The sequence below is a fragment of the Aedes albopictus genome, chromosome 2 (assembly GCF_035046485.1).
Source record: "Aedes albopictus strain Foshan chromosome 2, AalbF5, whole genome shotgun sequence".
In the NCBI taxonomy this organism is placed as follows: Eukaryota; Metazoa; Arthropoda; class Insecta; order Diptera; family Culicidae; genus Aedes; species Aedes albopictus.
In genome coordinates, this window is record NC_085137.1 from 302,471,086 (window position 1) to 302,535,381 (window position 64,296).

The 64,296-nt window shown below is 41.4% G+C and overlaps 1 protein-coding gene across 4 annotated transcripts; it reads right to left on the reverse strand.

The window, feature by feature from the left end:
• Positions 1 to 44,330: 44,330 nt before the first annotated feature.
• Positions 44,331 to 59,978, reverse strand: LOC109423848 (zinc finger protein 84-like). 4 transcript variants are annotated; one of them, XM_062852162.1, is made up of 12 exons: positions 59,699 to 59,978; positions 59,397 to 59,583; positions 59,064 to 59,332; positions 58,051 to 59,004; positions 57,788 to 57,991; positions 49,608 to 49,913; positions 49,244 to 49,552; positions 48,885 to 49,184; positions 46,327 to 46,530; positions 45,991 to 46,251; positions 45,751 to 45,930; positions 44,331 to 45,691 (listed from the first exon to the last, which is right to left on the reverse strand). In XM_062852162.1, the coding sequence occupies exons 2-12, from the start codon at positions 59,541 to 59,543 to the stop codon at positions 45,619 to 45,621; spliced, it is 3,207 nt and encodes a 1,068-aa protein (XP_062708146.1). In that variant the 5' UTR covers positions 59,544 to 59,583; positions 59,699 to 59,978; the 3' UTR covers positions 44,331 to 45,618. The 4 variants fall into 4 exon arrangements, with proteins under 4 accessions (XP_062708146.1, XP_062708143.1, XP_062708145.1 ...); XM_062852159.1 differs by having other exon boundaries at positions 59,397 to 59,589; XM_062852161.1 differs by having other exon boundaries at positions 59,695 to 59,978.
• Between the last annotated feature and the right edge of the window lie 4,318 nt (positions 59,979 to 64,296).

The window sequence follows — 64,296 nt, forward strand, 5'->3', positions numbered from 1 at the left end:
CCGCACTCTAGATTGATTTCATTTCGGTCGTGTTGATTTCCTTCCCAGCTCATAGAAAATCAGTTCTTTTTCAATTTTGTTATTTTTCTAGTTGATTTTCGGAATTTTTTGTACATATAAACATTGCCACCATGAAAACGAATCGAACCGCGCAAGAGCCATCCTAATCGGTTCAGCCGTTTGTGAGTTTTGTTGCCTCAAAGGGATTTCAAACTCATTTTTATATATATATAACTAGCTGTCCCGGCAAACGTTGTCTTGCCAAGCTGAGGCGGTTTGACAATTGTTGAGCTCATAACAGCACCGCACTCTAGATTGATTTCATTTTGATCATGTTGATTTTCTTCCCCGGTCATAAAGAATCAGTATTTTCTCATTTTTTTTTATTTTTTGAGGTGATTTTCGTAACTTTTTCTACATATAAACACAGCCACCATGAATACGAATCAAACCGTGCAATAATCATGCTGATCGGTTCATCCGTTCGTGAGTTTTGTTGCCTCAAAGGAATTTCAAACTCATTTTTATATATATAGATATATAGGGGGATTAGGGGCATAATGGACACCCTAAGCAAATGAGTACGTTGGGCCTGTATAACATAGTAAAACCTAACATATTATCAGTTCACTTACAACTTTAACTTGTTTCCTACGTATTTCAATCATTTACAGCAGGTAGAATGCCTTTATTGTGAAGAAATAATGAATTGTAAACCGTGTGTTTTTCAGGGCTGGCAGGAAAGGTACGGGGCTAAATGGACACCCATCGGGGCATAATGGACACCCCCGCATGTTTTATGTTATTTCTTTGGTTACATCGGTCAGTTAAGCAATTTGCCTACGGCAATCAATACCACAGATATCATACTCCATCTAAGATGAGTTTACATAACATCAAAGTTAATTAAATAAACTACGCCTAACAGTATGCAATGTGCGTACATCCATTCGTTCTTGCCAGTGTTCATATCGCCCCGAATCGACTACAACATTAAAATTGCTATTTTAAGTAAATTCTGATCAAAAATAAAATACTTCATCCTTTGCTAAATCTCCGCATACATGTAGATAAGGTAACAATTCACTTGTTTTTATGATGGACACACTCCAACACTTGTAAAACCTTATTTGATGCTGCTTCGAAATTATAAGAGTTTCACCATATGAAAAACATATTTAAATTTTATTGATATTTTCGTTATTTTGGAGGAATATGAATGGTAGTTTTGAAAAATAGAACCATAACTTGCTCCTCTACACATATGCGTTTAAAGTTTTACATAAAAGTCAACGGTTTCGGCAAAAACAGGGGTGTCCATTATGCCCCTAATCCCCCTAGATAAGGCGGTTACAAATATTTATTTCACTTTTTGTCCCACCACTTTTTGGCGGGTCGAGGAGGGGGATAAAAATAATAAAGCATTTAATATGAAAAATATTTAAAACTCATCGAATTTGTTAAAGAATTTTCACCAAATCCCGATATTTTGAAAAATATTTTTTATCTGCCCCCTCAAAATGCAAAATCCAGCCAAAAAATTTTGAAGGGGGGGGAGACAAAAAGTCAAAATTAAATTTGTATCAGCCTAAGCATTTATAAACAAAACATTTACCTGATTACTCCTGAAATAGAATGTGGATTAGCAACAAAACATTAAAAAAAAGCACATCAAATCTCGATCCTGGAATGTCTGCTCACCACTGATCGGCCACTTTAGGCATGAAAACATTAACAAGATCGAAATTTGATGTGGTGGTAGCTCTTACGCCGCAACGCACCATTCTAAGGTGATCTACCCATGTTACGGGGCGGAATATTTAAAAATTACGTAGCATTCAAAAATCAAGAAACTGTGTTGGAGTCGCCAGTTTTTACACATTGTCTGCCCATATTCGCATAGTTGATGTAACCGCCACTGTAGGTTTTCAGCTCACTTTTTTAATTTTAACAATTAAATAGTTAGATATTAAAGATTTTTCTCACGTTGACATCAATCTAAGGGTTAGATGTTGTTCTCTATTGAATAAAATTGGTGACAAATGTCCATGCGATGAATATTAGCCAGTGTATGCTGACTTTGTCAATGGTGGCTACGTCGACTATGCGAATATGGGCAGTTGTAGTATGATGTTTCTTAAAAGTGAGTGGGAAGTCCATTAAAAATAAAGTAATTTCAATGGTGCGTAATTTGTCAATTATAAATTAGATAACACATTGGCTCAGTCATCAACTAGTTGTCGAGAAGAACAACCCGAGCAAAGTTTCATAACAACCGGATAACATACTGTGTTATCTGATATCAAAAATAATTAACTCAATTTGTTCTCATTGTGGCTGAATAAGCAGGCAACTTAACAAACATGATAACAACCAAGTATACCCGTGATACCAATAAAATATCTCATTATGCTATCATCAAAGCCACCCTGATAACAACTTCTGTAAATCTGTAATTGAAAACTTATTTTGTTATCAGAAAGATATTTGCAACTGTCGTTGAAAACTAACTTCCGTTGTTGTTGTCAACGACGATGCCCCCTGTTTGACAGGTAACGGTAACATGAACTACCAAGTTGATAACACAAAATTGTAAAATTTGTTCTGGAGCGAACATTAGTTATCAGTTTGTTACTGCTCAGTTATTGTACTTTGCTCGGGAACTGTTCTAAGCTGCATGACTGAACACCTGTAATTTTCAACTTGGCGAAAAGTTGTAAGGACACAAATCGAACCGATAACAATCACATTATAAAATAAATGTATCCAGCTTTTTACGCTAGCTTTCCATAAATTTTGAATCACCCCTCTCTGACAATTCTTGCCGACACTATAATTTTATTATGGTTTGATCAAAGCAAGCTCTTTGGCGTTGAAAATTTTCATTGTTGATAAAACAAAAACGTCAAAAATTCCAATTCTAGTTTTCAGGAATGGAAATTCCGTAGCAATTCCTACTTTATTCTTTAAATTTTGATTTTTAGCTCTTTTTAGGTTCATTTTGCTGGACATACATGAAGCGATGATTTATTAAGTGCTAACAAATGCCAAAAGAATTAACCTAGGAAAGTGAAAACCTCTACAACGGTGCTGGCCAAAGCCGACAACAGAACGATTGAAGAGCTTATTCTACTTAACCGGAACCGGGATTGTGCATGGTGTGGAATCCTGCCACTGGTGCTGTTGGTTTATAGCTGGCATTTGCTTGGATAGGATAACGACCAAATTTTCACTAAATTGTGCCACGCCATGGACATGCCCAGTTCGGTCCTAGTGTTGAAGTTTTGATACACTTGACTCGGTAATAAAAATATCACCTTGAGCCCTCAAGGGTCCGCCATATATAGAGCTAGCTGACGTTTATTCACCTCTCTCTTTCAAGCTTGCTGGCGGGATAGGATTTGTTTTCATCGGGAAACGTTTCCTGATGACAACAAATCCTATTCCGCCTGCATGTTTGAAAGAGAAAGGTGAATAAACGTCATCAAGCTCTATACTTCCCATTATTGCACTGCCTCCATCCGCACCACAGTCCTATGTGAATAGGAAACCCGGCCAACATGGGACTGTTATGCGAATAGGGGCAGTGCATACCAAAGCCGAAATAGGCAACATGAAAACTTTTGGAAGTGGAATATCTATTTTTGTATTATTTTAATATAGATACAGTATGACTTTCCAGATAATTTGAGTAAACTCATGGCTCGCGCAGAGAAATTGATGAAGAGAGAACAGTCGATCATGACGTAGGCATAACTCATCTCCAAAGCTCGACCTTTACAGACCTTCGAGATGATCTTGGATGATCAAAAGGTTCGTTTTCACGCTTTGACTAAACGAATGGATTATAAGGAGCAGTTGTCAGTATTGCTGGTCAGGAACGGATAGACCGACTGGGTTTTAGACAAAGTTTTACTAAGATATTTGGAAGTACCTACCCACTAAACTCTTGTCGTGGAGGAGTTCCTACTAGTTCACACGTCTCAGATTTATTGGATGGCAATTAAGTTATTGTCCATTCTTGTCCGGTTTTTAAAAGACAGCTCCACAAGATAAACTTGACGAAGAACCGATTACCTTTCGATTTACTGAAATCTAATCGGAGCTAGGAATTGGGGATGTGGGAGAGAAAAACCGATGCCAAAGATGGCAAAGATTCAACGTCTCCGTGTGCGGAGCTCTACTACTACAAGATAAGGGGTGTAGAATGAAAGAGACCATCCGAAACGGAACGAGTATGGCTGCTCCAAAGCGATGTCGAATGCAACGGGATATTCCAACCACTAACATCCGACACTGTCAACGGTCAACGCGTGCGACAAGACGGAACTACAAAGCAGTAATCGGGTTGGACTCGATTTTCGTATCTCCTTAGCAGCAGCAAATCAGCCTTGATTCTTATAAATTCTCCATACTGTACGTAAAGCAGCAAGTCAGGTGTATTCAGGGATATTTCAGCTGCCAATAAAAATGTTGATCTTTTCAATTTAATGCCTGAAATTATATCAAAAAATTACAAATAGGAAATATAGGAGAAACATAATGAAAAATGGTCGACCGCAGTAGAAGAGAAAATTTTTGACAATTGAATCAACAAGTTATATTTTTGGCCTACTCCGTTCATACTATAAAAGTTGTCGGCAAGACATGTCAAAATCGATTCACCCCTTGTCGTTTTATAGCCAGCGTCTAGGATAGGATACGACAACAAATCAGCCCAAAAGAGACCAATTTGGATAACAACCCAGCCCAAGCAACACACATGTTATACAAAAGTTACGACAGCGCAAGTTTTGGTTGTATAGAAGTTTATTTTACGTTATTTCAACACAATGTTAGAATTACGTAAAATAAACTTCTATATAACCAAAACTTGCGCTGTCGTAACTTTCTTATAACATGTGTGTTGCTTGGGAGGTCACGGGAGGTCCCAATGTATTCTATTTATCTGTTTTCAGAGTACATTACGTTGGCATGAATGTTTTCTCCCTTAAGACTGCAGGGATGATTCTGACAGGTGGGCCAAAATATGTCCCCAGCCAATTATGCTGAACATATTTTGGCCATACCTCCAAACATCATTTTGGTATGAATTATCGCTCCACCGAGCTTAAACATATTTTATTTTGAGTTCTAACTTTTATGACAAAAACTTTTAAAACGAACGGGAATTGCAACCTTAACCTTTGCATTGAGAGTCCCTAGTCGTATCGTATAGACCAACCAGACACTTGAGTTGTGCACGGAAAGAGTTGTTGAGGTTCTTCGTCACCAAGAAGTTGTTTTTCACCTTAGAAACTAACAGCTCACGCAGCGCATAAGACGAGTTCCCGGGGAGCTATGGATTACTGCACGAATTTATTCTGGCCTGCTTACTCTCACACGAAATGTGACATTTTAAAGGGGTCGGCACCGCTCAAACGTCAAATTTTCTGTGAGAGGAAGCAGGCCAGAATAAATTCGTGCAGTAATCCATGAGCCTAGCTCGTACCTACAGGATTTTCGTGCGCCTTCTAGCAGCGCAGCACACTGCGATTTTGAATCAGGTATCAGAAGGCCGGCTCCAGAGGCACGTTATCCTCCATTTGGGACATTTGTGCCATCGCCATACATATAAGCCTATTTAATCATTTACCTGAGGGAGAATGGGACAAGGGATGGAATGGGATAAGGAAAGGTAAAGGTGATGAAATAGGAAGGGGTACCCTATAAGAGAGAATGAACGCATAAGCGCAACTAGAGCTCATAGCCCATACCACAACGGGTTTAATCAGTGCCCTGAAAAGGACACTGCAAAACGCATAAGCGTAAAGAGAGCCTAGAGCTCATTGGAGGTAGCTTGTGACGTCATGCGACTTTCAATATGACATTGAAAGGCACGTCATCGAAAGCATCCTCAATATTCAAGAAATCACCCAAGCGAGTACTTTCTTGAAACGTAAAAGAGACACTGTAGACATCCCAAATTGGGAGGCATGTGAGTTCACATGAAACAGACATGTCAGCCAGACGAACATCACAGATGTGATAATCGACAATGTGTTTCAAGCATTTCAGAATGAACGAGGTAACCAGATAAATTTGGAACTCATTCCTTCTTGATACAACGCACGTACCCTTTCGGGATATAACTATGGAGTAATTTCACGCCATGAAAATATCCCATAGAAAACTGCAAGAGTTCAAAACATGCTTGAAATACTTGAAATCCCTCTGGAGAAAAACAGGACAGAACCCCATTTGCTCCTGGAGATTTGAAGTAAGCAGAGCTTTTTAGGGCCCACTAAGTCGATTATATAGCTATTATCCTCAAGCGGAAGCTAGAGATTCGTAACTATACAAAAGAATAGTTTATCCGAACATGAACAGATCAGAGTTCCATTTAGGAATACAGAGGATACTCAAAATAACTGGGACAGGTAAAATTTTCACTTTTTGAAAAATGTTCAACTCGCTGTGACTTTTTGAAAAGGGCATCATATATTCTCAAATTTTTACTGTAAGTTCATCAACTAGTTGTGTATCAGTGGACAAAATTTGGAAAAGATCGAGCCATTCTACACGAAGTTATAAAGGTTCTTGAAAAAGGTTTAATTATCTTATAGCAAAGAATAAAAATAGAAAGAATGACAACTCTGCCGATTTTTGGGGGGACATGATGACAGCGCCATCAACGGATAACAGTTCAAGCTTTGTATAGTAGTGTGTGTAAGCGAATGGAGAAATGTTTACACCCACACATAAGCGCTGTTCTGTCAAAGATTTAATTCGAATTGGAGCTGCAAGATAGTTCGGTTGCGCAGATTTGTTTTTTCGTGAAAATAACCGCAATTGGTTCGACATGGGTATGAAACGATGCAGCGTTCATGGTTGCTTCAATGACAGCAGCGGAGGATAAATGTTTCTTTATTGTTACGGCAAAGAACAGGTAAATGATGGATTTCCGCTAGGTTTCACAATTTACAGAAGAATTTATTTCCAGACATTCACGGGCATGGAAGCGGTTTTGTGGCGACGAAAATCTTCCGGACAACAGCTTTGTGTGCCAGGATCATTTTCTGGAGGAAGATTTTGTAAATCCTAACAACAAAAGTCAAGGGTATGTCTGAAAAGCAATGTTCACTTTCATGCATCACAATACGTGCGATTATTATTCCAGTTTGCGCAGATTCGCATTGCCGTGCGTAAAAGGAGTCAATCGACATGATTCCCTCATCGAACATGATATTCATTGCGAAATAGCATGCGAAGATACAGACGCTACCTTTGAAGTCCCGAAAACAGAAAATTGTCCGGATATTGCTGGCGAGGTCGAATTGACTTCTTATCATCGAGTCCTACCTCATATCCCACTCTCTAATTCCAGCATCTCAAGACATCTTGAACCTTCGGTGAAACATGATCACGACTATACGCACGATCCATTGCGGTGTGTCATGCTTGCCGAAAAAATGTTGGAATTAGAAGAACGTGAGGATCATCTAAAACAGCAGCTACGGAGGAAGACAAAAACCATAAGCAAAAAACGATCAATTATAAAGCATCTTCGAAAACAGCTCAAAGATATTAAGCAAGCGGCTCAAAAGGATGTCAAAAGTGAACTGACAGATCCAATACTTCTTGAGCTTCAAGCAAATAAGCTTCGAAAGCGCTGTGGAGCACGATATTTTGATTCCATGAAAAATTTGGCATTAGTTCTTCACTATTGCTCAACGAAGTCCTACAAGCAGATACGCCAAATTTTTGCTCTTCCGTCGATTAACACGATCCGCAAATGGCTGGCAAAAATAGATGTGAGTGAAGGATTTTCTCAATCTGTCCTCAATTTATTGAAGTTGAAAGCAGGCACTTTGCCTCTCGACGAGAAACTTGTGACCGTGTTCTTTGACGAAATGGCGATTACAGAAAAGATATCGTATTTTGGGAACGCAAAAGTGGATTATTTCAGTGGGTTCCCCACTAAATTGCCCAACAGTAACCATGTTAACACCAGCTCAAGAGCAAAGTCAGCTTTGGTAGTTATGATCAAGTCGATAAAGAGTGGTTTCCAACAAGCCATTGGTTACTTCTTTTGTCGCGATCTAAAAAGTGAAGATCTAAAGTCGATTACAGACAAAGCAATCGATTTGGTATTCGAAACTGGCTTTATACCAAAGAACTCGGTCAACAGAGCTCTTTCCTCAAGGAGTACAAGGTCACCGAAAGTAAGCCGTACTTCGAAGTGAACAAACACAGGATATACTGCCTACCAGACGCACCACATTTATATAAATCGACAAGGAACAACCTGCTGAAGCATAACGCAATCTACGATGAAGGTTTGTGCAGCTTCCAGCACATTGAACAGCTCTACTTGGAGGACATTAAGCATAAGCATGTACCACGTACTGTACCAAAACTATCGCTGGAGCATATCCAAATGGCTCAGTTCGCTGAAATGAGGGTAGGTCTAGCTGCGCAAACGCTCAGTAGATCAGTGGCAGTTGGTTTAAGAGCATATGTAAAAACGAACAAGTTACCAAAATCTGCCTTATCTACTGCTGCCTATTGCGAGGACTTCGACGAGCTATTCGATGCCGCAAATTCGTCAAATTTCGATACACCGAAGGTAAGTTCTTATATTTACATGAGGTAATACATAAAAGCGATTTTTATTTGCTTCCTTTAAAATAGGTAATGCGACGACCTCTACAGGATCGATCACCGCAATGGTCGATGTTCGAAAGCATGAGAAAAAAGCTTAAGACACTAAGATTTGTTGATAAAGAATGCAATGGTGTAGACAAGGTAACGTGCATTATTACTTTCTCATGACTTCAAACCTCTTGCGAAACAATCCCGCATTCCATATTTCATTGACGGATGGCTGCTATATATTTCTGCAATTGAGCTATTGTGGGCGGAATTGCAGTCTACATATGGATTTAAATTCTTGCGAACGAGGAACCTCTCACAGGATTGCTTGGAGCACTTCTTTTCTACCATCCGGTGGAAGAATGGAAACAATTACCATCCCGACTGTTCGTTATTTTCATCAGCTTATAAGGCACTTGTTATTAACCATCTAGTGGTACCAGTCAAAGTTGGAAACGTGCAAGCTGATGTCAGCAAATATATCGTGAACCAACTGGAGATGTCCAAGTTAAAGATGGTCTAGGAAGAATACAGAAGGCCAGAGTATTTAGATCATGTCTCTGATGAACCAACTTGCCCAACAGAGCCCGTGGACGCGAACAAGCTGGCAAATATCCATTAGACCACTGGGTGGGCCGTCAGCAAAATACGACACGAAGAATGTTTGCTTCGTGCAACTGCGGATGCTGAAGATGTTGATACTGAGGTATCGTTTTTGTCTGACCTGAAGAAATACTGTCCTACTTCCAACACGGTTGCTCCAAGTGAAAAAAATATTCCGTTATTTCTCTGCCATCTGCCAACTATTTGAAAAACATTTCGACAATATTCTGAAATTGGACACTGTTGGCACGGGGGTGAATCTTCGTCACGAAAAGCACTGCCCGTTTGATAGCTCAACACTAGCGAACCTGGTGGTGGAAGTCAAGCTTTAGCCTGCAGCGAGCATAGGGAGGCGGCGTAGCACGCTTTGATGATTTTTAATTTTCCCATGGAAATTCATTCCAATCTAGTTTTCCAAGTGACAATTTCACGACTTCCACCTCGAAACTTCACATTTGTTCGAAGATACACATCTGTTCTGTGCTGTTGGCGTAAAAGGAGAGCTAATGGATATCGTACAGGTTCAATTCAACTTCCCAGGAATTGAAGTCAACGATTCTGTTGGCACCGAGGACGACATGGAAGATCAAGACGAATACATAATGGATGTTCTGTGCCGCAAATATGCCTTGATTATTACAAATAAATATCTGAACATGTTGATTGCGTGCAAGCTGGGAGAAATCATCAGCTCATTCAAAAGTGCGAGCGCATCGAAGAAAAGATCTAAGAAAATTGAAAAATCAAAAAAACTAAATATCGCCTCTTTCTCTAAAATGCTGACAACCAAGACCACTGAGACAGAAACTAAAAAGAAGAAATCTTCCGTATCTCAGGTAAATGATCTGGTAACTTGGTTCTAATTCTTCCCTACTAACTATACCATCGTGCGTAACAATAACGTTAGTTTATATTTGTTTGTATAGGCCTAGCAATGCACTTACATCACAGAGAACAGACATTCAGGCTAGAACAAATTTCATTCGGAAAGTTGTGTAAGGATTTGAATCTTTACTTGAGTAAGGTTGCAAACCAATACACGATGACAACACTAACGCCACCAAACACCATATTGCCACAGTCAGTGGTGAATTGAAACATTTCAAGTGGTGAATTAAATTAGTATGGGAAATTAACCGATTGCAGTGCCACGCTATTGCCACATGTGATGCCGATTTCAAATGGCCGTTAAATTCCTTACACAGTTTCGGAACTGGACTTGGATGTCTGTTCTCTGTGCTTACATTTTATGAAATGCGTTTGCTCCGGCACGCAAGAAAAATGTTCAAAAAGTTGTTCAATCTACGGTAACTAAATAGAGCGCATAAGGTTAAATTTTGAGTTTTTATCCCAAGTATAGTACCTATGGATATACTAAGGCTGAAAACAATATAATTTTAATAATGAAATGGTAAAAAAAAATCAAGTTGGGCTGATTTCCTTGGAAATGATCATAATATTATAGATAAACATGATAAATCGTAAATTTTGAACAAATTTTACCACACTAGGGACACAAGCATGTTATAGAAGTAAGAATGGTGTGAATCAACATAATAAGATGCAACATTGCTTCTTTAACACAACAAATCACATTACAACAGGTTAATAAACATTATTGTTTAAATTACGTTTTATTTTGTATAAAATAAAATGACGTCGTACTTCATCAATACAGAATCTCATTTTTTTTCTCTTCTGTTCATAGTTGCTACTAGCAATGGTGAGATCAAGAACCTAATTTGTTTCAACTTTAAACCATTACTTGTCAAAATGATACTAAATACCAATGAAATATCGTGCGTACAAGCTGAAATGGGCTTACGACACATAAGCGATCAGCAAAGAAAGATAGAGGACAATTAATTCCAAAACATTTGCTTTATTTTATCAGTGTTAAATGGCCTTTCGATAAATAAATTTACTTTGAAAATCATAATTACAGATGTGAAATGAACTCAATTTGATTTTGAATGAGAACTTATTGGACACGGTGTAGACCTCAACACATTTACACGACCAACTAAGGGCTCATTCAAATATTACGTAGCGCTAAGGGGGAGGGAGGGGGTCTAGCGCTGTGTTTCGCCTCATATAAAATGTCTAAATTTCCCACCAAATGTGTTCCACCAAAGAATTAAAAAAATAGTAGAGGTAAGTTTTTAATTTATTTGATTATTATTACAGTTTAACAAAAGGTTTCTTCGGCATTCTGAGTACAACGTTTGATTTCCAGCAACTCATCAGTTGAAACAAACATTAATTGCCGATTTTCAGCTGTGGCATTTCTTAATTTTCCGGTCAATGATTTTATTAATTTCAGTTTGTTAGACCGTACATCAATATATTCTTGTAAATCATCGGACAAAGACTTGCATATTTGTCTGATTGGCTTGACTCCTTCACCATAGTGGCCCACGAACGACGTCACTGAGTGCGTATACGGAATGGATTTCTTAATTTTTGTGAAACTTGTTTTGTTCTTAATCACCTGTTTAATCATTACTGAATCAAACATTTTTGCTTTATGAAAAAGGCTCTGCCACTCGTTGATCAGTTCCTGGCCAAGGTATACTGTATGCTCTTCACTGCAGGGCTCGATAGAAGTCGTAAAGAACAAACGTTGGCCCCACCGATGAATGTAGAGCATTGCTTTCAAGAAAATATTAACAAGCCTGAAAAATACAGAAGGTTTAATAGGTACCCTATGACACAAGTTTATATTCACATATGAAAAACTTACTGTCTACGCATTAATACTCCGAGAAGTACTATGATAAATATGGTTGAAGTAAGATTGATAGGAAACGTTGGATTTTGTTCCAGTGTTGTTTGTTCAAATGATGGATATTTCAATTTGATCACTGCAATGCATGGCTCAATGAACTTTGATGCTAACAGCACATTAATAGTTTTATTTTCCATCTTCTAACACTAATGCTGCAGCAGGGAGGAAAATTTTATTCTAATCCTGTCTCATTAAACTACATCATGGTCTACTTTGACTGGCCCGACTGCCCTTATTGTCGTCTTGTACGTACTGCATATTTGTAACATTTGCATATTTTGTTGGTATCAAGGTTGGTATTGAGTTATTTAATATCGGGGATCATCATCAAACCATAAGTGCTTTCGACCACCTGAACAAAAAAAAATCAAGTTTGTTCTATGATTTATAAAAAAATACCAAGTCCTTTTGTCTCATTGACCAATGTGACCGCTTAACAGTCACACTAGCAAAATAGACTGACTTTAAAGCGTGACATCAATCGTACTGAGGTCCGATTTATTTTTTGACAATTCCCCCAGCGTACAGAAAGCGCTGTAAGAAAAAAAAACAACTAGGTTTTAAAACAGTTTTATTGCTCCTCTTAATACGGTTTGCAAAACTTCTCCAAGAGTGGTCCACTTAGCCGGAAGATGCTCTTAAAGAGCTTTTGATGTATAAATCAGTTTTATTGCAAGTTTTATGAAATTGGTCACGAAAATCTCTTATAGAGCCAAACAAAACTTGAAATGTTACTTGAGTATTGTATGTTTTTATTCGTCCCATCACGTTAGATTTTAGGTTCACTCCCCGAGCAGAGTAAAAAAGTTCAATAATAGCATATTTTGATACGAAGATCAAAAAGTGATATTTGTTTGTTTGAGATAAGAGGTAAAAGTACTGAAAATATTATCTTAATTTTAATCCTGGAACATCATCATCATAGCACATTTAGCTCTTGGTAAGATCTAACCAATAGCAGTAAGCTATTTGATTGATCTTCAAATTTCAAATTTTGCTATTGGTTAGATGGTTCAAGAACAAAGCTTTGCTATTATTTTCAGTACTTTTACCTCTTATCTCAAACAAATCAATATCACATTTTGATCGTCAGTACTTGACCTCTGCCCGGGTCACCACTTCGGTATGCTATTTGGCAATCTTGCTTACAGGTAGCTAAGGTACAACGTTATTCTCCCTGGGTACAACCTACTGTTGTTCCACAGACAAACAGACGTAACACTTGCGAAATTTCCATCGACCACGCTTTTAACGATCATTTTAAATATTCATAGTTGTGGCTTTCACAACCAGAGGCGCGCACATCGTTTTTCTATGCGTTTGACGTTTCACACTAGCGCCTTCTGTTGACGATATTGCACAGTACGACTGCAGCGATCGACACGCTCGGTCGTGTTCGCGGCGTGCTCACCAGAAAGTAAACTCTAATTGAGTATGAACCAAAAATTAACTGGCAATATAGCGCTAGTTCGCTGCGCCATTTTTCGCTCTTTGTTACACATAGAGCAACCAGAAGCAAGAAGAAGAAGAAGCCGATATTGCGCAACACAGTGATTCGTGCAACTTTTCCACCAGGTGCTGGTAGTGTGAACTGGGCGATGGATTTCCATGAAAATCGTTCAAGGTTTTACGTCCGTTTGTCTGTGGTTGTTCTTTCCCAAGAAACGTATTTGTGTTCTCGAAAAAGAAGAAGCTCAAGGCCAAGAATCTTTTTAGAAAAGATAAACAAAACAGTCAGCTCTACAGGGGATAGACAAAATGATCGGGAAAGGCAACATTTTCACTTTCCAAAAAATGGTCAAATAGTTGTAACTTTTTGTAAATTGCATCAAAAAAAATCACTGTAAGTTGATCGACTAGTTGTGTATCAAAGGTCCAAATTTGGAATATATTGGACTATTCTACATGAAGTTAGAAAGATTTTAGAAAAAGTCATAATTATCCGATTGCCAACTAAGAACTGTTTTATCTCCGGATACAACGAACCGAATGCAATAAAATTTTGAGCGTTTATGACTCATATAATCAGCTTTGAAAAAAGTTTGACCACCTCAATTTTTTTTAGTAAATTGGTATATTTTTAATATGCTTCCCAGTATTTTTTCATTTTTATGCCGATTATTTTGTTTTCCTTTCAAGACATATTCATGTTGAAATTTAAAAGAGGAAATTAAAATAAACTAGAACTACCATCTTAAACTTTGAATCTATTTTGAATTTCTCAATATTTTGGTGTTATTTTAGAATAAAAATCTAAACGCTATAATTTTCATCTATTTTAACAATTTTAGGTTATGTCAAAAGTTTTTCAAAGCTAATCATATGAATCATGAATGCTCAACATTCCGGATTCAAGAAAACATTACAGTTCAAAGTTGGCAATTGGATAATCAAGACTTTCTCTAGATTCTTTGTAATTTCATGTACAATAGCCCGATCTTCCCCAAATTTGGACCATCGATACACAACTAGTAGTGACAATAAAGGATCATGATTTCAAACTATACAAAAATATGACTAGTAAATTTACTAGATTTTTTTTTGTTCTCAAGTTCCATTTCGAAGAATCACCCTAGTTAAAAATAAATGAACCACCTAAATAAAATATTATATATATTCAATATTGAAAATGACTTACGATGTATAAGAGATTTTTCAATACCATTATCTTATTTTTCCAATATTTTCTACAAAAAGAACCACCCCAATGCAAAATAAGTGAACCACCCTAACGAAATATGACATATAGTCAACATATAGTATGCTAGCAGTTGCCAACGATGATATAAGACATGTTCCAGTACTATTGCCATGAATATTTCAGCAATTCAAATCCTCCAACTCAAAAAGTCCAAAAAGTGTTTTTTTTTTCAAAAAAAAAAATTTTATATAACACCAGATCTCGACGTTTCATGCACTTTTAAGGCATTTGGCATCAAACAAAAATTTTCGATTTCGAAATTTTCATGTATCCCACATGGATATTTTTTGTGTTTCAAAACAGCCAAACTTTGACCGCTTTGGGGAAACACTTAGCAAAGTCCGATTGAGCTGAAATTTTGTATGGGGACTTGTTTTGAGGAGACGAATCTTTTGAACACTACCCGTTTTTGAAATTCGAAAAGTCGATTTTCTTTGGCATCCTACTGGACATGCAGTGGAGACTGTTGAAAGATTCCAATATCTTGGTAACCAAAAGGTTCAGCGACGTGTGACGACCTATACAATAATGTCAGAGGTCTCGTACAAAACCTGTGACATAGGAGGGAGGGGGGTTGAAAATGAGTATTTTTTGCGTGACGTAATTTATTGACGATCTTGTGCCGACGCACAGGCAAACAAAATTGTCCCACCACAAAATGTTCACACCGGTTTCAGCATACAGTAGAGTCTCTTACTAAACGAATTCCTATTAAACGGCCTCCTATTAAACGAACTCCTACTAGACAGGGGTGAGCCCAAGGGTGAGCCTTATAGGAGACTAAGAGCTTATGGGATTTCGGCTTTTTGGGGGTGTGGCCTGTTATTTCGGGTGTGTTATGAGTTAGCGCAATACTTTCTTCGGCTTGGTAATTTAGAACTTGGTAATTTAGGACTTTAGGGCTTGGTAATTTATAACTTTGGTTCATATGATTAGTTGGCAACTTGGCCGCTAGAGGGACCATCAACAGTTTGATGCTAAATTGCACTACAGGAACCATATCAGGTTGTCAAGCAAACGTTACGATATGCGACAGCTCAAGACCCTGATAATTTGGAAGGATACCCAAGCAACCAAAAGTTCGGATAAAATAGCATGTTTGGGCTTAATCAGCTATTCGAAGGAAGATGAATAGCATTCTATTCAGCTCACTTTTTAAGTAATTAACCGAACTTGAGTTCACAAAAAGTACACTTGTGTCGCTGAAAGGAACGCTATTCAGCTTAAAATAAGCTTCGAAAAAATTAAAAAAAAAATTAGTCCTCAAAAGTAATTTATTATTATGAGACATTAGTACATGTGTAATCCAAATTGACTAATACCTTGAAATAATTTTTAATGTTTTTTACTTACTGAGAATTGAACTCGGGTTCTCCTCGTTGAAGGCCGGCGCCTAACCACTACTCCATGTATGTGTTGTTAGGCACTGCGGGATTTTACTCAATGTGCTGATATCATTTAGTAGAGCTCAATCAGGTTCGCGTGTGAACTTTCTCTGAACCTCTAGCCGAAGGTTCGAAAGAAGTTTACGTCGAACTTCTTGTGAACTTACATAGTTTGCCATTTTCAGTTTGTTTTGGTTCGTAATTGAATCAAGTGCAAAGCAATAAATTAGTGCCAGTGTCAATCATTCAGAAAAGTTAATAAGTTTTCAGTGACAGCGATCGCGTCGATTATCGGCAAGCTGGTGCGACAAGTGAGACGGGATTGAAACATCCAGCAAAGCTGGAGGACTTTTATCCGCAGCCGAAAAAACTCCGACGGAATCCTGGGCAGAATAGTTTTCCGCTGCGGGGGCAGCCTTTGAGCCACACAATACGGGTGCTTTGGGTTGATTACAAGTAAGTATGTTCAAATATTATAGTGAAACGAAATGTACTTGTGAAATTAACACAAGCTGTGGCTGCTGCGTTCGATTTCCGAGTGATTTAATTGAATGAGACCTTCTCCCCGGCCCCGCTGTCGCCGAAGTTCAAATGAAGTTCACTTTTGGTACGGTTAATATTTATCCGAACTTTGAGTAGTAAGTTCAAAACAAGTCCGAAACAAGTTCGGAACGGAACATTTCAAGTTGTTGTAATATGCCCAAAAGAACTATATTTGAGTTTTAAAGGCACGAAAAAGTTTAACATGAGTTCGGTTAATATTGAATTGAACTCGGTTTTAAAGTTCAACATAAGTTCTTTCTGAACCTTTTTTTGACTTTAATGTCGTTTTGAAGAGATGTCAAAAGCTTGTACATGTACTTCCAAGTTCATAACTAATACATAAGGAACTTTTTGGAGATTTAAGTTCAATGAAACTTGAATTGAACCAAACTTAAACTTCTGAGTTCGTTCTTCAAGTGGTATCCGAACTTTTGGTTGCTTGGGTAGTTTCTTCGGAAAAGTTGTTGGGTACGCCAATAGCTTACTGACGATGAGTTGCGAAGTTCGAAATTCCGACACTGGGCGGCGCTAGTAAGCAAGTAAATTTTCAAAACCTCATATCTCAGAAAGTTGGTGTCTTTGGCAAAGTTGATTAGTATGACATAAACATAAACACTTGTTTTAAAATTCTGCCACTAGGAGGCGCTAGTAAACATACAAATTTTAGAAATCTTATAGCTCAGAATCCTGATAACTAGGGACATGGGGAAATGCGCGATTTCGCGGAAGCCGCGAAATTGGACTATGGCCACGAAATTTGAGAAATTTCGCGGATTGCCGCAAAATTTGATAAAATTGTAAAAATACCCTGCAAATTTCGATCAATTATACATATTTTAGCATAAATTGACTGATAACTGTAGACAGTGTAAAGTTTTTTTTTTTTTTTTTTAATTTTCTTTATTTGGAGTAGGGAAAAACCCCTGGGAGCGGAATTCCTTTAATTAATTGGATCACTTCTCCAAGAGGCACAAAACCTACTCTTCTTTTCAAATTTTTGTACAATTCAGGTACACTTCCAGTGAGAAATAATTCTCTTTTAAGGAAGTGTGTCTTAAATCTAGCTTACATTACAGTTATTACATTTCATGTAAAATTCATTATAGCAATCATTTGACAAACAGCAGTTAAAAAAAGTGATAATAAGGAAATACTCTCTCAAATCAGGCAGCTGGTTGAAGTACGGCAGATCACCGGCGATGTATTAAGTCTTGACAGTAGGGCCGGATTGCTGATGTAGATGGGTGGCCTCTGTTACCTGTGAGAATAGCTGAATCCCCTTCGAACGGCTGGATGTAGTGAGAGGTAGATCATCGGCGACGTACATGGACTTCGGGTTGGCAATCGAACCAGATTTGCAGTGTAGATTTTTATGCTGGTACAAGAAAAAATGTTTTTTAATGGGCGCAGTATAGCTGGCTTCGGCCAGACATATACCAGGCCATGTTACCTTAGAGAATAACTGGCGGTTCTTCCTGGCCGAGCAGCTGGATGAAGCAGGAGGCAGATCATCGGTGATGTACGGAGGCTTGGCATACGGAGCGAATTGGCGATGGCCATTCCCAGGCTTAGGGAAAAACTAGCTGTTCCTGACCGAGCAGCTGGATGCAGTAGAAGGCAGATCATCGGCGATGTACGGAGGCTTGGCATACGGAGCGGATTGGCGATGGACATTCCCAGGCTGACACAATAGATAAGGCTTTTTAATGGGTGCAGTACCGCTGGCTTCGGCTAGACATATACCAGGCTCTGTTACCTTAGAGAATAACTGGCGGTTCCTCCTGACCGAGCAGCTGGAAGCAGTAGAAGGCAGATCATCGGCGATGTACGGAGGCTTGGCATACGGAGCGGATTGGCGACGGACATCCTCAGGCTTAGAGAATAACTGGCGGTTCCTCCTGACCGAGCAGCTGGATGCAATAGAAGGCAGATCATCGGCGATGTACGGAGGCTTGGCATACGGAGCGTATTGGGGATGGACATTCCCAGGCTGACACAAAGATAAGGCTTTTTAATGGGTGCAGTACCGCTGGCTTCGGCCAGACATCGGGCAGCAGGGACGGATGTCCTGGGGCCTGACGCACCCCCCCGCTTGCGAGTCAGCCGCGTAGTTGCCGGCTAAGAATAGGACTACTAACCCCAATTCAAGGTGTCAAGCGACCCGTGCCGAGGAATGAGTGATCGAGGGGGTGAAAAAGATGCTCGATCTTTAACGGAGCCTGTGGGGCACCTGGGCACCCCCCACAGTAAGCTGTCCCTTACCGCGTTAATGCAGAGCTCTGGCGTGGTGGACATTCTTTCTCGTGCGACTCGTGGGAACAAAATATGAGTAATAAACAATCTTCAAAAACAAGTGTAACAGGTAGTAGTGGTGCGATCAACCCCTTCGCAAGAAGCGGGTTGATGCGGTCTCCAACAAGGAGAAGCGAGGAGTCAGGTGCTGGAAGCTGCTTACGCAGCTCAAGCGTGGGAGCTCCTGTCCACTCCACGGCAAGCCAGCCGGCGGAGGTCATGGACGGAGCATGGTTGCTGAGGGCCATCAGCCAAGTAGCAGGAAAAGGACGGCCCGCATTGGAGGTAGCTGAGCAGCAGCTTGGCAAAATTATCGACTTTGCGACAACTAAGTCGAATATAAGCAAGGACCTGAAAACGGCATTGCTTCGGCTTAGAGCGTCAGTTGATGAGGCCAAGCAGGAGCACGCGGTCGCGTTGCGGGCTGCGGCAGCGGCGGAACCCGCAAAGGAGAAAGCGTCTAAGCTTACGCAAACGGAGGCCTTCTCCTTCGCGGGTAGTCCTAAGAGTGTGGAAGCGAATGCACGTGACAAACGTGACAAGCATTCGCAGAAGCGGGCGAGGCAGCCGTCAGGTGAGGAGCTGTCTGGCGGCGCCCGCAAGGCCAGGCGTATAATAACCCCTAAAGTCGGTATTATGGCCGGAAAGTCGGACCCCAGCCAGGGTTCCCGGAAAGCTGGGAAGGGTGGGCCTGAAAAGGCCGGCCCGTCCCGGAATGATGGGAACAAGGGGTTGCGACCAATGGTGGGCCCTCAGCAGCCACAGAGCAGGGCGATCCAAGGAGATGACCCTCCTTGGACAAAGGTAGAGCGGAAGAGGAAGAAGAAGGTGAATCCGCAGGCAGAAGTGCAGGTCGCCAAGCCAAGGCGTAGGAAGGCAGGTGCCAGGCGCGAAAAAGGTGACGCTATCGTCATCAAGACCGAACAGTCGAAATACTCGGACGTCTTGAAGGCGATGAGGTGCGACGCCAAGCTCGAGGGTCTTGGAGCCGACGTACGCAGTATCAGACGTACTCGTACGGGCGAAATGATCCTGGAGCTTAAGCGCGAGAAGGATCACAAGGGCGCCGCCTACAAGAGGCTGGCAGAAGAGGTCCTTGGTGATGGAGTGGAGGTGAGGGCTCTTACGCATGAGGCGACTCTGAAGGTCAAAGACCTAGACGAGATCACCGAAGCGGAAGAGCTCGTCACGGCACTGCGGCAACAGTGCGATGTTCAGGTGGTCGCCACAGCCGTCAGGCTGCGGAAGGGGCCAGCAGGGACACAGATAGCTCTGGTTCAGCTACCTGTGGCGGACGTTAAAAAGTCCGTTAAAGTAGGGCGGATAAAGGTGGGCTGGTGCGTATGTCCTTTGACATTCCACGAGCCACCAGAGGTTTGCTTTAGGTGTCTGGAACCAGGACACAAGTCGTGGGACTGCAAAGGCCCCGACAGGCGCAAACTGTGCAGGCGATGCGGCGCTGAAGGTCATAAGGCCCAAAGCTGCACGAGTCCGCCCATCTGCATGATCTGTACCGGGAAATCCTCGAACAACAGACATCCGATGGGTGGTCCAAGGTGCCCGGCCTTCAAGAAAGCCGCAGTGAACAACAAATCACAGTGCAGGTAACGCAGCTGAACCTGAACCACTGTGATGCGGCTCAGCAACTGCTTTGTCAGGCAGTTTCTGAGTGGGAGACGGATATCGCAATCATATCGGACCCATACCGAGTACCCGCCGGCAACGGCAACTGGGTCGCGGATGGGACCAGAAAAATGGCGGCGATATGGACGACGGGTAAATACCCCGTTCAGGAGTTGGTGTCTACTACCTATGAGGGCTTCGTGGTCGCCAAAGTAAACGGGGTCTTCTTCTGTAGCTGTTATGCGCCTCCGCGGTGGCCGATCGAGCAGTTCACGCAAATGCTGGACCGCTTAACGACCGTGCTAACAGGGCGAAGGCCGGTGGTAATAGCGGGCGACTTTAATGCCTGGGCCGTGGAATGGGGAAGCCGTTTCACGAACCAGCGGGGTCAGATCCTGCTAGAAACACTGGCCATCTTAGATGTCGACTTGGCTAATGTCGGTACCAAGAGTACCTTTAGTCGAAACGGAGCGGAGTCAATTATTGACGTGACCTTTTGTAGTCCTGGCCTAACAAGTAGTTCGAACTGGAGAGTAGATGATGGCTACACTCACAGCGACCACCTGGCGGTTCGCTACAGTATCGACTACAATAACAGCAGACAGCGGATAGAAGAAGAGGCGGCTAGGCCAAGGCCAAGCCCTCGCAGGTGGAAGACATCATACTTCGACGAAGGGGTATTTAGGGAGGCGCTCCGCCGTGAGCGAAACTTAATCGGTTTAGACGGCGACGAGCTGGTAGCGGTGCTCTCACGTGCGTGTGATGCGACCATGCCTAGGCGAGTCCACCCTAGAAATGGGAGGCCACCGGCTTACTGGTGGACCGACGCGATTGCGGACCTGCGCCGCGCCTGCCTACGGGCTAGGCGGCGGATGCAGCGAGCACGATCAGAGGAAGAGCGAAACGAACGGCGGGTGGTGTTCGCCGCTGCAAAAGCCGCGCTTAAGACCGAGATACGAGCAAGCAAAAAGGCCTGCTTTGAGGGTCTCTGTCAGAGTGCCAATACGAACCCGTGGGGTGACGCCTACAGGATCGTTATGGCCAAGACGAGAGGTGTGATGGCTCCTACAGAGCAATCTCCAGAGATGTTGGAGGGGATCATTGGAGGACTTTTTCCGCGTCATGATCCTAGTCCTTGGCCTCCTTTTGTAGGACAGCCGGGGACTGGGGCTGGCGATGAGGAGAGGGTCACCGATGTGGAACTTGCGGGGATAGCTAAGTCCCTTAGCGTAGGTAAGGCCCCAGGTCCGGACGGAGTTCCGAACCTGGCCTTAAAAGTAGCTATTGCAGATGCTCCCGAGATGTTCAGGTCTGCTATGCAGAAATGCCTGGACGAGGGAGTTTTCCCAGAAGCTTGGAAGAGGCAGAGCCTGGTACTATTGCCAAAGGCGGGGAAACCACCCGGAGACCCGTCGCCAATATGCTTGATTGACACGGCGGGGAAGGTGCTCGAAAAGATCATCCTCAATAGAATGTTGCGGTTCACCGAGGGCGAAAATGGTCTTTCGAGTAACCAGTACGGCTTCCGGAAGGGGAGGTCCACCGTAGACGCTATCTTGTCGGTTACAAAAACCGCCGAGAAAGCACTCGAGCCTAAGAGGAGGGGAATTCGTTTTTGCGCGGTAGTGACTCTGGATGTAAGGAATGCGTTTAATAGCGCCAGCTGGTCTGCTATTGCCGATGCGCTCTTGCGTCTGGGGATACCGGAGTACCTGTACAAGATTCTCGGAAGTTACTTTCAGAATCGTGTACTAGTCTACGACACGGAGGTGGGTCGGAAGTGCTTTCACATAACCTCAGGAGTCCCGCAAGGTTCCATCCTGGGTCCGGTGTTATGGAATGTCATGTACGACGAGGTGTTGAGGTTAGAGTATCCAGTGGGAGTGGTGATTGTCGGATTTGCCGACGACATTACGCTCGAAGTCTACGGTGAAACGATCGAGGAGGTAAAGTTGACTACCAACCACTCGATCAAGGTTGTGGAGGCGTGGATGCGGTCCAGAAAACTGGAGCTGGCTCACCACAAGACAGAGGTGACGGTTGTTAACAACCTGAAGTCGGAGCAGCAGACGGAGATCAGTGTAGGAGACTGTACTATCCTGTCAAAGCGCTCCGTCAAACACTTGGGCGTGATGATCGACGATAAGCTTACCTTCGGTAGCCACGTCGATTATGCCTGTAAAAGAGCCTCCACAGCTATTGCGGCACTGTCCCGGATGATGTCCAATAGCTCTGCGGTGTACGCCAGTAAGCGCAAGCTTCTGGCTAGTGTTGCTACATCCATACTTAGGTATGGCGGCCCGGCGTGGGGCACCGCGCTAAGAACTAAATGCTACCGACGGAAGCTGGAAAGTACTTACAGGCTTATGTGCCTGAGGGTTGCGAGCGCGTACCGTACCGTGTCACACGACGCTCTCTGCGTCATTACTGGTATGGTGCCTATCAGCATTCTTATCAGTGAGGACATGGAGTGCTTCGAAATGCGCGGCACAAGAGGCATACGCAGGACTGTCAGGATGGCCTCTATGGTCAAATGGCAGCGCGCGTGGGACAGTTCCACCAAAGGAAGGTGGACCTATAGGTTGATACCGAGGGTAGATAGTTGGATTAATAGGCGCCATGGGGAAGTCACATTCCACCTGACACAGGTCCTTACAGGTCATGGTTGCTTCCGACAGTATCTACACCGTTTCGGGCATGCGGATTCTCCCGAATGCCCAGTGTGCAATGGTTTAGAGGAAACGGCGGAACACGTTTTGTTCGTGTGCCCGCGTTTTCGCACAATGCGTGACCGCATGCTTGCCACATGCGGGGAGGACACAACTCCGGACAACTTGGTCCAGAGGATGTGTAGGGATGAGTTTGGCTGGAACGCCGTTTCAACGGCTATTACCCACATCGTCTGGGAGCTACAGAGGAGGTGGCGCGTGGACTCGGAGAATGGCTAGTCCAGATGCAGTACAAGAGGTGGTCCAGGGGTTCGGAGTCGGCTTCGTAGGTCATACCGGTGCCCTGCGGTCGAGATCGACCCTTACAACGATTAAGTGGCCGCGGAGAGGAAGTCCCGGTAGCGGTGCTGTCGTGGCGTCGGTCTACTGGGTTGGATTCGAGCCCGCGGTTGGAAAGGGGTCCCCGGCAAGGGTCGGGGTAGGTGAGATCCTGCTGTCTGCAACCTACGGGTGCATCTGATAGGGCCTGAAGGGTAGTGATACCCTTCCTTTGCGGGCAGGTCAGATCGGGTTGCATGTGGGCATCAGTTCTTGATGTCCGCTCAGCAGTAGGGCGCGGGCGGGGTTGACCCTGCCCGCCTTCCGAGGACAAAGGGAGTGGCGAGGACCACTCGGGAAACTGGCTAAGCGCCAGCATGCTACCGTGATGGACTCTCCAAAGCGAGTCATCGATGTTCGTTGCTGCAGGCTACGCAGCTAACCTTGTGGGTGCGATGTGCACTAGCCCCTCTCTGAAGCAATACCTTCTTGGTGGTTCCGGAGAGACGTAGGGTTTGGCGACCATAGGAATGGTTTAGTGGGTACGAGGAGAGAGTAGTCCTGGATTTTACTTTTGTTGTAGAAGACGGCCTGTCAGACCTACACTACCCTAACCTTCTGTTAGGGTGTCTGTTGAGCAGATTATCCCCCTATGGTTTAGAAGGAAAAAAAAAAAAAAGACATATACCAGGCTCTGTTACCTTAGAGAATAACTGGCGGTTCCTCCTGACCGAGCAGCTGGAAGCAGTAGAAGGCAGATCATCGGCGATGTACGGAGGCTTGGCATACGGAGCGGATTGGCGACGGACATTCTTAGGCTGACACAATAGATAAGGCTTTTTAATGGGTGCAGTACCGCTGGCTTCGGCCAGACATATACCAGGCTCTGTTACCTTAGAGAATAACTGGCGGTTCCTCCTGACCGAGCAGCTGGATGCAGTAGAAGGCAGATCATCGGCGATGTACGGAGGCTTGGCATACGGAGCGTATTGGGGATGGACATTCCCAGGCTGACACAAAGATAAGGCTTTTTAATGCGTGCAGTACCGCTGGCTTCGGCCAGACATATACCAGGCTCTGTTACCTTAGAGAATAACTGGCGGTTCCTCCTGACCGAGCAGCTGGAAGCAGTAGAAGGCAGATCATCGGCGATGTACGGAGGCTTGGCATACGGAGCGGATTGGCGACGGACATTCTTAGGCTGACACAATAGATAAGGCTTTTTAATGGGTGCAGTACCGCTGGCTTCGGCCAGACATATACCAGGCTCTGTTACCTTAGAGAATAACTGGCGGTTCCTCCTGACCGAGCAGCTGGAAGCAGTAGAAGGCAGATCATCGGCGATGTACGGAGGCTTGGCATACGGAGCGGATTGGCGACGGACATTCTCAGGCTGACACAATAGATAAGGCTTCTTAATGGGTGCAGTACCGCTGGCTTCGGCCAGACATATACCAGGCTCTGTTACCTTAGAGAATAACTGGCGGTTCCTCCTGACCGAGCAGCTGGATGCAGTAGAAGGCAGATCATCGGCGATGTACGGAGGCTTGGCATACGGAGCGGATTGGCGACGGACATTCTCAGGCTTAGAGAATAACTGGCGGTTCCTCCTGACCGAGCAGCTGGATGCAGTAGAAGGCAGATCATCGGCGATGTACGGAGGCTTGGCATACGGAGCGTATTGGGGATGGACATTCCCAGGCTGACACAAAGATAAGGCTTTTTAATGGGTGCAGTACCGCTGGCTTCGGCCAGACATATACCAGGCTCTGTTACCTTAGAGAATAACTGGCAGTTCCTCCTGGCCGAGCAGCTGGATGCGGTGGGAGGCAGATCATTTGCGATGTACAGCATTAGGTCAAGTAGGTTCCGATCTTATCTCGAATCAATTTTAGCACATTCTTTTTGTAACGTGGCATGTTTCTCTCATCCTTTATGTGCAGAGGCAGTGCATTATACTGGCAGGCTCCATAGTATAAGAAACATTTTTTCCCAGCTTCCGTTCTAGGACGACTGATGGCCAAAACAGCCTGACTTCTCAGTGCATATCTACTTGAAGTTTGTTGTAAAGGTTGGTTGTGTAGAGTGCGAGGATTTGTCAGAATATTGTGCATTTGTACTAGACACTCTTTCTCTCGGAGACCAGCAATTGGTATGATTGATTCCGCAGATTCTTTGAACAATCTTATAGTTGGGTATAGAAGAGGACGATTATACACAACTTTCAAACAACGGTTTTGAGTAGATTGCAATGATCTCAAGGAAGTTTTTGACGCAGCTCCCCAAATGGAGACCAAGTATTGGAGCTTGGATTGTACAAATGCATAGTACATTGTCAGTCGTTCCTTCCTGGGCATATATTGAGATATCTTACGTAAAACTCCACAGAAAACACTTATTTCTCGCTGCAGCTTGAAAATATGTTCATGCCAATGTAGGTTTGGATCAAAAGTAAGCCCAAGATACTTGAAAGAGTAGACTTTATCGATTTTTGTTGAATTTACAATCAAGTCCGCATGCCTAGGAATTCTAAGACGAGGCGAGTGGAACAGCATGAATTTAGTTTTCGAGAGATTCAATGACAGCATATTTTCATCGAAATATTGTTGAAGAATCGCCAGATCCTCCTTCATTTGTAGAATTATCAAATTTGCATTAGACTTCTGATAGGAGAGAGACGTGTCGTCAGCAAACAATCGAGGGTGTCCATTCAATTTCAAATTTGCCAGATCATTTATATAGAGGAGAAATAGAAGTGGACCAACATTGCTTCCTTGTGGGACTCCTACAGTGACATCTTTTAGGATACTGGTAGCTCCATTGACGAGAACATACTGCTTTCTTCCTGTTAAATAGCTCCTCAGCAGGTCGTTTGCAGTTCCTCTTATTCCATAATACTCTAGCTTGCGCAGCAAAACTTGATGATCGATCGTATCGAAAGCCTTCTTCAGATCCAGAAACAATACTCCTTCAATGTTACGTTCCTCCATTGCACCATAGATCTCATCCACCAATTCACATGCAGCAGTCCACGTACTTGCCCCCTCTCTGAACCCATATTGTCTATAGTACAGAAGGTCGTGATGCCGAAGAAAGTTGGCTAATCTGGTAACTAACAACTTTTCCAGTACCTTGCTCAACACAGATAGGATTGATATTGGCCGATAGTTATTGATATCCGACTTGTTTCCGCTTTTGTGTATAGGAATGACACGTGCAACTTTCAGGAAGTCAGGGAAAGATCCAGTAGATGCACATTCGTTGAACAAGTCACGTAGAAGTACGGCAAAAACATTATGATGAAGCTTCATAAATTCAGCTGAGATTCCGTCCACACCGCAACTTTTGCCATTTTTCAACTCTTTTATCAACAAAATTACTTCTTGTGTTGACGCTGGCTCAAGGAATACTGATGCCCGATGAGTGGTCAGTGTGTTAAATTTGTTAAGTTAGTTAAGTTAAGTTAGTTACGAGTTTATGACATATTAGACAGTATGCTTGGTTATACTTTTGTTACTTTTATGATTACGCCTCACAAAACAAAGTAAATCATTGCATGTCATAATTTGGAGTTTTTTTTCAACAAAACGGGAAAAAATATAAGACCGCGAAATTCACAATAGTAGTCCGCGAAATTTAAGAAATTTTGCCGCGAATTTCCATTGTCCCTACTGATAACTTAGAAAGTTGATGCCTTCGGCAAAGTTGATCAGTATGACATAAACTTACATACATAAAAATAAACACTTTTTCCGCAATTCTGCCACTAGGCGGCGCTAGTAAACATGCAAATTTTAGAAATCTCATAGCTAAGAATCCTGATAACTTAGGAAGTTGGTGTCTACGGCAAAGTTGATCAGTATGGCATAAACTTACATCACAGAGAACAGACATTCAGGCTAGAACAAATTTCATTCGGAAAGTTGTGTAAGGATTTGAATCTTTACTTGAGTAAGGTTGCAAACCAATACACGATGACAACACTAACGCCACCAAACACCATATTGCCACAGTCAGTGGTGAATTGAAACATTTCAAGTGGTGAATTAAATTAGTATGGGAAATTAACCGATTGCAGTGCCACGCTATTGCCACATGTGTTGCCGATTTCAAATGGCCGTTAAATTCCTTACACAGTTTCGGAACTGGACTTGGATGTCTGTTCTCTGTGCTTACATAAAAATAAACACTTGTTTCAAAATTCTGCCACTAGGCGGCGCTAGTGAACATGCAAATTTTAGAAAGGGGCCGGTTATAAACCACGTAGACTTTTTGGTAGGAGGGGGGTGTTCTGGCCAAAGTCTACGCTCCGTCGCTCCATTCAAATTTCAAAATTTTTGTGTGGACAAAAGTCTACGAGGGGGAAGGCGGGGTCTGAGATGGCCAAATTTTAGTCTACGTTGTTTATGAACAGCCCCAAATCTCATAGCTCAGAATCCTGATAACTTAGGAAGTTGGTGTCTTCGGCAAAGTTGATCAGTATAACATAAACTTATATAATAATAAACACTTGTTTCAAAATTCTGCCACTAGGTGGCGTGTACCGTTTTTTTCGTCTTTTTTCCACTTTTTTTGGGGTTTTTCGCTTGGCAAAACCAGTGTCGCTCCCCCCGATAACTTAGAAAGTTGGTGTCTTCGGCAAAGTTGATCAGTATGACATAAACTTACATAAAAATAAATACTTGTTTCGCAATTATACCACTAGGCGGCGCTTGGGAATATGCAAATTTTCTGGGTATCAACCCGGAAAAAAGCTTTTTCAACCTATGTTAGCGTCCAAAACAACTGTGCAAAATTTGGGAGCGATTGGTTGCGTCCACGTATTCCGCATTGCGATTGAAATTTGTATGGAATTTATGAGAAAAATGCAAAAAAGCACGTTTTCCCATACTAAGTTCCATACAAATTTCAATCACAATGCGGAATACGGGGAAGCAACCAATCGCTCCCAAATTTTGCACAGTTGCTTTGGACGCTAAAATGAATCGAAAAAGCTTTGTTCCGAAAAATCGACTTTGTTGACCCAGTCTACTATACACTTACATAAAAATTAACACTTCCCGAGTAGGTGAAAAAATCTGATGAATAGCATATTCAGCTATGATTGATTGAATTACTGAAGAGCAAAAACTGATATTGGTTTGATTGATATAAGAGGTAAAAGAACAGAAATAATAGCAAAATCTAATATGGTGAACTACTCAATAATAGCTCGATAAGGTATTACAAGATCAAAATAATAGCAGACAAGATTTGTCACTTTTTTCTAGAAAAAAATAAAATAAAAAAAATGTCAGCATGCAGCATCGAACCTACGACCTTAGGATTCACAGGCGGCGATGCTTACCACTCAACTGTGGCTCGCTGTTGTAAATAACATGGGAATAAGAGCATGCGGTTCTTCGTTTCCACAGTTCAGAAAAGAGCACATGGCATTTCACTAACATTGAGCCATCTCTATGGGTGTATGTGTTCCATTTCGTGCAGAAGAGCTAAACTTGTTCTTATGTAGAAATTTTCAGCTATTTCGACAAGAACAAAAATTGATATCGTATCACTTTGAGCTATTCGTGCGATATTCATTAGGTTTTTGAATAGCTCATCAAAATCACATCGAGCTATGACAGCAAAAAGTGTTCGATTTGAGATATGATTTAGATATTCTTGTCTACCCGGGTTGTTTCGCAATTCTGTCACTAGGCGGCGCTACCCATGTAACCACGATGCTGAAGCCTTATTGCATGCTAAGGTATAGGGGAGACTGGGGAGACTTGATCCCTTTTTCTTAATTTACCTGAAACTTTAAGAATAAACACAAAACTAGATCCGATTTCCGTACAAAATGGCAGGTAAACATGTATTGCAAGTTAATACACAGAAGAATTCCTTTAAATTATTGTTAAAGTTTTCAAAACTGTGTTTTTATGGAGGCATGTCTTATGATGTATTTTTCAAAAATGGGTGACACTTGATCCCCCTTTCAGCACATGGTTTATTTAAAGGGAAAATCATTCCAGAGTCTTACTATTCATTTTCTTTTCGAGTTTTCTTGTATTTTCGATGAATATGGAGTGTTTGAAATTGTAAGATTTCCTTGAATTTTTAAGGATATGCCGTATTTTCAAAATGGGGAGACTTGATCCCCCTTTTTTTTGGTTTGTACTTAAGTACTAATTATCTGACACATTTTATCTTTGAATAGACTAGAATTCCAAGTAAATAGAGGCTTCCGAATGGAATTTTATTTTTCACATGTATAATGTGTGTGTAATCCTCGAGGGATCAAGTCTCCCCATGTCACTGTTGTGTATACTAAGCTGAATTAATTAAAATATGTGAACAACAGTCCTATTTGGATAAATAAGTTTGAAAGTATTTTATTTAAACTATATGCTGTGAAATTTTGACACGATTTGGTTCAATTTTCACAAAGTTATTGATATTTTTCGGAATCGCCTAAAAGATTTCTGAAGGACTGAAAACAAACCATCAGCCGTTAAAAAATAATGCAATGTACAATCGAAATCACTTGTAGCCAAAACATAGTCGTTTGTCCAGGAGTAGTTTTGGAAAAATTATGCTAGAAGAAAAATGTTTTTAATTCCGAGAAAATATGGGGGGAACAAGTCTCCCCAGGGATCAAGTCTCCTCAGTCTCCCCTACTAAGAGCAATCATTTTTTTTTTTTTTTATCCGTATCAACGAGATTTTTAGCCCTTGGCTAGTTCATCTCGGGACCCACGCTTTACTTCCCTTCCGAAGGAAGAACTCACATTTTGCGAGTTTGTCGGGAGTGGGATTCGATCCCACTTTACACGAACAGTTAAAGTTGATTATAAGTGGGAATGGCAATTATGCGACTGGACTAAGATTATACCAGTATGATCTTAATTTGATTCTATAATTGCCCATTTCCACTTTAAATCCACTCAAGTTTGCATGTAAAGTAACGATTGTTCTAAATACACTGTATATATGCATGCAATACCCAAGTAACCACGGTGCTGAAGCCTTATTGCATGCAGATATACGGTGTATTTAGAGCAATCGTTACTTTACATGCAAACTTGAGGTTGATTTAAAGTGGAAATGGGCAATTATAGAATAAAATTAAGATTATACTGGTATAATCTTAGTTCAGTCGCATAATTGCCATTCCCACTTTAACCCTTTGGAGACGGATGGGTCACATTAGCCCAGCCGAAAAAACTGACCCTTACAAACGTATACTAGGCCAGCGAGATTGCATCTGGAAAGGCGAAAATGCCGTCTCCAAAGGGTTAAATCAACTTTAAGTGTTCGTGTAAAGTAACGATTGCTCTAAGTACACCTTATCCCAAGTAACCAAAAGTTCCACTTTCCATGACAAAATGCACTTTCAAGTTCCGCGAAGTTCAGATAAAGTTCCAAATGGAACTTTCTGGCTGCTTAAGAGGCTAACGATGAGCTTTGCTGGAACTTCGGTCACAAGTTCCGGCATGGCTCATTGTTAGCCTCTTAATCGGCCAGAAAGTTCCATTCGGAACTTCATCTGAACTTCGCGGAACTTTAAGGCTGCTTAAGATGCTACTCGGAACTTTCAAGTTCATAGAAGTTCAGTTCAGTAGCATTGTGTTTCAATGAAGATTAAATTTATTTCTTTTACAGAAAACAACTGTTTAAGCACAGACAAACAGACGTAACACTTCGAACATTTTTCGATTCAAATCATAGTCACGGAAACATATTCGCCCAATGCTAAAAGGACGAAGTTTGGCCGACCATGAACTAGGTGGCGGTAGTGAGCAAACGTCAAACTCGAACAAAAACGATGCGAGCGCCACGGGTGGGCAGTTGGTCACATATCGATTTTTGAAAAAGACCGTTAAATCAATGTACGATGCGAATTATCAGAGTGTTACGTTTGTCTGTGGTTTAAGCATACACAAATTAAAGACAAATAGGAATGTATCAAATCAATGAATACTAGGGTTGAGCAAAAAAAAATTGCCGCCCATCGGATTCGAACCGATAGTCGCTGCGTGAGGACCCTATGCTCTACCACAATACTACAGCTGCGATTGAGTTGACAGCAGGCAAAGTCTGACTTGAAACGATTTTCTGTCGGCAGCTGGTTTTGCACATTTGTACCAACAATCAATACGAAGGTGGCGAATTTTTTGTGACGCCAGTCATTCCCCCAGTAAATGGTCCACTGCACGAATTTGTTCTGGCCTGCTTACTCTCACACGAAATTTGACGTTTGAGAGGTGCCGACACCGCTCAAACGTCAAATTTCGTGTGAGAGTAAGCAGGCCAGAATAAATTCGTGCAGTGGACCATTCGCCCAATACTGGTGTTTCTGACGCCACGCTTTCAATGTCAGTTGGCTCCGCCCATTTTCATCGAAGCAAGACTGAGTCCGCCAATCTAGTGACCATGGCAACAAGTAAATTCGATTGTTTATTTACAAATGACGTTCCGGGCACGGTGTACAACATTGATATTTATGCCGTGGTTCCGGGGAAGAAAACTAACGTTAAACTTATTTTGTTTTTTTTAGGAAAGTTTCTGCCGCCGGTTTTTTTTTTTCAAGTCTATTTGGTGGGCATAACATCGGAAGCTCTCGTGAAAGACATATTGTCCGAGAGGAAATTTTCGTTGTCCCAAAAGGACTGGACGACTGTAACTCAAAAGATTTACAAGGCCATAGTGATTCCCAATTACTGAACAAGCTCAGTAGCATCAGACCCATCGAGCTGGGTCTCAGGGCCGGCAACATATGAAAACCAAGACAGTTCACATTTCTAAATATTAATTGCATATATTGAACTTCTAGTGTGGCGAGTGAGTGTGGGTTTGATATATCTGTTTGCGTAAGCGTAAGCGAGACAAATGGTTGGTACTCACTGCTGATGCAGACTCTATCTTCCCGTTGGCCTACACGGCTGCTCCTACCCTATTGTGTGGCCCGAATCTCCTCACTGGGCTAGCTCAGGATTGGTTGTTTTGGGCCGGTACGGCCAATGGGAACCATAATGCGTTACTGGGGGAATTCGGGCATCAGGCGTCTTAATTCACTGACCCAGGACGGGACTGGAATGACCTTGCCGAGAGAAGTCACTCCTACTACTGTTCAATCAATTCGATATTATTGTGCATCCTAGCTTAATCACTCAGATCCCGATCAACCATTTCTTTAAAAATCTTTACATATCTTTATAACGACCTTTAAAGACGTTCATACCGAAAATCGATAGCGATCGACATCGTTTCATAAAGAAATTTAAATAACAACCAAGTTACTTCGATATCGATTGATAAATATTTTTGACGACACATCGATATTAAAAATAGTGGGTTCTACTTTACCGACCTGTCATAATCATTCAAAAAAGCTAAAAAAAAGCCACCTCACCCACCACCCACTCTTCCTGTTCATGTTTATTATGATTTTTTTTGTAATCATTTCCTAAATTGGGAATTGAACTTACACAGTTCGAAAAAAACCTGTAAAATTATGACGGATCGAATGTAACAAAAGGACCCCGTCATATATGATGGAATTTTTTGTGTGATCTTAAAATTACATTGCAGATATTTGTTTGAAAATATAAAGAAAAATTGAAATCCGAGCGAGAATTGAACTCAGATCCTTGGAGTGTGAGTAGCACGCCCGAGCTCTCTCGGCTATCTCAGCTTGTTGAATAGCAGACAGTCAAAGTTAAACTGCTTCTACCATAATGCACGCATTCCCGACATGCTCCGACTGCTGCAAAGAGTATTGAGAGAGACAACGAGGAAACCGCCACAGCTGCGAGCAGCTGTTCGTTAGCTGACGACGGAGAGTGGCTGGCATGGTTTATAGCAGATGCATGTAAATTTAAAGCGAATATGCTTTAAAATCTGTAAACAAGCCGTCTGACCGCAGCGGACTGCTCGGCTGACGTTGAATGTTGGCTATTTACATTTTTCTGTCGCAAATTTCAGTTGATCTTCAATTTACGTGCTGTTTAACTTTCATATTTTTTTGCTGTGTACATTTATAGGAACTGGGAGATGTTATGTTTATATAGTTACTTACTGAGTCACACGGTATTACAATGATTATGGGTGGCCAAATGCATTCAAATACCCAAAAAATTACTAACCTTTAGCAGTTTCCAAAGCCAAAACAGAATTTTAAAAAAATGTATCCGGCTTTGACGAACTGAATAAACATCATATTGAGAAACCATAATTAATCAAATAAAACATAATTATAATCAAATAAAGTTCGGATCTTTCACAGGGTTCCCGAACGGAGTGAGTTTTGCCGGTGAACGGAAATAACGCAACACGGCGGTGGCGTCCTACTGCCAATAAAACGACCAGAATACCTACCAATATGTATTTCTACTGATGTTGCTGTCCCGGGGAGCAATCCGGTGAGCTGTGGCCTAATCCGGACCTAGGAAGCATTTTCCATTGTATTTTCGAGCTCGGAGAAATCGAAGGAGTAACCATCTTGATTTATCCTTGGTTTCATTTTATTTTTTTCTAATTCGAGCAAAACCAAAACATTGCTCCTGTCATATGAGATATCAGAACACCTTTACTCAGCTTCACCCAACGATACCGAACAGAACGGTAAAGGAGTGTCGTGACTAATCTTTGTTCTTCGATATCAATATGCAAAGTTACGTTGATATCGGAAATTGAATATGTTCCGATAAATATTCACGAAGAAAACCAAAGTTCAAGCGACAACATGAAATTTAACGAAATTAAGTTACGTTTCGGTAAAGGTTTTTATCTTTTGACCGATAAAGGACATTTTTCAAGTTTCGTTATCGATCGATGAAGTTGTTTGAATATATGTAAAGTAATAATCAGTAAAGAATAGTCGACGTTATTCTTTATATTTTGGTAAAGAACTTTAACGAAATTTGTGAAATGGTTGACCGGGATTCTGCTGATCTGAGTCAGCCGCCATAAGATTGCGCCCGTTTGATTTGTACACGGCGGCTGACAGCTCCACCCGGCGGCTGCAAAACAGTTTTAGCCAAGGTGCACACCGTGTACAAATCATACGTGCGCGGTCTGGCGCGATCTGAGGCTGCGCGTTTCGAACGCAGCTTGCTGAGAATCTAAGATAAGCGCGACAATACTCACAACAAGCAATTTCCTCCAGTATTCCAAGCTACTAGGTACTTCACTAAATACTAAGTATTCCAACTTCGAACTTCGGTATTTGCCTTGGCATTTGCTCAATATGCATGACGATGTCCATTAACATATCGATAATATTCTGCTATTGATTGGTTTTTCAAAAGCTTTTAACAGGGTTTCTCATTTTGAACTGCTGCAGAGATTATCACATCTATTTGATTTCCGTTGAGATTCTGTGTCACTGAGTAAATCCTATTTGAATAACCGCTTTCAAATAGAGGAAGTTAAAGCAAATCATTCTAGCCCGATCGGTATTCCATCGGGAGTGCTACAAGGATCGGTTTCAGAACCATTGCTGTTAGCCTTATGTGCCAACGGCCTTCCATCATCTTTGAAAGCATGTAATATCTATATTAGCTCAATAAATCGTTTTTGCTCCACGCCGCTTACTGGGGGAACAGGGTCGTTGAAATATGATGAAATTGGAGTCACGTAAAAATCACCAGTTGGGACGCCCTGATTGAACTATTTGATGGGCATCACTGCAATTAGCAGTGAAACATAGTAGCCATGATTTCTGTGTTCTATCTTTGGACCCATATACAGCAGCAATGTTGCCTGCTGGGAAGCTGGAGGATCACTGTTAAAGTTTCTCCAGTTCGATGAAAATCGATAACTAATTAATTAGCCGTCCGATTTCAAAGCGGTCTTCGGCAAAGTTGTAGCTAATAAAGTTGCCTATGAGTATCAGGGTTCAATTAATCATCTTAGACAGTTGGGAAAATGTTACGGTCGATTGAATGAAAAACGTCGTTTTCCCGTAGTAATTCCCATATAAACTTTAAAGGGCTTGTGCAGTCTCAATTTTCAACCAAATTAGCTCAAATTTTGGGAGGAGACATAGATTCTGGTTACAAATCGAATAAGCGGTGTGGAGCAAAAACGATTTTTTGAACCACGCTAATCTACATGTTTGCAGATGAACAGCAGCTGTATTTCTACTGAATTATTATGAACGTTAATTGTATGGCATATATTTAAGTCATGTTATTTTACAATGAACATTCACGATAAAATAATAGCATGAAACCAGCTCACCCATCTATGCGAATATGGCTTTGCTGCTGCCGAACCACCGCACACTACTCTATCAAAGTTTCTAATGGTAAACGATTGCAAAAATTATTACATCAGTTTGATTTCAGTAGAGATTTTGTATCATTGCTTTAATCCTATTTGAATACCGCTCTCAAATTGTAAGTGGATGTTAAACGAAATCATTCAAACATGATCAGTGGAGGATTGTGACACTTAAAACTTATTACAGGAATGTTGACAGTTTCGATGAAAATCATCCTTTTCAAATCCCTTTTGATGCCTCACTTATCATATAGATTGGAATTAATATTAAACGCTTCTGTAGCTGCATATAATTGTTTGAGATGTGTCTAGATACTCTAGTACTACTAGTAGCACTCGTGTCCTGAATAAAGGTAGCCAATATCAGTGGAGCACGCTTAATTTTTTTAGCACTAATATATGTGTAACCCTAATACACCAAATCCGTGGCGCTCAACGAGTGACTAAGACTTACATAGATCGAAAATCAGCTCGTGCAACCACTTACGCGAATATTTTGCAATAATTTCGGCATGGGGACCACGTTTGGTTTACAAATCACCTTGGAATACCAAAACATGTTGGTATTTGACAAAAATTGACGACAAACATGCCTAAAGGTCCAATCTGCAAAAGAGAGGCTCTCTTTGTTCTGATTCTCATTAAATTATCACGATATCACATTTTTACAATTTGTTATGTGTAGATCAAAAAAGGGTTGCTTTATCTACCTTCTGACATGAGAAAAATCCAAATTCATAAATACAAGTACCTACGTTGTAATCAAAATAGAGGAGACTTAAAGAGAGTCTCTCATCTGCAGATAACCCCTATTTTGGGGAGGGGGGGTCTAGGAAAGTATGACAGTACGTGTATTAGGTATAGGAGAATAGCCTGACAGAGGGGGGAGGGGGGTTAAGAAATCCCGAAAAACGATGGACGTAAGAAATGAATCTTCCCTAAGATATGGTTGAATAGCATCATTTGCTCAACTTTTATACTTTAATTTCTTTTGTAGAATACGATACGCCGGTGATATCAAGGATGTCGCATCAATGTCGCCTTGCCAAAAGTTTTGAAATAGTTGGAGGATACCCAAAAACGTGTTAACCGCTTTTTTTTATTCTTAATCACTTAACCTAATTTACAGCTCTATTGTCCACTGGGGCACTACGTGAGCAATTTCAATTGACAGCTGCACTTACATTTTTATACAGCGCCTAGATTCTATTGTACTTTTGTAAGGAGACGCTTTCAGCCCTTACCTGCTGTTACCCGGCAGGGCGGCCTAAAGCAGGGTACCTCCACTAATATTTGAATTTCGGATGGAATTAAATATGAAAATATACATAAATAAACTTTGCAACAAAAACTTATATTTTACGCCTGACCTTCGTTTTGCCCCTTTCTCCCCTTTGGCACTTTGGCTTCGGTCGACTCGTTGGGGCCCTTGCTGCAGTGGTGGTGGTCGTCGGTGGCTTCGCTCCCGCACGGTCTATGCGAAGCTTCCTTCCTTCTTCTTCTTCTTTCTTCTTCTACTTCTTCTTCTTGGGCACTAACAGGCTACCGAAGCAGCCGTCCTTAACTATTAGCTAGGGGGAAGAGCGGGCTCCTTTGTCGGATCCCCCCTAGCGACGGTGGTGTATAAACACCGGACCGGTCTACTCCGCGTAGTGGTCCCGATAGTTACCGCAGTAAACTATCGTAGGCAGCACGCCCCTTTGTACTGACCTACCTTCGTTCTCCTTGGCGATTAGCTACGGTCGTGAGACTGGCTCATTCGGCTGAACGACCGTAGCGAGAACGGTGGGTTTTTGGGATCTTTGACGAGACCGCCGGGAAGCGAATAGCTCCTTTACACTGAGCTCCCCATGATGGCGGCGATCCAAACCCTTTTCACAGCACTTTCACTGCACTAATTATGTTCCCGAACCACGGGCCGGCACTAAGTTTCGGGGAATCACTGTTTGGTTGTGTTCACTCCCGACGTGGCTAGGAACAACCTTCTAGCCAATTCCGCGCGAAAACGGCACTTTTCACTACTTCCCGGGTGGTAGAAAAACGAGTGAAAAACACGCGTCCGTCGCTCTACGTGGTTCGTAACTTTCTCCTTTGGCTCGGCTCGACCCAAAACAAAATAGCCACCACACACCGCAAACAATTGTTCTGCTGTTGCTGCTGCTGTCGATGTGTGCCATGTGGTGGGGGAGCTTGGGGGTCAAATGCCTCACCGATACAATATGTGCGTTTTATTTTCCCTATTTTAACTAAACTAATTTCAAACAAAAAAATCATAAAACAACAAACAAATTAAAATGTTGCAAAACACAGTGGTGTACATAAATGTAGTACAAAATTGTAACCGCGGGTTACAATCTCGCCCACACCGAGGAGAAAAAAAATGGAAATCCATTTTTTTTTTAACTAACCCTAACACCTAACACCGATAACAATAACAATGAAACGAATTAAAAGAAAATAAATTAACATGAAAATATGAATAAAATAAATAAAAAAGTGTAAATAAAAAATCTGCCTAACCTAACCACACAAAGACATTTTCCACAGATTAAAAGTGTTTACATAGACACAATCAGGGAAACGACCGAACAGAAGGAAAAGCTAAATCGGTACATCGTCTCGTGGTTGTTCTGCAGACAAGGACTGGGACCCGTCGCTATTAACGGCACCAGACCACCCTCGGACACATCCGGTTCTCAATGGGAGAGCTAAGAATCTTCAACTCCCCCAGACCAATTCGGGATAACACTCAAAACAACCGGACTTCCTAAAACCCTGCTAGCCTCCAGTTGGAAGTAGCGTAGCAGAGGAACGGTTGTCGTGGTCTTGTTTTTTCAAGTTATTTTTTTTTTTGACGTCCACTATTCCCGTCCTGACGGTATCCATACTTTCTCAACAGATGGGGTTCTAATTCAATCCACATTCATCCAAAGTGTATCACTCATTCATCCCAATCACTGGCCTACGCGTACACACAATCACACAAGACATTTGAATGAACACCCCGCCATTTCTCACACTTTCATTCATCCTCATACACTCTCATTATTTTCACTCATACAATACATTTTCTCACTCATACAGCACACAAAATACCAAAACAAACGGGCAATGGACGCAAGGTATTGTCTTTTACGCTACAAGTAATTCCTTTCCCAAGGATACTTGAGCAAGACACCGAACGTGAATGCAGATCAATTACGAACTGATTCCGTAGAGAATCAGTTGAATTTCCCTGATTCTGGCAGATAAAAACAACGAAGAATAAACAAATTAAAATGGTTAAAATTGGTGTTGTCATCTATGCGCGGGAAATGAACTTGAAGATAATTCTAGTGTACAGGTGCGCATACATAGATGACCTCCCGAATGGATCCACGGTCGTGGTTTGAGTCCTTCCGGCAAGAAGGAAGATTTAGTTGGGGTGTTGATAGTGAAATTGAGGTGATGAACCCTAGAGGTTCACAACCTCGAAGAGTTGTCAGGTGCCGGGAGATTTAGGTGTCGGCTCCTGAGGAAAGAAGATGATTGCCAGCGTGAAGTGATGCGTGATGCTCCCGGATCCATCGATCTTCGGAAGCTCCCAAGTGAGCAACCTGGTGAAGTCGATATGGTGGATCCGAGGAGCTCCTAGGAGATTTTATATTCACGCTGGCTTGGGAAAATTTGCTGTCTCCCTCCAACGGCTCAATCAGGCTGTGTGGGCGACACCATTCTTCTTCAGGTGAGTATTGTGATTAAAGTTAGTGTAATAGCCGCTGTGTCCTAGTGGTGACAACCGTAGTTGTCAAGCCAATGTTTGGCAGTCTTGGGCTGCCGCTAGGATTATGGAATCGGACACTCCCTCGTGTTCCACTAACTTTTCTCAAAATCTCACACTGAATTCGACATCTACTTGCAGGTCATCGTTGAGCAATATGCAAGCAACGGATGCCTGAATCAAAATAATGGAGATGTTACTATCTTTGAAGTAAAAATTAATATTCACTCCCACAGTACCAATTTGGGAACATTTGTTATGAGAAATTTAATGGAAACAACACTTGAAGAATTGGTACAGATAGGAGCTACGGGAATTTATCTTTGAAGACTTACAGAGATTAGGTTTCCGACTCGTTTAGTTGGATCTAATCCCATTTTGCAAGCAATAAGGGCAGCGAGAAGCTTCAAATCCCTTAAATCCACACAGTACGCAGAAAACACGCTTGGGCTTTGAACATTTTTCATGTTCATGCCCCTGAATTCCGCAGTTGTAACACACTCCCAAGTGTGGCGGACGGTGTTTGTCCACCAGGGAGCTCAAACATATTATGCCTTCTTGTCGCGACTGTGGAGATTTAGGGATTGGGCTAGTCTTCTCTCGGAGATTTCTTTCGGGTCGACCTCCCGATTCTTTGAAACGAAGAGGTGGAGGTCTATTTCGTTTTGGTGACGATGGAGGGCTATTCTTGTTGTAGAATACCCTTGGTTTGTACCCATTTCCATTGTCACGAGATTGTTGTTGCTGCTGGCTTTGTTTGTAACCATCATATGCAGGCTTACTTGAAATTGTAGATGCTTCCTTGGGAACTCCAAATACTTTTTGGTAAATGGAGGTTTTGGAAGCATCAATAGTCTTTCCGATGAGCATCAACTCGGACAATGTGTTCACCGGCTTGAAGACGAGTACCTGTTTGTAATCAGGCCTCAGGTTTCGCTTGAGGATGTCCAGCTTCTCGTGGGAACTTAGCGGCGCAGGCATAGCACGGAAGATCTTCTCCATCTCAAGATAAAAATCTTGGAAGGATTCATTCCTCTGCTGTCGCCGCTGAGACGCTTTCATCCTCAGCGCAGCATCAAGTTCCGGGTGCACGAAGTTCGCCTTTAACTCGCACACCAGGTGGTTCCAGTTGTAGAACCGCTTCTGGGAACGCATCGCTTGAAACCAAGCCAACGCGTTACCGGTGAACAAATGCATTGCCGAGTTAAACAGTTCTGCTTCGGACATTTGTTCTGACTCAGCGTAATGGTGAACACATTCCAAAAATTCGTTGAGTCCCATTCCTTCGTCATTCCCAGCATACTTCCTGATTTTCCAATCGGCCACCCGTTGGGGCCGACGCTGGTAACCGGTGATCTCTACCGATGCTAAGCTTCTCGACTGATGCGGAAGCGCGAAATTCGGAAGAGTGTGTTGTTGGTAAAAGTGCTGGGAATTGAGCGAAGGTCCGAGATTCTCAAAACTTTTAGAATTATTCACCTTACGGGAGTCAAAACGTCTTTGAAATGGTTGATTGGGTAGTCCAAAGCTCTTGCTAGAAGTTTGCAGGTTCTCCGGAGTACCCAAACCTTCTAACGCTTGCTGATCAAAATCAGGCAAATCCGGTAGATCGGGACTTTGTTGCAATCGAAGATCTTGCGTATCTACCGGCAAACTCTGGGAGTTTGCGTTAGGCATGATTTTACTGACGATGTCCTGTAACTCAGAAATCTTCTCGCGAAGTGTTTGCACTTCGCGGTTAGTTTTCTGTAGTCCGGATGCAATCGTACCAATGGACGCAAGGCCGCTACCTAGTTTTCTGACTACATCTTCAAGTGAATCAACTCTAGATGCAGTCCTAGTTTCGCTTTGATTGATCTGCTCTTGCGTCCTTTTAATCTCCGCCCTTATGTCAAGTAAGACATCGCGAATTTCTTCGCCCACCGCCTGATTGGAGGATGCTTCAACGATCGGAGGTTGGTTTCCTTTCGGTGAAACATCCTTTCCCGCGGCAATTTGAGCCAGCAAATCCTCACCATCATCTTCTTTGTCTTCCTCGGTTGGCGTGAGAGGAGGCACCAAACTATTCGCGAAGTGGTAGTTATGGAGGGCTACCACATCGCTCAACAAATCTGCAAAGGTCTTATTGGCCTCCCCCACGACATAGTTTTTGACGATTTGGAGCCGAGCACCCAGATGGAGCAATCTGTTCCGGTAAACCTCCTTGTTCGGACACCTGTACCCCAAATCTTCCTTCATAGACTCAAATTTGCCACGACAAAGTTCCAATTCAGCGTCAATATCCCCTTTAAAGGAGCGGACAGCGGTCTCGGAGCATTTCTGCTCACTGACCAATAACGCTCGCAGTTGACGACGCTTTTTGAAACTGGATTGACCCGATCCAGGAGGGACAACAACACCGCGGGAGTTCAATTCAAAGTCAATTTCGTCAGGTTCTAAGTGATCGGCACGCAAATGGAAGTAGGCGACGTTGAACTCCCCCAACGTCAACATGTCGATCGGCATTTTGATGAATGAGCAACACAAATTTTCAAAATGTGGACGAAATCAAAACTTACCAACTGTTTCGTTAGTATAAATACGGTGAGGAACCAATTTTCGGCTAACTGACGGTTCCAAAATGGTTCTCGGTCACCAGGTTGCGTCAAATGCTATCCCAAATCGGCCCAGAAGAATCAAAAATCCCGCCCTGAGAACAAAGAGACCCAAAATGCACCAATTCGTTCTGCAGACGAGACGAATAACCGATTTAGGACACAAAACAACAAAATAAAATAAATAATACGACCACGCGACTGTGGAAAATATCCCCACCACTGTGTTTATTCCACCCAAAATCCAAATTTTGGTGGAAGTACCCCTCGCTCAGTGAGAAAAATCGAAGATTTTTCGTCAAAATTTACGTTGGGCGCCAATTGTAAGGAGACGCTTTCAGCCCTTACCTGCTGTTACCCGGCAGGGCGGCCTAAAGCAGGGTACCTCCACTAATATTTGAATTTCGGATGGAATTAAATATGAAAATATACATAAATAAACTTTGCAACAAAAACTTATATTTTACGCCTGACCTTCGTTTTGCCCCTTTCTCCCCTTTGGCACTTTGGCTTCGGTCGACTCGTTGGGGCCCTTGCTGCAGTGGTGGTGGTCGTCGGTGGCTTCGCTCCCGCACGGTCTATGCGAAGCTTCCTTCCTTCTTCTTCTTCTTTCTTCTTCTACTTCTTCTTCTTGGGCACTAACAGGCTACCGAAGCAGCCGTCCTTAACTATTAGCTAGGGGGAAGAGCGGGCTCCTTTGTCGGATCCCCCCTAGCGACGGTGGTGTATAAACACCGGACCGGTCTACTCCGCGTAGTGGTCCCGATAGTTACCGCAGTAAACTATCGTAGGCAGCACGCCCCTTTGTACTGACCTACCTTCGTTCTCCTTGGCGATTAGCTACGGTCGTGAGACTGGCTCATTCGGCTGAACGACCGTAGCGAGAACGGTGGGTTTTTGGGATCTTTGACGAGACCGCCGGGAAGCGAATAGCTCCTTTACACTGAGCTCCCCATGATGGCGGCGATCCAAACCCTTTTCACAGCACTTTCACTGCACTAATTATGTTCCCGAACCACGGGCCGGCACTAAGTTTCGGGGAATCACTGTTTGGTTGTGTTCACTCCCGACGTGGCTAGGAACAACCTTCTAGCCAATTCCGCGCGAAAACGGCACTTTTCACTACTTCCCGGGTGGTAGAAAAACGAGTGAAAAACACGCGTCCGTCGCTCTACGTGGTTCGTAACTTTCTCCTTTGGCTCGGCTCGACCCAAAACAAAATAGCCACCACACACCGCAAACAATTGTTCTGCTGTTGCTGCTGCTGTCGATGTGTGCCATGTGGTGGGGGAGCTTGGGGGTCAAATGCCTCACCGATACAATATGTGCGTTTTATTTTCCCTATTTTAACTAAACTAATTTCAAACAAAAAAATCATAAAACAACAAACAAATTAAAATGTTGCAAAACACAGTGGTGTACATAAATGTAGTACAAAATTGTAACCGCGGGTTACACTTTATCGAACTGGTTGCCTTTCTGCTGCTTTCACTTTTTCTACTTTATACCTAGTAGAATGATGAGCACAAGGATGATGATGGATGGCCTTTGTTCCTTTCCAGTCCGATTGAGGATCCATTATGAGTAGCAGTTCGCCGATGTCCAGGTATCCGGTTCCGTTTGAGCCATGGGGCTCAGAAGAGGGTCAGTGTCAGTTGCTCTTAGGGGAAAAGCAACTGACGAAAAATTGCAAGTGCCGGGGCTGGGAATCAAACCCATGACCATCCGCATATAAAGCGAACGTGTGACCAACTACGCCACGGGCCCCGGCATATGTTAACCGCTTGAAGCAGCAAAATTTGGTCCTACGCAAGAATGCCAACAATTTCAGCGGTAGGGTCTTGTACCATTTGGGCAGGTGTACCTATTTTGGGCACTTGCCGCTATAACTAAGTCAATTCAATAACAAATTTTGAAAACGACGTATAATCAATGGTGTAGCATTGATTATACGTCGTTTTCAAAATTTGTTACTGAATTTCAAACCGATTGATTTTAATTTTTGTACAGAGTTAGATACTGTACGTGGCAAACTCTATACAAAATTTCAAATCAATCGGTTTAAAATTGACTTAGTTATAGCGGCAAGTGCCCAAAATAGGTAACCTGCCCAAATGGTACAAGACCCTACTATGTCGCAGCTCAAGGCCAATAACATGATATCCGCGAAAGGTGAACTGATTTCAGGTGTGTAATGTTAAGTGCTTTGTGTATTTTAGTGTTATTAAGGGCCAGAATCATCAACCCAGCATTCAATTCAACATGGCGTCCAATGTTTTTGTTTCGATTGCTTGATTCATGGAAAAAATGCGCTGGAAACATCGACACTGCTTCGCTGCTACATATAATATCGTGCAAAGTGATAACGAAAGAGAAACAATCGTCAAAAACAACGATTTCGTTTGAAATGTGTAATTTTCGAAATAAGCACTAGCAACACACGAGCCGCACACCCGAAAATCAGGAGCAAGTTGGGGTAAACCGACCAGAAAGTGGGTACCAAAAAAGCGCCGTACCAAAAACGATGATGGGTAGAGCGGCGATAGGGGCGATAGAGTTTGATCTAGCAAATGTGAAACACGGCCAAGGCTGATGTATGTAGCACCAAATATATGATAAAACTGAACAAATTAAAAAGGTCTTCCTCGCGATGCCAGCTTCTATTGTCCGAAAAAAAAACAATAAATTCATATATTTTGATTTATTTGTTCGATTTTGTTACCTAACTAACCTTACCTAATCTAACTAAAATGGATAGACAAATAATTGATCGGGAAAACAAAATTCTGACTTTTTCAAAAATGCGTAACAAACTGTAACTTTTTGTAAGATGTATCAAAAGTTCTCAAATATTCAATATAAATTGATCAACTAGTTGTCTATTGTTGGTCCAAGTTAGGGTAAGAGGAGTCCGGGGGGATCAACACTAGTTTTGCCAAACCGAAAAACCCCAAAAAAGCCGAAAAAAGTCGAAAAAAACGGAAAAATCCGCAAAACTTTTGCGGGTTTTAGCGACTTCTTTGATCTTTTTTCAACTTTTTTGAGGTTTTAGACTTGGCAAAACTAGTGTCGCTCCCCCTGGAGGAGTCTATTCTGAATGAAGTTTAGAGAGTATAGTGTTATTCTTTTTTTCTGATAGCCTATCTAAACCAAAGCGAAATTTTTAAAATTCATGCATTCAAGCCAAATTCAAAGTTTGGCTCAAAATTTAAATCATGTAGGTTAACTGAATTGCTATATAACAGGGGAGCCACACTAGTTTTGCCAAGCCAAAAAACCTCAAAAAAAGCTGAAAAAAATCGCTAAAACCCGCAAAAGTTTTGCGGCTTTTTTTTTTACTTTTTTCGCCTTTTTTGGGGTTGGAAAAACTAGTGTCGCTCTCCCCTCTATATAATTATCTTTGATTCATGAGATTCGCATCAATTTCTTGCTTTCTCCACTAGTCTTGATTGTTTTCTTCCTTATCGCCCGTGTTATTCTCATGAAATTTCAAATGTTTCACCAAAAGTCTCCTGAAAGAAAAAAAAACATCAATGTCGGTTTATTACTTGAGTGTAAATCTCTTTCTTACGATGCTTTAAATGATTTGTCGCATATTTTGCAGTCATATTTCTTCGGGCCATGAATGTCCATGTGTTTCTCCAGTTGATCGTAAGTTGGGAAAACTGCATCACATTTATCACACTCTGGGGATCGAGTGGTACCATCTTCGTTCTTGTGTTTCGTACGCATATGTTTTTCAAAACGAACGCTAAAATTCAAGGGATTTATAGATTTGTTCCGTGAAGAAAGAACAGTCAATACGTCGTACATTGTTACAAATTTGTTGCACAAATGGCACTTTCGGATGTTTTTCGAAATGTGGCGAAATTTGTAGTGCAGTCCTAGAAGTTTTTGATTTTTGAACTTTTTATGACATTTAGAACACTCCAGTGGTCCTTCATTATTCATCCGGATTTGCGGAACTGGAACTGTTGATTTCCTCTTGTCTTGCATTTGTTTCAACAAACGATAGTCCTCAGCACTGTCGCCATGTCGGGTGTGCATTTCCAAATGCTTTTTTAGTATGTAACTGTAAGAAGACATTTTCGATTGCGAAAATCTAACTAGCAAAAGAAATTAAGAAATGATTTGATTTTTTTTTTACTTTTGGGAATATCTGAAACCGCAAATATGGCACTCATGATTTTTTGGTCCGTGGGTTCTTTTCTTGTGGCTCCATAATGTTGCAAAGTTTTTGAACTCCTTTGGGCAGAAATCACACTTAATTGTTTCACCTTCTAATAAGGGTTTCAGCCGTTTGCGTTTGTTGTCTGATTTATGTGTTTGCATGTGTCTCAACATGAAATCCCTAGAAATTGAAAGTTGTTATCGAGGTTGTTGTATAAATATACTGATGATCATGCACAAATAACGTCATGCTGCATATTAGGGTAGAAGAATGCGGCCAAAATGTTAGGGTCCATACACATTTTTTAGGGTTTATAAAGCAGTCTTTCTTCTACACATTAGGCTGCGTTGTACATTAAGTATATCAGTTACAAGAATCTTCTTCTTCTTCTTCTTTATGGCTCGACGTCCTCACTGGGACTTGGCCTGCCTCGCTTCAACTTAGTGTTCTTTGAGCACTTCCACAGTTATTAATTGAAGGGCTTTCTTTGCCTGCCATTGCATTAATTTGTATATTGTGAGAGGCAAGTACAATGATACACTATGCCCAGGGAGTCGAGAAAATTTTCCCGACCGGAACGGGAATCGAACCCGCCGTCTCTGGATTGGCGATCCATAGCCTTAACCACTAGACTAACTGGAGACCCCCAGTTACAAGAATACATACGGTAAAAGCAATAGTCTTCGACCCCTTCATACAAACTCTGTTTTTATGTATGAAGTGGCAAAGATCAGAGAAAAAAAAATTGTGGGATGAAGTCTAGTGCTTTTACCCTACCAACTTGAATTTCAAAAGTAGATCTAAAAAAGGTTTCTTCGGTAAAATTTTCAAATGCGTTTCACTACAACTTTCCAGAACATTTTCTAAGCGTATGATGGAAGTTATCGTTTGTCCCATCTACAAAAAGGGCGACAAGTTGGATTGCGGAAACTACCGCACGATCACACTACTGAGCGCTGTCTACAAAATACTCTCTCAAATTTTATGCCGCCGACTATCACCGATTGCAAGAGAGTTCGTGGGGCAATATCAGGCTAGATTTATGGGTGAACGCGGTACAACGGATCAGATTTTCGCCATCCACCAGGTATTGCAGAAATGCCGCGAATACAACGTGCCAACACATTACTTACTCTTCGGTTTTAAATCGGCGTATGATACAATCGATCGAGGCCAGCTATGGCAGATTATGCACGAATATGGATTCCTGGATAAACTAATACAATTAATCAAGGGGACGATGAATCAAGTAATGTGTGTAGTTTGAGTATCAGGGACACTCTCGAGTCCCTTCGAATCTCTCCGAAGATTACGGCAAGGTGATGTCTTTCGTGCTTGCTTTTCAACATTGCTTTAGAGGGTGAAATAAGGAGAGTGGGGATAAACACGAGTGGAACGATTTTTACGAAGTCCGTTCAGCTGCTTGGTTTCGCTGATGATATTAATGTATAGCTCACAAATTTGAGACGATGTTGAAACGTACATCCGACTGACGAATGAAGCCAGAAGAATCGGATTAGTCAGTAATGTGTCGTACATTATGTCAAAGGGCTCCAAGAAGGATCACTGCGCCCGGCACCCCAAATTTCTATTGACGGTGATGAAATTGACACGGTTGAAGAATTCGTGTACTTGGACTCATTGATGACCACCGACAACGACACCAGCAGAGAAATTCAGAGACGCATTATGGCGGGAAATCGAGCTTGCTTTGAACTCCGCAGAACTCTACGATCGAACGAAGTTCGCCGTCACACGAAGTTAACTATCTACAAAACGCTGATTGGCCCGTAGTCCTCGATGGGCACGAAGCATGGACTCTACGTGCAGAGGACCAACGTTCCTTGGAGTTTTCGAACGGAAGGTGTTGCGTACCATCTATGGCGGAGTGCAGATGGAAGACGGGACTTGGAGAAGGCGAATGAATCACGAACTGCATCAGCTGCTGAGAGTATCACCCATCGTCCACACCGCGAAAATCGCGAGTCACGACAGCAGGATGTCGGATAGCAACCCGAATAAAATTGTTTTCGAGAGCCATCCGACCGGTACAAGAAAACGTGGTGCGCAGCGAGCTAGGTGGGTCGATCAAGTGGAGGACGATCTGCGGACCCTTCGTTGAGTGCGGAACTGGAGATACACAGCCATTAGAATGGAGACGATTCCTACGTTCAGTAGAGGGCAGAGGACACTCAGGCCTTAGTCTTTCCGGTAAGGTAGATAAACTAATGGGGCCATCCTAATTCAATAATAATGAAAAGAAAGGACAAAAAAAGAATTAACTTTCCCAAAGATCGATGCAAACAGCCACGAGTATTTACTTCGGCTTCCGAAACTCACATAGTATTAAGGCAGCAATAAATTGTAAAATGTATAATCAATGTAAAAACAAATGATTTCGGCTCAGTTATACCCATGTGGCGCCCGAGCCTTCCAAATAAACGAAGTAAAAAAACTGATGCAAATCAAAAATGGATAAATGGGAAAATGTTTTTTTTTTTACATCATTTAATATGCCACATTCTACTGCTTACCTCATTGCAAACCCTCTGTCACAAATAGTGCATTTATGAATCCTGGGTCCATGGTATCTCTTGTGATTGCGCAATCTCCACTTATTCGGATAAAACTTGAGACACACATCACACTGCACCTCTTGCTGAATGCTGGAGGCTACTTCTTTTGTTAGTAGCAGTGGATCGTTCGTTTCCATTATATCTCCCTTAGGATCCTTTTCAGAATCATTAGTTGACCCGGCAGCTGATTTGTTCCCAAGTGCCTCTTGTAATTTTCTCATGTGCTGCTTTGTACATAAGTGCTTTTTTAGCTCTAGTCTGTAATGCCGAAAGCAATGTTACTACGTCCAATAAAGAAAATCTTTTTCAATACGTACCGGGTGGCAAAACGAATCGCGCAAATAAGACAGTTATGATTTTTCGGACCGTGCACTGCTCTATGATGTAAATATAATTTTAGCCTAGTTTCATACGGCTTTTGACATATATTGCACTGGAATGGTATAGCTTTAGCAATGTCTTTATTATCCTGTATTTGCTGATCAGTAGATCCTGTGTGTTGTACTGATTCTATCGTTTGCTTGACAACCTTGTCCGCGTCATTTTCGCTCAAGTTTTCCGCCATTTTGGACTGAGAGCTGTCATTTTCTTGTTGGTGTTTTAACATATGAAGCTCCAATCGTTTCCTTAAAATAACATATGATTAAAAGCAGAAAAAAAAATATTTTAGAGCTTTCTTACCTTGTCACAAATACCAAACTGCACATAGTGCAATAAAGGCGATTTTTTGGTACATGATTGTATTTGTAGTGTCTTAATAAATCACGCTGAGTTTTAAACGCCTTGTGGCATTTCACGCATTCTAACGCCAACTCGCCTGAGTTTTGTATTGTTTGGGACGATGTGATAGAACCTGCTCCAGTCCCTTTTTCACCGTTATCTGGATTAGAAGATGTGCTCATCTGAAGCATTTGTTTAAACTGCTGAAAGTCCTCCTCCCTATCGCGAGATCGAGCATGTGATTTCAGATGCATTTTCAGAGTAAAACTGCAAATAGAAGAATAGTAGGGGAATTCAATCGCTGTTTTAGTCAATACTAGCTGAATGACCCGGCTTTGCTCGGGTTTATTTATTGTGCATGATTGAAGCAAATGCGAAGTCCCATTTAACCGAAAGGGTGCCGGTTTTCCGCAAGACCATGCTGAAGATGAAGAGATTCCAGGTGACATAAAAGCCAAATGAAAAACTGTCAAAAACCTAGAATTTCGAAACATACTAAGTATACTAAACTTTAAGTTTGCTGATACGATTCTACGGCATAGTGTGCCATTGTGGTGGCCGCACAATATACAAATTTATGGAATGGAAATCAAAGAAGTCATTCAATTAAAAACAGTTAAAAAAAAACATTAAGCTGAAAAGAGATAGGCTAAACTCAATACCATAACTTGAATTTTATTTTCGTTTCTGCCAACAGTGCACATTGTATTTATTAGTTTCATAGCTTTCAATATAAATTATGATTGTGCATGTTTTGCTCTGTCAACAAACAGTTCAAAATGAATTAAAGCTGAATCATGTGTTCTCACCATTTTTCAACGGCACTTTGAGAAAGTGTTATATGTATATAATCTCAGGTTTCATAGAGAATTATAACGAAAATAATATATGGGCGTTTCAGTAAGTTTTCGTTGCGTGCTCTGTGTCCTATCAAATTGCGAAGCCGTGGTTTCAAATCTCAATCAATAGAATTATGATTGCGTTACAACGTGTAAACGCTTGCTGTCCGACTTGCTTACGCTCGTCGGACTTAAAATAGGGATAACACCTATGTTCGCATTCTACCGGGCAAATGCTTGGATATGCTGTTCGCCTAGAAGTGAATTGACGCAAACACGGCGCATCGGACTTTCGGAACATCGGCGGCATTCTGCCGCCGATGTTCCTCAGTCCTCCATACAGTTGCAGCGCAAAAAGTTGCCGAAGGCTGTTAATTTTTTATGGTCAACGAATGTTTTTCGGTCCGCTATCTTGATTTACAAAATGACGTTCGATATCGATTTGTAATTTCTATTCATCAATCCCGATCGATTGATACACATATTGCAAGATATCATGGCTTAAACTACCATTCCATGGCCGATACCTTGGATTATGATCCACCATCTGGAATTTATAGTGCGGCATCTTGGAATCCAAAAATGGCATCAAATATCGATTTTTGACGTCTACTCATCAAGGCCGATCGACTGATATCCATATTGCTTGGTATCATGGCACAAACCACCATTACATGGCCGCCATCTTGGAATATGATCCGCCATCTTGGTTTCCAAATTGGCGTCGGATATTAATTTTTGACTTCTACTCATCAAGCTCGATCAATAGATACCCATATTGCATGGTGTCAGCTCAAACCACCATTCCATGGCCGCCATCTTGGAATATGATCAGCCATCTTGGATTTATAGTCCGCCATCTTGGATTCCAAAATGACGTCGGATATTGATTTTTGACTTCTACACATCAAGCCCGAACGATAGATATCCATATTGCATGGTACTATAGCTCAATTTATCATTTCATGGCTTTCGGAATATGGTCTGCCATCTTGGATTATAATCCGCCATCTTGGATTCCAACATGGCGCGGGTTATTGATTTTTGACTTCTACTCATCAAGCCCGATCGATAGATACCCATATTGCATGGTGTCATAGCTCAAACCACCATTCCATGACTTCTACTCATCAAGCTCGATCAATAGATACCCATATTGCATGGTGTCAGCTCAAACCACCATTCCATGGCCGCCATCTTGGAATATGATCAGCCATCTTGGATTTATAGTCCACCATCTTGGATTCCAAAATGACGTCGGATATTGATTTTTGACTTCTACACATCAAGCCCGAACGATAGATATCCATATTGCATGGTACTATAGCTCAATTTATCATTTCATGGCTTTCGGAATATGGTCTGCCATCTTGATTTTTACTTCTATTTTTTTTACTTTAAAATATTGTTTATTTGTGAATAGCGTAAAAATAGTTACATGAAAATTATTTATACAAGTTGAATTTCAAACATTGCATCTTGGATTCCAACATGACGTCGGATATTGATTTTTCACTTCTATTCATCAAGCCCGATCGATAGATACCCATATTGCATGGTGTCATGGCTCAAACCACCATTCCATGGCCGCCATCTTGGAATATGGTCCGCCATCTTGGATTGTGGTCCGCCATCTTGGATTCCAAAATGGCGTCGGATATTGATTTTTGACTTCTACACATCAAGCCCGATCGATAGATACCCATATTGCATGGTATCATAGCTCAATCTATTATTTCATGGCTTTTGGAATATGGTCTGCCATCTTGGATTATAATCCGCCATCTTGGATTCCAACATGGCGCCGAATATTGATTTTTGACTTCTATTCATCAAGCCCGATCGATAGATACCCATATTGCATGGTGTCATAGCTCAAACCACCATTTCATGGCCGCCATCTTGGAATATGGTCTGCCATCTTGGATTGTTGTCCGCCATCTTGGATTCCAAAATGGCGTCGGATCTTGATTTTTGACTTCTACACATCAAGCCCGATCGATAGATACCCATATTGCATGGTGTCATAGCTCAAACCACCATTCCATGGCCGCCATCTTGGAATATGGTCCGCCATCTTGGATTGTGGTCCGCCATCTTGGTTTCCAAAATGGCGTCGGATATTAATTTTTGATTTCTACTCATCAAGCTCGATCAATAGATACCCATATTGCATGGTGTCAACTCAAACCACCATTCCATGGCCGCCATCTGGAATATGATCAGCCATCTTGGATTTATAGTCCGCCATCTTGGATCCCAAAATGGCGTCGGATATTGATTTTTGACTTCTACTCATCAAGCCCGATCGATAGATATCCATATTGCATGGTATCATAGCTCAATCTATCATTTCATGGCTTTTGGAATATGGTCTGCCATCTTGGATTATAATCCGCCATCTTGGATTCCAACATGGCGCGGGTTATTGATTTTTGACTTCTACTCATCAAGCCCGATCGATAGATACCCATATTGCATGGTGTCATAGCTCAAACCACCATTCCATGGCCGCCATCTTGGAATATGGTCCGCCTTCTTGGATTGTGGTCCGCCATCTTGGATTTCAAAATGGCGTCGGATATTGATTTTTGACTTCTACTCATCTAGCCCGATCAATAGATACCCATATTGCATGGTATCATAGCTCAAACCACCATTCCATGGCCGCCATCTTTGATTATTGTCCGCCATCTTGGATTTCGAAATGGCGTCAAGTATCTATTTTTGACTTCTACTCATCAAGCCCGATCGATAGATACCCATATTGCATGATATCATAGCTCTAACCACCATTCCATGGCCACCATCTTGGATTATGGTCCGCCATCTTGGATTCCAAAATGGCGTCAAACATCTATTTTTGACTTCTACTCGTCAAGCCCGATTGAAAGATACCCATATTGCATGGTATGATAGCTCAAACCACCATTCCATGGCCGCCATCTTGGATTATAGTCAGCCATCTTGGATTTCAAAATGGCGTCGGATATTGATTTTTGACTTCTACACATCAAGTCCGATCGATAGATACCTATATAGCATGGTATCATAGCTCAAACCACCATTCCAGGGCCGCCATCTTGAATTGTAGTCCGTCATCTTGGATTCCAAAATGGCGTCAAATATCTATTTTTGACCTCTACTCGTCAAGCCCGATCGATAGATATCCATATTGCATGGTATCATAGCTCAATCCACCATTCCATGGCCGCCATCTTGGATTATAGTCCGCCATCTTGGATTCCAAAATGGCGTCAAATATCTATTTTTGACTTCTACTCGTCAAGCCCGATCGACAGATACCCATATTGCATGGTATCATAGCTCAAACCACCATCCCATGGCTGCCATCTTGAATTGTAGTCCGCCATCTTGGATTCCAAAATGGCGTCAAGTATCTATTTTTGACTTCTACTCGTCAAGCCCGATTGATAGATATCCATATTGCATGGTATCATAGCTCCAACCACCATCCCATGGCCGCCATCTTGGATTATGGTCCGCCATCTTGGATTTCAAAATGGCGTCAAATATCTATTTTTGACTTCTACTCGTCAAGCCCGATTGATAGATACCCTAATTGCATGGTATCATAGCTCAATCCACCATTCCATGGTCGCCATCTTGGATTATGGTCCGCCATCTTGGATTCCAAAATGGCGTCAAATATCTATTTTTGACTTCTACTCGTCAAGGCCGATTGATAGATACCCTAGTTGCATCGTATCATAGCTCAATCCACCATTCCATGGCCGCCATCTTGGATTATAGTCTACCATGTTGGATTCCAAAATGGCGTCAAATATCTATTTTTGACTTCTACTCGTCAAGCCCGATCGATAGATACCTATATTGCATGGTATCATAGCTCAAACCACCATTCCATGGCCGCCATCTTGAATTGTAGTCCGCCATCTTGGATTCCAAAATGGCGTCAAATATCTATTTTTGACTTCTACTCGTCAAGCCCGATTGATAGATATCCATATTGCATGGTATCATAGCTCAAACCACCATTCCATGGCCGCCATCTTGGATTATGGTCCGCTATATTGGATTTATAGTCCGCCATATTGGATTTCAAAATGGTATCATATATCTATTTTTGACTTCTACTCATCAAGTCCGATCGATAGATACCCATATTGCATGGGATCATAACTCAAACCACCATTCCATGGCCGCCATCTTGGATTATGGTCCGCCATCTTGGATTCCAAAATGGCGTCAAGTATCTATTTTTGACTTCTACTCGTCAAGCCCGATTGATAGATACCCTAATTGCATCGTATCATAGCTCAATCCACCATTCCATGGCCGCCATCTTGGATTATAGTCCGCCATCTTGGATTTCAAAATGGCGTCGGATATCTATTTTTGACTTCTACTCTTCAAGCCCGATCGATAGATACCCATATTGCATGGTATCATAGTTCAAACTACCATTTCATGGCCGCCATCTTGGGTTATGGTCCGCCATATTGGATTTATAGTCCGCCATATTGGATTCCAAAATGGCATCATATATCTATTTTTGACTTCTCCTCATCAAGCCCGGTCGATAGATACCAATATTGCATGGTATTCGTAAAAGATTTACCGTTAAATAGCATGCCTTCTGACGTTTTGGCCGCCATCTTGGAATTAAAGCCGCCATCTTGAATTCCAAAACCCTTATAACCACCTCCTTAATTTAACAAATGCGTATACCAAATTTGGTTGAAAATGGTTGAGGCATTCCGGAGTTATGCTGGAACATACATACATACATACAAACAAATAAACATACGAACATACAAACATACAAACATACAAACATACAAACATACAAACTTACATTGACTTTTATATATATAGATTATCATTATCAATAATGCGTCATGAAATTGCAAATAAAATAATCATAGATTGCCTTGGAGATTGCGATGTTCACGGAGAGAAAAATAAAGTTACATAAATCATATTACGGTCCCAAAGATGCATATTTATGAACTGATTTTTATATACCTAAATAATTCTTTTTTGAGATTGCATTACACATCATACAATAACATAAGACCATAGCTCGATCGACACGCTTGACACGCAATCATATATAGGGTAAAGTTTTTAAAGTGTGCAACAATTGAGTTCTTCAAATTTTATCTCACGAAACCTACTACAAGCCTATCCATATATACACTCCCGTTCAAAAGTTTGGGGTCACCCCCTCAAAAACATGTCATTTTTTTAGGCCCATATCTCCGCCAATTTGCGTCCGATTTCAAAACCCTAGGTTTCATTCAAAAGATAATAAGTCAAAGAAACTTTGAACATGATTTAAAAGAAACTTTTTCAAAAAATTTTGTATGTAAACTTAACCCAAAGTTGCCAAATTTTCTAAAAAATGAATATAAACTTACGGCAGTGTCGCTGGAAGTTGGGTCGACCAAATTTTAAGATGAGAGCGGTAATATGACCCATTTTCTATTAGCTTTCAACTGCTTTTTACAGAACTTAGCTAAAAAATCTAGAAAAAAAGTTAATAAGTAAATTAATCCTTGATGTCATCGACCAAAAGTTTGGGGTCACCCCTCAATACGATGTATCGGCCAAAAGTTTCGGGTCACTTTCGTAAAACATGGAAAAGTGATTTGGTGATATCTTCGTCATCTATAGTTCAATTTTAATAATTTTTGGCTCATTTCAAAGATAATTAATTAACTTTACGTTTGATGTCTTTAACTTAACGTATTTAACGATTTTTGTATATAAAAATGTTATGTAAAGTTAGCACATTTTACCACGCTTCAAAAAATGAGGCATCTTTACGTTAAGTTTTAGTATGTAAATTTCAACAAATATGTGTGGTTCAATGTCTATGCAGTAAGTATCATTCATTTTGTTTCAAATAAGCCAAGAAGAATTGAAATTGAATGAAAGATGACAAAGATATCAACAAATCACTTTTCCATGTTTTACGATAGTGACCCCAAACTTTTGACCGATACATCATTTTGAGGGGTGACCCCAAACTTTTGGTCGATGACATCAAGGATTAATTTACTTAATAACTTTTTTTCTAGATTTTTTAGCTAAGTTCTGTAAGAAGCAGTTGAAAGCTAATAGAAAATAGGTCATATTACCGCTCTCATCTTAAAATTTGTTCGACCCAACTTCTAGCGACACTGCCGTAAGTTTATATTCATTTTTTAAAAAATTTGGCAACTTTGGGTTAAGTTTACATACAAAATTTTTTGAAAAAGTTTCTTTTAAACCATGTTCAAAGTTTCTTTGACTTATTATCTTTTGAATGAAACCTAGGGTTTTGAAATCGGACGCAAATTGGCGGAGATATGGGCCTAAAAAAAATGACATGTTTTTGAGGGGGTGACCCCAAACTTTTGAACGGGAGTGTAGGTACGGGAGAACAAAAGTTGTTTACAAATTTCTTACAAATTCTTAACACGAGGAATTTGAACACAAATCACTACCACATAGGCATTTGTATTGGTAAATTGGCGATTTACCCGATTTACCTCTTCATACATGTGTTCATAAGAAATGGATGGATATATTTTTGGTGCAGTTTAGGGAAAAGATGAAGCATGATCGATGAGATTTGAATTACCTTGTACCAACCAAAAATGCCGTGTCGTTAATTGACTCGGTAGCTCAGATGGAAAAGCGCTTGTATAGCGCATAAGGGTCGTGAGTTCAAATCTCACCTGAACTGTACATTTTTTTTCGCAATTTCACTAATAATGTATTCATCTGTATATATCTATGTTGAGTTCACTGACAGATAAATGGTTATTTTTTTTTTCGATGTGTTATCTGTGACAGTTAAGGGAACACTCATTTGCAACGAGTTACATTCTCTTGCTATTTTCTCAGCTCAGAAGTGTGCAATCAAGATACAATGTATGGGCGACTTTTGCCTTGTGATTTCGTCTACGAGCTGTGAAAGCGACTCTCCACGAGGTGAGTGTAATTTACATTCACCTCGTGTAGAGTTGCCTTCGCATCTCCCTCACGACTTTGGTATGCATGTGCGATCCCTACTCTATTCAGCAAAGTTTTAGATGAAATCACAAGGTAAAAGTCGTCCATACATCGTTTCTCGATTGCACGCTTCTGAGTTGAGAAAACTGCAAAGGAGTGTAACTCTTTCCAAGTGAGTGTTCCCATCTCATTGATCTGTGATAGAAGTTTTATGCTTTTTGAGAATGTTTCACTCGAAGGGTTTTTTGTCTTTTGAAGTTATTAGTTAAAAATAAATAAAAACTAACTGTAAAAGCTTAATTATACATCTCTTACCGCTCTATAAATCTAGATCCGCAAATGTTGCACTCGTGCTTCTTTGGCCCATGCACTTTCATGTTATGGCAATGAAGTTTGTTTTTGCTTTTAAACTCCTTTTGACACATATCACACTGAAATGGTCCTTCTTCTATCACTGGTTTTTTTCGTTGATATTTAGGTCGTGATACATGGGTCAGCATGTGCCTCAACATAACAGGTCTGCAGAAAAACAAAAATAATTATTGTATCGCACATAGGATAAATTGGCAGCTGCTCACCGTCTCACGAATGGTTTTTCACAAATAGAGCATACATGATCTTTGGGTTTATGACTCCTTTTGTGATCCTTTAACTTCCTCTTATCCGATACTACCTTGTGGCAAATATTACATTCAAATCCATCCTTTACAACGCTATTATTAGTTGTCAATGGATGGGTTCCCTCAGTTGTTGTTTTGTCGTCATTTGAATCGTGTTCTTCAGTATCTTCATTTTCTGCCTGATATGATTCTGCATCATCCTCATTCAATGCTTCTTCCTCGGCTTCATCATAAGCATCATTGGAATCTTCAGCTTTTTCGTGATTAGCCATATGATTTTTCAATTGGCATTGTCGTTTAAAAGAGCGATCACATTTTGAGCACGCATATCCATTCCCATTCCCACCATTGTCGTTAGTGGCATCTGTTTCTACAGTGATATTTTTGTTGAAATTTGAGCTTTCAGCCATTCTGGAGTCATACTGTGGACTATTCTCATTTTGATTGATCGTCTCGTCTTCGTTGTCTTCATTCATTTTTGTAAAAGTCTCGTCAGGAAACGTTACTACATTATCATCTGGATGGGGTTCTATTTTCACTTGTTCTATGACAATAATATCCTCAATGACAAATTGACCGTCTTCGTCTCCTACTTCTTGAGCATTTTCATCTAAAATATCTTCACGGTCGTTCAAAAGGGACGAATCTATCGGAATTATTTCTATTTTTATGTCATGTTGTTGTAGCATTATATCGCTATAACTTTCACTCAATTGCCCTGTTTCATTTGCTACTGACTCAGTATCTTCGAGCTGTTTTTGCGTACCCATTGTTAAATCATCTGCCTCGCAGTGTTCAGCTTTTGATTTTAAACCTTCTTGTACAGTAATCGTCCTTTCTTCCAACTGAGAAATAGGTTGAACCTCAACTTTCTGTTTTGAATGAGTTTTCACGTGTTTATCCAATTGATGTCTACAAGACAATAAAAAGTTCAAATATCATATGTTTTCAACTCAAGAAAAGGTTCTTACCGTCTTGTAAACGCTTTTCCGCAGGTCGTACACACATGATTTTTTGGCCCATGGTATCTCATGTGATCGATGAGGTGTTTTTCCGTTTTGTATATCTTATGACATATTTGGCATTCAGTTTCCTTAGCCTTTCGTGTAGTTTCACTCCGTAGCTTAGCTTGCAATACACCTTGTACTACCTTGCAACGTATTGAAAACTCGTAGAATTTAAACAACATTTTTCGACATATAGCGCAAACGGCTTGACTCATCCCATCTTGACTGGAAATCTGCATATCACAAAAATAAACATATTTATTGGCAAAAACACTAAATTACAATTGCATACTTTACCTTTATGGAGAGAAAATCTGAAATCCATTGATGAAGCTTCTTGTGGTTGACAATATTTTGCAGGGACTTCTCCCCCATACAAAGTCGGCATGTCTGGTTTACGTTTTGTGGATTGTCTAACTTTGATTTGGTTGCTTTCGAAGCCATATCCCATTAAAAGCACTTTTCTCGTATATCGTAATAGAATCTGAAACTAGTTATGAAATATTCACCGAATGTTAACAAATAACGAAGCCAAAGACGAAAGTGAATGTTTTTGTTTGTATTTATCATACACCAAAAATGAAACAGGCGCTACCTACAGATAATCTGCCAAAATTCAGATGAAAACTATGTCTTCTACTTTTCTCTCTCTTTTGATCACTCAAACCTTTTGATATATGCAGAAACTATTCTTATATCCAATTTATATTGCATTAAATGCAGTGAGCAACACAACAATTCACAAATTTAAAGACACATCCGTTGCTTTGGTTGTTTGTTTTTGTTGTTAAACCACGCTTAAAATTCATATCACAAGCATATGTGAGGGCAACACAAAACAGGACAAATACTATTCGCGGCTACGAAGTTGAAAGAGATTCCAATTCTTTGTCGCACTAATCAAAAACCTCGTAAGGTACTATCAGAATGTGCGTGAAAATGCAAAAAATATTTCCCTCTCGTTTTTTCACTTTCACGCACATTCGGCAACTTCGTAGTCGTATGCATAAAGGAAAAAGAAGAAACAGTTTTGACATTTGAGCGCAATGAGGTACAGTTACAGGTGGCGCAGAAAAACATTGCGAACCACTTATTGTCTCTTTCGTTCTATCGCTGATCTTATGCAACTCAATTTTAGTGACGTCATTAATTGAGTTGCATAAGATCAGCGGTGTGGCATACCAGTTTAGCACCCTATGCGCAGAGAAGCGAATCGTCAGCATTCGCGCATAATCGAACTTCGCGACCCAACCGCGACAACAATATTCGCGCTCCATCAGACATCACGACTTCGCGACGTCGCGTCGCGCACGTCGTCGGTCGTCAGCGACACGAAGACTCGAGCCGGTCGGACAGGAGAGACCGCGCCGCCGACGACCGTCCTCTTTCGCATCGCAGCAACCGGGCGGCAAGCACGTGTCATCCAAAACAGGCTGGAGTCAATTTTGCGGCAATCGGCCGAAACTGTAGTGCAGAAATTTACATTGGCGATCCTGCCAGGTTTGCTGCTTAAAGTTTTAAGAGCAAATAAATTGTGAAGGCGAAAAACATATTCCAATATAAACTAAATGGTAAGCATATTTGGTGGAAGTGATTTTTTTTTCATACTCGCAAAGTAATGCAATTTGATTGTGCAATGACGCTGAAGAGCAAGAGAGGTTATGAGTGCTGATTGAAAAAAATGGAAAAGAACTAGACATGGACTTGTGTGAGGATTCGGCGCGATTGGACTTCCGCCGGGGGAAAATGGAAAATTCCACAGATGAACTTGTGTGAGGATCCGGCGCTATTGGACTTCCGCCTGGGAGGAAGTGAAAAGAACCACACATGGACTTGTGTGAGGATCCGGCGCGATTGGAGTTCCGCCGGGGGAAAATGAAAAGAGCTGCACATGGACTTGTGTGAGGATCTGGCGCGATTGGAGTTCCGCCGGGCCCCGGGGGAAAATGAAAAGAGCCGCACATGGACTTGTGTGAGGATCTAGCGCGATTGGAGTTCCGCCGGGGGCAGGCCTGGTAGCGAGTCACTTTTTAGTGATTTGGTCACTATTTTCGAGTCGGTCACTATAAAGTCACTATTTGCATGAAAAAGTCACTAAAGTCACTTTTTTCAGTAAATTGGTCACTAAAGTCACTATTTTCGTTAATACGACTACATTGAAAAACATCTATTGTCAAAATTGATCGACAAATTTTCCTCAGAACCCTCATCCTTAAAAAAAGTTCGGCTGCGCCGCCTATTACACTATTATCATTATTGTCTTTATTAACCTTCATCCATGCCTTCATAACGTTGGGAGTAGAGTGACTGGAAGGGAGAGTGGCGTCAGTGTCAAAATTGGAACAGCAATCATCTGTCAAATCCATACAAATTCCCGTTCCAAACTTGCGGGAGACCTGTCAAAATTGGAACATGACGCCACTCTCCCTTCCAGTCACTCTAGTTGGGAGCAGCTCTCTGACGTACGGTTTGGATCAAAAATGACCTTAAGGAGGGGCTAATGCGAACTATAGCTACAGTTTTCTCGCATTTCTAAAAGTTCAAAATTAATTTCTAAAATATTATACTTTTCTAACATTGTAATGTTCTTCAAATATTTTCATTAAAAATTTCAGTTTTATTATATCACCCCATTTACGCGTCATTTCAAACTGTTAAGAATTAGATGTTTGGATTGAGTTTAGCGAATCGGAGTACGATAACACATACCCAGCTAACACGAAGTCTTATATAATGTGAATATAATGCTTTAGGGCTCATATAGCCGAGGCGGTAAACGCACGGCTATTCAGCATGACCATGCTGAGGGTGACGGGTTCGATTCCCGGTCGGTCCAGGATCTTTTCGTAAAGGAAATTTCCTTGACTTCCTTGGGCATAGAGTATCTTCGTGCCTGCCACACGATATACACACGCAACCTGAGATTGGCAGATTCTAATACAACTGGGTATGGAACATATACAAATATTGTATTAGGGCCTTGCAAATACAAAAATTGGTAGATGGCAGTATACCAAAAATTGTATTGGCTTCCTAGAATCTGGAAAAGGAAAATTTCGCATGTGTGCGTGTGCTCTGTCGCACTGGTTTCTCATTATTTGTTCTATTTTAAGACTGATCATGGCAGCAGCGGCGGCATCAAATACCAATACATGTTTAAAAAGAAATACGGGCGGCGGCGGGAATCGAACCGAGACACTATCATGATGATAGGGCACTTGCTGGCTTTGTTTAGTGTGCCCAACAGACCCATTTGATTTTGCTGTGAAACGTTTCGTAACGCGATTCTCATTACAAAGCGTTACCAGCAAAATCAAAGGGTCTGTTGGGCACACTAAACAAAGCCAGCAAGCGCCCTATACACAGTATCCTGCGCTCTAACCAGCACGGCTTTAACTGCACATGAATAGACAAGAGGCTGAAAACCATCATCATCAACACAAACGTGGCTTGGTGATGGAAGTGATGCAGCCGCCACATTGCACAATGGGTCCAGAGCCGTATTTGCGAAGACAAAACTGTTTAAACTTCAGCTTTAAGTTTTTAGACACATATTGTGTTTTAGAAAGTTTATTTTCAATTGTTGACCCTATTCCCTATTATTGTTATGTTAGGGTGGTTCGTGTGGTTAAACTGATTCAAAAATCTGCTTTCTAATCATTTTATTTGCGATGCCATGATGGATGGTGATAGATCGTTTAATTAGAAATTCCACCAATAAACGGCAAATTCTAAATTTCATATATCTCAGGACTCTCACCACTTAGAAAGTTGGTGTCTTCGACAACGTTGTTAAGTGAGGCAAGGGCTTACAGTTAATGGTCCACTAGGCGGCGCTAGTTACACATTTGCAAAATCATTCAAATGATTGATATTTTTTCGTGAAGTAATCAACAAGCTGGAAGTTTGTTTTCTTTGAACGTGTCTAAGTCAAGTCAAAGATTTTTCAAAGAGCTACACTCTTAAAAAAATAGGAATTTACACGTGACGTAAACCATCAACGTACGTAAATATTTCATGACTGAATGGCAAATTTGACTCAATTTTACATCCATCATGTAAGTTCGAGTTGGTTGCACAAGATGTCAACAAACCTATCTGACCAGATAGGTAGAAACAGTTTTACATTTATCGATTGCCCACAACTCGCTGATACAGCCGAGTGGTAAGGTGCGTGCTTCTCAATCAGTAGACCAGAGTTCGAATCCAGTTCATTATTTTACTTACATATGTTTTATCTCTCGCTTCGGCTCTAGTGATTGCTAGCTTGACTTTATTTGTGATAGAAAACGTAAATTTGTGCCAAACGGGCCGCTCCTTTTATGTGCATCCAAATGAACTTAAATTTACATGATTTTTTCTAAGAGTGTATGTATTAGTCATAATTGTGCAATATCGCATTTCATTCGGTTCACTTGATCCAGAGATATAGCAATTAAACGAAGAACACTCAAATATGAACTACTTTATTAGAGTTGCTCCAATTGTATGTATAGTTATCCAATCGAGCCCAAATTTGTACCGTTTATAGCTTACTAGTTGTGCAACTGGCAGGAAAAATTTGAGAATATTTGGTGCATTTTTGAAAAAGTTACAGCTTGCTGAATATATTTGAAATAATAAATAAAAGTTGCATGCTTCAATTAATTCGTAACTAGCGCCGCCTACTGACAGAACCTTGAACCAATCAGCTAATCAACTGAGCGGCCATAACCAACCTAACAACATCGCCGAAGACATCAACTTTCTAAGTGATCTGAGTCCTGAGATATATGGAATATAATATTTGTATGCTCACTAGCGCTGCCTTGTGGTGGAATTTTGAATCAAACGGCTCATCATTTGTTAGTTCTTGACCAGCCAAATAATATTGCCGAAGACACCAACTCTCTAAGTAACCAGGATGATGAGATATTTGGTATAAACATTTCATCAGTGTTACGTCTGTTTGTCTCTGGTATGACCGATATCACAGACAGCAAGACGTAGCACTGGCGAAATTTTCATACCGTACATCTTAGCACCATGATTACTTAAATATTCGGTATACTTGGCAAAGTTGTTAGGCCAGCCAAGGTTTTACTGGTGATGGGCTATTTGATTCAAAATTCCACCAAAAGTTCTAATGATTCGAATGTTTTATCCAAGGGCTGAAAGTCTCTTTAAAAAAATAAAAAAAAATAAGACAAATCAATGA

Excerpts from the sequence above, each read along its gene's own strand:
- LOC109423848 (XM_062852162.1), bottom strand. The coding sequence starts at position 59,543 with ATGGCTTCGAAAGCAACCAAATCAAAGTTAGACAATCCACAAAACGTA. Across the intron at positions 49,553-49,607 it reads AGTTTGGTATTTGTGACAAG|GAAACGATTGGAGCTTCATA; the intron begins GTAAGAAAGCTC and ends TGTTATTTTAAG. Across the intron at positions 46,531-48,884 it reads GACAGAGGGTTTGCAATGAG|GGATTTCATGTTGAGACACA; the intron begins GTAAGCAGTAGA and ends TTCAATTTCTAG.